Source organism: Doryrhamphus excisus, linkage group LG4 (assembly GCF_037039965.1).
Source record: "Doryrhamphus excisus strain RoL-2023G ecotype Guam linkage group LG4, RoL_Dexc_Guam_v1.1, whole genome shotgun sequence".
Lineage (NCBI taxonomy): Eukaryota > Metazoa > Chordata > Actinopteri > Syngnathiformes > Syngnathidae > Doryrhamphus > Doryrhamphus excisus.
Genome location: NC_136360.1, coordinates 24971026 through 25038487, shown reverse-complemented (window position 1 = coordinate 25038487; position 67462 = coordinate 24971026). Strand labels below are relative to the sequence as shown.

The following is a 67462-nucleotide window of genomic DNA, read 5'->3' as shown; positions in this document are numbered from 1 at the left end:
TAAAGGGCCAGCCTTAAAGGGCCAGCCTTAAAGGGCCAGCTTAAAGGGCCAGCCTTAAAGGGCCAGCCTTAGAGGGCCAGCTTAAAGGGCCAGCTTTAAAGGGCCAGCCTTAAAGGGCCAGCTTAAAGGGCCAGCCTTAAATGGCCAGCTTAAAGGGCCAGCCTTAAAGGGCCAGCCTTAAAGGGCCAGCTTAAAGGGCCAGCCTTAAAGGGCCAGCCTTAAAGGGCCAGTTTAAAGGGCCGGCCTTAAAGGGCCAGCCTTAAAGGGCCAGCTTAAAGGGCCAGCCTTAAAGGGCCAGCTTAAAGGGCCAGCCTTAGAGGGCCAGCCTTAAGGGGCCAGCTTAAAGGGCCAGCCTTAAAGGGCCAGCCTTAAAGGGCCAGCCTTAGAGGGCCAGCTTAAAGGGCCAGCCTTAAAGGGCCAGCTTAAAGGGCCAGCCTTAGAGGGCCAGCCTTAAGGGGCCAGCTTAAAGGGCCAGCCTTAAAGGGCCAGCCTTAAAGGGCCAGCCTTAGATGGCCATCTTAAAGGGCCAGCCTTAGAGGGCCAGCTTAAAGGGCCAGCCTTAGAGGGCCAGCTTAAAGGGCCAGCCTTAAGGGGCCAGCCTTAAAGGGCCAGCCTTAAAGGGCCAGCCTTAAAGGGCCAGCCTTAAAGGGCCAGCCTTAGAGGGCCAGCCTTAAAGGGCCAGCTTAAAGGGCCAGCCTTAAAGGGCCAGCTTAAAGGGCCAGCCTTAGATGGCCAGCCTTAAGGGGCCAGCTTAAAGGGCCAGCCTTAAAGGGCCAGCCTTAAAGGGCCAGCTTTAAAGGGCCAGCTTAAAGGGCCAGCCTTAAAGGGCCAGCTTAAAGGGCCAGCCTTAAAGGGCCAGCCTTAAAGGGCCAGCCTTAAAGGGCCAGCTTAAAGGGCCAGCCTTAAAGGGCCAGCCTTAAAGGGCCAGCTTACAGGGCCAGCCTTAAAGGGCCAGCTTAAAGGGCCAGCCTTAGAGGGCCAGCCCTAAGGGGCCAGCTTAAAGGGCCAGCCTTAAAGGGCCAGCTTAAAAGGCCAGCCTTAGAGGGCCAGCTTTACAGGGCCAGCTTAAAGGGCCAGCCTTAAAGGGCCAGCTTAAAGGGCCAGCCTTAGAGGGCCTGCTTAAAGGGCCAGCCTTAAGGGGCCAGCTTAAAGGGCCAGCCTTAAAGGGCCAGCCTTAAAGGGCCAGCTTAAAGGGCCAGCCTTAAAGGGCCAGCTTAAAGGGCCAGCCTTAAAGGGCCAGCTTAAAGGGCCGGCCTTAAAGGGCCAGCCTTAAGGGGCCAGCTTAAAGGGCCAGCTTAAAGGGCCAGCCTTAGAGGGCCAGCTTAAAGGGCCAGCCTTAAGGGGCCAGCTTAAAGGGCCAGCCTTAAAGGGCAAGCCTTAAAGGGCCAGCCTTAGAGGGCCAGCTTAAAGGGCCAGCCTTAGAGGGCCAGCTTAAAGGGCCAGCCTTAAGGGGCCAGCTTAAAGGGCCAGCCTCAAAGGGCCAGCCTTAAAGGGCCAGCTTAAAGGGCCAGCCTTAAAGGGCCAGCTTAAAGGGCCAGCCTTAAAGGGCCAGCCTTAAAGGGCCAGCTTAAAGGGCCAGCCTTAAAGGGCCAGCTTAAAGGGCCAGCCTTAAAGGGCAAGCCTTAAAGGGCCAGCCTTAAAGGGCCAGCCTTAGAGGGCCAGCTTAAAGGGCCAGCCTTAGAGGGCCAGCTTAAAGGGCCAGCCTTAAGGGGCCAGCTTAAAGGGCCAGCCTTAAAGGGCCAGCCTTAAAGGGCCAGTCTTAAAGGGCCAGCCTTAGAGGGCCAGCCTTAAAGGGCCAGCCTTAAAGGGCCAGCCTTAAAGGGCCAGCCTTAGAGGGCCAGCCTTAAAGGGCAAGCCTTAAAGGGCCAGCCTTAGAGGGCCAGCTTAAAGGGCCAGCCGTAGAGGGCCTGCTTAAAGGGCCAGCCTTAAGGGGCCAGCTTAAAGGGCCAGCCTTAAAGGGCCAGCCTTAAAGGGCCAGCCTTAAAGGGCCAGCCTTAAAGGGCCAGCTTAAAGGGCCAGCCTTAAAGGGCCAGCTTAAAGGGCCGGCCTTAAAGGGCCAGCCTTAAAGGGCCAGCTTAAAGGGCCAGCCTTAAAGGGCCAGCTTAAAGGGCCAGCCTTAGAGGGCAAGCCTTAAGGGGCCAGCTGAAAGGGCCAGCCTTAAAGGGCCAGCCTTAGAGGGCCAGCCTTAAAGGGCCAGCCTTAAAGGGCCAGCCTTAAAGGGCCAGCTTAAAGGGCCAGCCTTAAAGGGCCAGCTTAAAGGGCCAGCTTAAAGGGCCAGCCTTAAAGGGCCAGCTTAAAGGGCCAGCCTTAAAGGGCCAGCTTAAAGGACCAGCCTTAAAGGGCAAGCCTTAAAGGGCCAGCCTTAAAGGGCCAGCCTTAAAGGGCCAGTTTAAAGGGCCAGCCTTAAAGGGCCAGCTTAAAGGGCCAGCCTTAAAGGGCCACCCTTTGAGGGCCAGCTTAAAGGGCCAGCCTTAGAGGGCCAGCTTAAAGGGCCAGCCTTAAGGGGCCAGCCTTAAAGGGCCAGCCTTAAAGGGCCAGTTTAAAGGGCCGGCCTTAAAGGGCCAGCCTTAAAGGGCCAGCTTAAAGGGCCAGCCTTAAAGGGCCAGCTTAAAGGGCCAGCCTTAGAGGGCCAGCCTTAAGGGGCCAGCTTAAAGGGCCAGCCTTAAAGGGCCAGCCTTAGAGGGCCAGCTTAAAGGGCCAGCCTTAAAGGGCCAGCTTAAAGGGCCAGCCTTAGAGGGCCAGCCTTAAGGGGCCAGCTTAAAGGGCCAGCCTTAAAGGGCCAGCCTTAAAGGGCCAGCCTTAAAGGGCCAGCCTTAGATGGCCAGCTTAAAGGGCCAGCCTTAGAGGGCCAGCTTAAAGGGCCAGCCTTAGAGGGCCAGCTTAAAGGGCCAGCCTTAAGGGGCCAGCCTTAAAGGGCCAGCCTTAAAGGGCCAGCCTTAAAGGGCCAGTCTTAAAGGGCCAGCCTTAGAGGACCAGCCTTAAAGGGCCAGCTTAAAGGGCCAGCCTTAAAGGGCCAGCTTAAAGGGCCAGCCTTAGATGGCCAGCCTTAAGGGGCCAGCTTAAAGGGCCAGCCTTAAAGGGCCAGCCTTAAAGGGCCAGCTTTAAAGGGCCAGCTTAAAGGGCCAGCCTTAAAGGGCCAGCTTAAAGGGCCAGCCTTAAAGGGCCAGCCTTAAAGGGCCAGCCTTAAAGGGCCAGCTTAAAGGGCCAGCCTTAAAGGGCCAGCCTTAAAGGGCCAGCTTACAGGGCCAGCCTTAAAGGGCCAGCTTAAAGGGCCAGCCTTAGAGGGCCAGCCCTAAGGGGCCAGCTTAAAGGGCCAGCCTTAAAGGGCCAGCCTTAAAGGGCCAGCCTTAGAGGGCCAGCTTAAAGGGCCAGCCTTAAAGGGCCAGCTTAAAAGGCCAGCCTTAGAGGGCCAGCTTTACAAGGCCAGCTTAAAGGGCCAGCCTTAAAGGGCCAGCTTAAAGGGCCAGCCTTAGAGGGCCTGCTTAAAGGGCCAGCCTTAAGGGGCCAGCTTAAAGGGCCAGCCCTAAAGGGCCAGCCTTAAAGGGCCAGCCTTAAAGGGCCAGCTTAAAGGGCCAGCCTTAAAGGGCCAGCTTAAAGGGCCAGCCTTAAAGGGCCAGCTTAAAGGGCCGGCCTTAAAGGGCCAGCCTTAAGGGGCCAGCTTAAAGGGCCAGCTTAAAGGGCCAGCCTTAGAGGGCCAGCTTAAAGGGCCAGCCTTAAGGGGCCAGCTTAAAGGGCCAGCCTTAAAGGGCAAGCCTTAAAGGGCCAGCCTTAGAGGGCCAGCTTAAAGGGCCAGCCTTAGAGGGCCAGCTTAAAGGGCCAGCCTTAAGGGGCCAGCTTAAAGGGCCAGCCTCAAAGGGCCAGCCTTAAAGGGCCAGCTTAAAGGGCCAGCCTTAAAGGGCCAGCTTAAAGGGCCAGCCTTAAAGGGCCAGCCTTAAAGGGCCAGCTTAAAGGGCCAGCCTTAAAGGGCCAGCTTAAAGGGCCAGCCTTAAAGGGCAAGCCTTAAAGGGCCAGCCTTAAAGGGCCAGCCTTAGAGGGCCAGCTTAAAGGGCCAGCCTTAGAGGGCCAGCTTAAAGGGCCAGCCTTAAGGGGCCAGCTTAAAGGGCCAGCCTTAAAGGGCCAGCCTTAAAGGGCCAGTCTTAAAGGGCCAGCCTTAGAGGGCCAGCCTTAAAGGGCCAGCCTTAAAGGGCCAGCCTTAAAGGGCCAGCCTTAGAGGGCCAGCCTTAAAGGGCCAGCTTTAAAGAGCCAGTCTTAAAGGGCCAGCCTCAAAGGGCCAGCCTTAAAGGGCCAGCCTTAAAGGGCCAGCTTAAAGGGCCAGCCTTAAAGGGCCAGCTTAAAGGGCCAGCCTTAAAGGGCCAGCCTTAAAGGGCCAGCTTAAAGGGCCAGCCTTAAAGGGCCAGCTTAAAGGGCCAGCCTTAAAGGGCAAGCCTTAAAGGGCCAGCCTTAAAGGGCCAGCCTTAGAGGGCCAGCTTAAAGGGCCAGCCTTAGAGGGCCAGCTTAGAGGGCCAGCCTTAAGGGGCCAGCTTAAAGGGCCAGCCTTAAAGGGCCAGCCTTAGAGGGCCAGCTTAAAGGGCCAGCCTTAAAGGGCCAGCTTGAAGGGCCAGCCTTAGAGGGCCAGCTTTACAGGGCCAGCTTAAAGGGCCAGCCTTAAAGGGCCAGCTTAAAGGGCCAGCCTTAGAGGGCCAGCTTAAAGGGCCAGCCTTAAGGGGCCAGCTTAAAGGGCCAGCCTTAAAGGGCAAGCCTTAGAGGGCCAGCCTTAGAGGGCCAGCCTTAGAGGGCCAGCTTAAAGGGCCAGCCTTAGAGGGCCAGCTTAAAGGGCCAGCCTTAAGGGGCCAGCTTAAAGGGCCAGCCTCAAAGGGCCAGCCTTAAAGGGCCAGCCTTAAAGGGCCAGCTTAAAGGGCCAGCCTTAAAGGGCCAGCTTAAAGGGCCAGCCTTAAAGGGCCAGCCTTAAAGGGCCAGCCTTAAAGGGCCAGCCTTAAAGGGCCAGCTTAAAGGGCCAGCCTTAAAGGGCAAGCCTTAAAGGGCCAGCCTTAAAGGGCCAGCCTTAGAGGGCCAGCTTAAAGGGCCAGCCTTAGAGGGCCAGCTTAAAGGGCCAGCCTTAAGGGGCCAGCTTAAAGGGCCAGCCTTAAAGGGCCAGCCTTAAAGGGCCAGTCTTAAAGGGCCAGCCTTAGAGGGCCAGCCTTAAAGGGCCAGCTTAAAGGGCCAGCCTTATAGGGCCAGCTTAAAGGGCCAGCCTTAAAGGGCCAGCTTAAAGGGCCAGCCTTAGATGGCCAGCCTTAAGGGGCCAGCTTAAAGGGCCAGCCTTAAAGGGCCAGCCTTAAAGGGCCAGCCTTAAAGGGCCAGCTTAAAGGGCCAGCCTTAAGGGGCCAGCTTAAAGGGCCAGCCTTAAAGGGCAAGCCTTAAAGGGCCAGCCTTAAAGGGCCAGCTTAAAGGGCCAGCCTTAAAGGGCCAGCCTTAGAGGGCCAGCTTAAAGGGCCAGCTTTAAAGGGCCAGCCTTAAAGGGCCAGCTTAAAGGGCCAGCCTTAAAGGGCCAGCCTTAAAGGGCCAGCTTAAAGGGCCAGCCTTAGAGGGCCAGCCTTAAGGGGCCAGCTTAAAGGGCCAGCCTTAAAGGGCCAGCCTTAAAGGGCCAGCCTTAGAGGGCCAGCTTAAAGGGCCAGCCTTAAAGGGCCAGCTTAAAGGGCCAGCCTTAGAGGGCCAGCCTTAAGGGGCCAGCTTAAAGGGCCAGCCTTAAAGGGCCAGCCTTAAAGGGCCAGCCTTAAAGGGCCAGCCTTAGATGGCCAGCTTAAAGGGCCAGCCTTAGAGGGCCAGCTTAAAGGGCCAGCCTTAGAGGGCCAGCTTAAAGGGCCAGCCTTAAGGGGCCAGCTTAAAGGGCCAGCCTTAAAGGGCCAGCCTTAAAGGGCCAGTCTTAAAGGGCCAGCCTTAGAGGGCCAGCCTTAAAGGGCCAGCTTAAAGGGCCAGCCTTAAAGGGCCAGCTTAAAGGGCCAGCCTTAGATGGCCAGCCTTAAGGGGCCAGCTTAAAGGGCCAGCCTTAAAGGGCCAGCTTTAAAGGGCATGCTTAAAGGGCCAGCCTTAAAGGGCCAGCTTAAAGGGCCAGCCTTAAAGGGCCAGCCTTAAAGGGCCAGCCTTAAAGGGCCAGCTTAAAGGGCCAGCCTTAAAGGGCCAGCCTTAAAGGGCCAGCTTACAGGGCCAGCCTTAAAGGGCCAGCTTAAAGGGCCAGCCTTAGAGGGCCAGCCCTAAGGGGCCAGCTTAAAGGGCCAGCCTTAAAGGGCCAGCCTTAGAGGGCCAGCTTAAAGGGCCAGCCTTAAAGGGCCAGCTTAAAAGGCCAGCCTTAGAGGGCCAGCTTTACAGGGCCAGCTTAAAGGGCCAGCCTTAAAGGGCCAGCTTAAAGGGCCAGCCTTAGAGGGCCAGCTTAAAGGGCCAGCCTTAAGGGGCCAGCTTAAAGGGCCAGCCTTAAAGGGCCAGCCTTAAAGGGCCAGCCTTAGAGGGCCAGCCTTAAAGGGCCAGCCTTAAAGGGCCAGCCTTAAAGGGCCAGCCTTAGCGGGCCAGCCTTAAAGGGCCAGCTTAAAGGGCCAGCCTTTGAGGTCCAGCCTTAGAGGCCCAGCCTTAAAGGGCCAGCTTAAAGGGCCAGCCTTAGAGGACCAGCTTAAAGGGCCAGCCTTAAGGGGCCAGCTTAAAGGGCCAGCCTTAAAGGGCCAGCTTAAAGGGCCAGCCTTAAAGGGCCACCTTAAAGGGCCAGCCTTAGATGGCCAGCCTTAAGGGGCCAGCTTAAAGGGCCAGCCTTAAAGGGCCAGCCTTAAAGGGCCAGCCTTAGAGGGCCAGCCTTAAAGGGCCAGCCTTAAAGGGCCAGCCTTAAAGGGCCAGCCTTAGAGGGCCAGCCTTAAAGGGCCAGCTTAAAGGGCCAGCCTTTGAGGTCCAGCCTTAGAGGCCCAGCCTTAAAGGGCCAGTTTAAAGGGCCAGACTTAGCTGGCCAGCCTTAAAGGGCCAGCTTAAAGGGCCAACCTTAGATGGCCAGCCTTAAAGGGCCAGCTTAAAGGGCCAGCTTTAAGGGCCAGCTTAAAAGGCCAGCCTTAGAGGGCCAGCCTTAAAGGGCCAGCCTTAAAGGGCCAGCCTTAAAAAGCCAGCCTTAGAGGGCCAGCCTTAAAGGGCCAGCCTTAGAGGGCCAGCTTAAAGGGCCAGCCTTAAAGGGCCAGCTTAAAGGGCCAGCCTTAGAGGGCCAGCTTAAAGGGCCAGCCTTAAAGGGCCAGCTTAAAGGGCCAGCCTTAGAGGGCCAGCCTTAAGGGGCCAGCTTAAAGGGCCAGCTTAAAGGGCCAGCCTTAGATGGCCAGCCTTAAGGGGCCAGCTTAAAGGGCCAGCCTTAAAGGGCCAGCCTTAAAGGGCCAGTCTTAAAGGGCCAGCCTTAGAGGGCCAGCTTTAAAGGGCCAGCTTAAAGGGCCAGCCTTAGAGGGCCAGCTTAAAGGGCCAGCCTTAAAGGGCCATCTTAAAGGGCCAGCCTTAAGGGGCCAGCTTAAAGGGCCAGCCTTAGAGGGCCAGCTTAAAGGGCCAGCCTTAAGTGGCCAGCTTAAAGGGCCAGCCTTAAAGGCCCAGCCTTAAAGGGCCAGTCTTAAAGGGCCAGCTTTACAGGGCCAGCTTAAAGGGCCAGCCTTAAAGGCACAGCTTAAAGGGCCAGCCTTAGAGGGCCAGCTTAAAGGGCCAGCCTTAAGGGGCCAGCTTAAAGGGCCAGCCTTAAAGGGCCAGCCTTAAAGGGCCAGCCTCAGAGGGCCAGCCTTAAAGGGCCAGCTTAAAGGGCCAGCTTTAAAGGGCCAGCTTAAAGGGCCAGCCTTAAAGGGCCAGCCTTAAAGGGCCAGCTTAAAGGGCCAGCCTTAAAGGGCCAGACTTAGAGGGCCAGACTTAAAGGGCCATCTTAAAGGGCCAGGCTTAAAGGGCCAGCTTAAAGGGCCAGCCTTAGAGGACCATCTTAAAGGGCCAGCCTTATGGGGCCATCTTAAAGGGCCAGCCTTAAAGGGCCAGCCTTAAAGGGCCAGCTTAAAGGGCCAGCCTTAGAGGACCAGCTTAAAGGGCCAGCCTTAAGGGGCCAGCTTAAAGGGCCAGCCTTAAAGGGCAAGCCTTAAAGGGCCAGCCTTAAAGGGCCAGCCTTAGAGGGCCAGCTTAAAGGGCCAGCCTTAGAGGGCCAGCTTAAAGGGCCAGCCTAAAGGGGCCAGCTTAAAGGGCCGGCCTTAAAGGGCCAGCCTTAAAGGGCCAGCTTAAAGGGCCAGCCTTAAAAGGCCAGCTTAAAGGGCCAGCCTTAGATGGCAAGCCTTAAAGGGCCAGCCTTAAAGGGCCAGCCTTAGAGGGCCAGCTTAAAGGGCCAGCCTTAGAGGGCCAGCTTAAAGGGCCAGCCTTAAGGGGCCAGCTTAAAGGGCCGGCCTTAAAGGGCCAGCCTTAAAGGGCCAGCTTAAAGGGCCAGCCTTAAAGGGCCAGCTTAAAGGGCCAGCCTTAGATGGCCAGCCTTAAGGGGCCAGCTTAAAGGGCCAGCCTTAAAGGGCCAGCCTTAAAGGGCCAGCTTAAAGGGCCAGCCTTAAAGGGCCAGCTTAAAGGGCCAGCCTTAAAGGGCCAGCCTTAAAGGGCCAGCTTGAATGGCCAGCCTTAAAGGGCCAGCCTTAAAGGGCCAGCTTAAAGGGCAAGCCTTAAAGGGCCAGCTTAAAGGGCCAGCCTTAGAGGGCCAGCCTTAAGGGGCCAGCTTAAAGGGCCAGCCTTAAAGGGCCAGTCTTAAAGGGCCAGCCTTAGAGGACCAGCCTTAAAGGGCCAGCTTAAAGGGCCAGCCTTAAAGGGCCAGCTTAAAGGGCCAGCCTTAAAGGGCCAGCTTAAAGGGCCAGCCTTAGATGGCCAGCCTTAAGGGGCCAGCTTAAAGGGCCAGCCTTAAAGGGCCAGCCTTAAAGGGCCAGCCTTAAAGGGCCAGCCTTAAAGGGCCAGCTTAAAGGGCCAGCCTTAAGGGGCCAGCTTAAAGGGCCAGCCTTAAAGGGCCAGCTTAAAGGGCCAGCCTTAAAGGGCCAGCTTAAAGGGCCAGCCTTAGATTGCCAGCCTTAAGGGGCCAGCTTAAAGGGCCAGCCTTAAAGGGCCAGCCTTAAAGGGCCAGCCTTAAAGGGCCAGCCTTAGAGGGCCAGCCTTAAAGGGCCAGCTTAAAGGGCCAGCCTTTGAGGTCCAGCCTTAGAGGCCCAGCCTTAAAGGGCCAGTTTAAAGGGCCAGACTTAGATGGCCAGCCTTAAAGGGCCAGCTTAAAGGGCCAACCTTAGATGGCCAGCCTTAAAGGGCCAGCTTAAAGGGCCAGCTTTAAGGGCCAGCTTAAAAGGCCAGCCTTAGAGGGCCAGCCTTAAAGGGCCAGCCTTAAAGGGCCAGTCTTAAAGGGCCAGCCTTAGAGGGCCAGCCTTAAAGGGCCAGCCTTAGAGGGCCAGCTTAAAGGGCCAGCCTTAAAGGGCCAGCTTAAAGGGCCAGCCTTAGAGGGCCAGCTTAAAGGGCCAGCCTTAAAGGGCCAGCTTAAAGGGCCAGCCTTAGAGGGCCAGCCTTAAGGGGCCAGCTTAAAGGGCCAGCCTCAAAGGGCCAGCTTAAAGGGCCAGCCTTAGAGGGCCAGCCTTAAGGGGCCAGCTTAAAGGGCCAGCTTAAAGGGCCAGCCTTAGATGGCCAGCCTTAAGGGGCCAGCTTAAAGGGCCAGCCTTAAAGGGCCAGCCTTAAAGGGCCAGCCTTAAAGGGCCAGTCTTAAAGGGCCAGTCTTAGAGGGCCAGCTTTAAAGGGCCAGCTTAAAGGGCCAGCCTTAGAGGGCCAGCTTAAAGGGCCAGCCTTAGAGGGCCAGCTTGAAGGGCCAGCCTTAAGGGGCCAGCTTAAAGGGCCAGCCTTAAAGGGCCAGCCTTAAAGGGCCAGCCTTTAAGGGCCAGCCTTAGAGGGCCAGCTTAAAGGGCCAGCCTTAGAGGGCCAGCTTAAAGGGCCAGCCTTAAGGGGCCAGCTTAAAGGGCCAGCCTTAAAGGGCAAGCCTTAAAGGGCCAGCTTGAATGGCCAGCCTTAAAGGGCCAGCCTTAAAGGGCCAGCTTAAAGGGCCAGCCTTAAAGGGCCAGCTTAAAGGGCCAGCCTTAGAGGGCCAGCCTTAAGGGGCCAGCTTAAAGGGCCAGCCTTAAAGGGCCAGCCTTAAAGGGCCAGCCTTAGAGGACCAGCTTAAAGGGCCAGCCTTAAAGGGCCAGTTTAAAGGGCCAGCCTTAGAGGGCCAGCCTTAAGGGGCCAGCTTAAAGGGCCAGCCTTAAAGGGCCATCTTAAAGGGCCAGCCTTAAGGGGCCATCTTAAAGGGCCAGCCTTAGAGGGCCAGCTTAAAGGGCCAGCCTTAAGTGGCCAGCTTAAAGGGCCAGCCTTAAAGGCCCAGCCTTAAAGGGCCAGTCTTAAAGGGCCAGCTTTACAGGGCCAGCTTAAAGGGCCAGCCTTAAAGGCACAGCTTAAAGGGCCAGCCTTAGAGGGCCAGCTTAAAGGGCCAGCCTTAAGGGGCCAGCCTTAAAGGGCCAGCCTTAAAGGGCCAGCCTTAAAGGGCCAGCCTCAGAGGGCCAGCCTTAAAGGGCCAGCTTAAAGGGCCAGCTTTAAAGGGCCAGCTTAAAGGGCCAGCCTTAAAGGGCCAGCCTTAAAGGGCCAGCTTAAAGGGCCAGCCTTAAAGGGCCAGACTTAGAGGGCCAGACTTAAAGGGCCATCTTAAAGGGCCAGGCTTAAAGGGCCAGCCTTAAGGGGCCAGCTTAAAGGGCCAGCTTTACAGGGCCAGCTTAAAGGGCCAGCCTTAGAGGGCCAGCTTAAAGGGCCAGCCCTAGAGGGCCAGCTTAAAGGGCCAGCCTTAAGGGGCCAGCTTAAAGGGCCAGCCTTAAAGGGCCAGCCTTAAAGGGCCAGCCTTAGAGGGCCAGCCTTAAAGGGCCAGCTTAAAGGGCCAGCCTTAAAGGGCCATCTTAAAGGGCCAGCCTTAAAGGGCCAGCCTTAAAGGGCCAGCTTAAAGGGCCAGCCTTACAGGGCCAGCTTAAAGGGCCAGCCTTAGAGGGCCAGCCTTAAGGGGCCAGCTTAAAGGGCCAGCCTTAAAGGGCCAGCCTTAAAGGGCCAGCCTTAGAGGGCCAGCTTAAAGGGCCAGCCTTAGAGGGCCAGCTTAAAGGGCCAGCCTTAAGGGGCCAGCTTAAAGGGCCAGCCTTAAAGGGCCAGCCTTAAAGGGCCAGTCTTAAAGGGCCAGCCTTAGAGGGCCAGCTTTAAAGGGCCAGCTTAAAGGGCCAGCCTTAAAGGGCCAGCTTAAAGGGCCAGCCTTAAAGGGCCAGCTTAAAGGGCCAGCCTTAGAGGGCCAGCTTAAAGGGCCAGCCTTAAGGGGCCAGCTTAAAGGGCCAGCCTTAAAGGGCCAGCTTAAAGGGCCAGCCTTAAAGGGCCAGCCTTAAAGGGCCAGCTTAAAGGGCCAGCTTAAAGGGCCGGCCTTAAAGGGCCAGCCTTAAAGGGCCAGCTTAAAGGGCCAGCCTTAAAGGGCCAGCTTAAAGGGCCAGCCTTAAAGGGCCAGCCTTAGAGGGCCAGCTTAAAGGGCCAGCCTTAAAGGGCCAGCTTAAAGGGCCAGCCTTAGAGGGCCAGCCTTAAGGGGCCAGCTTAAAGGGCCAGCCTTAAGGGGCCAGCTTTAAAGGGCCAGTCTTAAAGGGCCAGCCTTAGAGGGCCAGCCTTGAAGGGCCAGCTTAAAGGGCCAGCCTTAAAGGGCCAGCTTAAAGGGCCGGCCTTAAAGGGCCGGCCTTAAAGGGCCAGCCTTAAAGGGCCAGCTTAAAGGGCCAGCCTTAAAGGGCCAGCACAAAGGGCCAGCCTTAGAGGGCCAGCCTTAAGGGGCCAGCTTAAAGGGCCAGCCTTAAAGGGCCAGCCTTAAAAGGCCAGCCTTAGAGGGCCAGTTTAAAGGGCCAGCCTTAAAGGGCCAGCCTTAAAGGGCCAGCTTAAAGGGCCAGCCTTAAAGGGCAAGCCTTAAAGGGCCAGCCTTAAAGGGCCAGCCTTAGAGGGCCAGCTTAAAGGGCCAGCCTTAAAGGGCCAGCCTTAGAGGGCCAGACTTAAAGGGCCATCTTAAAGGGCCAGGCTTAAAGGGCCAGCTTAAAGGGCCAGCCTTAGAGGGCCAGCTTAAAGGGCCAGCTTTAAGGGGCCAGCTTAAAGGGCCAGCCTTAAGGGGCCAGCTTAAAGGGCCAGCCTTAAAGGGCAAGCCTTAAAGGGCCAGCCTTAAAGGGCCAGCCTTAGAGGGCCAGCTTAAAGGGCCAGCCTTAAAGGGACAGCCTTAAAGGGACAGCCTTAAAGGGCCAGCCTTAAAGGGCCAGCTTAAAGGGCCAGCCTTAAAGGGCAAGCCTTAAAGGGCCAGCTTAAAGGGCCAGCCTTAGAGGGCCAGCTTAAAGGGCCAGCCTTAAGGGGCAAGCTTTAAAGGGCCAGTCTTAAAGGGCCAGCCTTAGAGGGCCAGCCTTAAAGGGCCAGCTTAAAGGCCCAGCCTTAAAGGGCCAGCTTAAAGGGCCGGCCTTAAAGGGCCAGCCTTAAAGGGCCAGCTTAAAGGGCCAGCCTTAAAGGGCCAGCTTAAAGGGCCAGGCTTAGAGGGCCAGCCTTAAGGGGCCAGCTTAAAGGGCCAGCCTTAAAGGGCCAGCCTTAGAGGGCCAGCTTAAAGGGCCAGCCTTAGAGGGCCAGCTTAAAGGGCCAGCCTTAAGGGGCCAGCTTAAAGGGCCAGCCTTAAAGGGCCAGCCTTAAAGGGCCAGTCTTAAAGGGCCAGCTTAGAGGGCCAGCTTTAAAGGGCCAGCTTAAAGGGCCAGCATTAAAGGGCCAGCTTAAAGGGCCAGCCTTAAAGGGCCAGCCTTAGAGGGCCAGCTTAAAGGGCCAGCCTTAAGGGGCCAGCTTTAAAGGGCCAGTCTTATAGGGCCAGCCTTAGAGGGCCAGCCTTAAAGGGCCAGCTTAAAGGGCCAGCCTTAAAGGGCCAGCTTAAAGGGCCAGCCTTAAAGGGCCAGCTTAAAGGGCCAGCCTTAGAGGGCCAGCCTTAAGGGGCCAGCTTAAAGGGCCAGCCTAAAGGGCCAGCCTTAAAAGGCCAGCCTTAGAGGGCCAGCTTAAAGGGCCAGCCTTAAAGGGCCAGCTTAAAGGGCCAGCCTTAGAGGGCCAGCCTTAAGGGGCCAGCTTAAAGGGCCAGCCTTAAAGGGCCAGCCTTAAAGGGCCAGCCTTAGATGGCCAGCTTAAAGGGCAAGCCTTAGAGGGCCAGCTTTAAAGGGCCAGCTTAAAGGGCCAGCCTTAAAGGGCCAGCTTAAAGGGCCAGCCTTAGAGGGCCAGCTTAAAGGGCCAGCCTTAAGGGGCCAGCTTAAAGGACCAGCCTTAAAGGGCAAGCCTTAAAGGGCCAGCCTTTCAGGGCCAGCCTTAGAGGGCCAGCTTAAAGGGCCAGCCTTAGAGGGCGAGCTTAAAGGGCCAGCCTTAAGGGGCCAGCTTAAAGGGCCAGCCTTAAAGGGCCAGCCTTAAAGGGCCAGCTTAAAGGGCCAGCCTTAAAGGGCCAGCTTAAAGGGCCAGCCTTAAAGGGCCAGCCTTAAATAGCCAGCTTGAATGGCCAGCCTTAAAGGGCCAGCTTAAAGGGCCAGCCTTAAAGGGCCAGCTTAAAGGGCCAGCCTTAGAGGGCCAGCCTTAAGGGGCCAGCTTAAAGGGCCAGCCTTAAAGGGCCAGCCTTAGAGGGCCAGCTTAAAGGGCCAGCCTTAAAGGGCCAGCTTAAAGGGCCAGCCTTAGAGGGCCAGCCTTAAAGGGCCAGCTTAAAGGGCCAGCCTTAAAGGGCCAGCCTTAAAGGGCCAGCCTTAAAGGGCCATCCTAAGATGGCCAGCTTAAAGGGCCAGCCTTAGAGGGCCAGCTTTACAGGGCCAGCTTAAAGGGCCAGCCTTAAAGGCCAGCTTAAAGGGCCAGCCTTAGAGGGCCAGCTTAAAGGGCCAGCCTTAAGGGGCCAGCTTAAAGGGCCAGCCTTAAAGGGCAAGCCTTAAAGGGCCAGCCTTAAAGGGCCAGCCTTAGAGGGCCAGCTTAAAGGGCCAGCCTTAGAGGGCCAGCTTAAAGGGCCAGCCTTAGAGGGCCAGCTTAAAGGGCCAGCCTTAAGGGGCCAGCTTAAAGGGCCAGCCTTAAAGGGCCAGCCTTAAAGGGCCAGCCTTAAAGGGCCAGCTTAAAGGGCCAGCCTTAAAGGGCCAGCTTAAAGGGCCAGCCTTAAAGGGCCAGCCTTAGAGGGCCAGCTTAAAGGGCCAGCCTTAAGGGGCCAGCTTTAAAGGGCCAGTCTTATAGGGCCAGCCTTAGAGGGCCAGCCTTAAAGGGCCAGCTTAAAGGGCCAGCCTTAAAGGGCCAGCTTAAAGGGCCGGCCTTAAAGGGCCAGCCTTAAAGGGCCAGCTTAAAGGGCCAGCCTTAAAGGGCCAGCTTAAAGGGCCAGCCTTAGAGGGCCAGCCTTAAGGGGCCAGCTTAAAGGGCCAGCCTAAAGGGCCAGCCTTAAAAGGCCAGCCTTAGAGGGCCAGCTTAAAGGGCCAGCCTTAAAGGGCCAGCTTAAAGGGCCAGCCTTAGAGGGCCAGCCTTAAGGGGCCAGCTTAAAGGGCCAGCCTTAAAGGGCCAGCCTTAAAGGGCCAGCCTTAGATGGCCAGCTTAAAGGGCAAGCCTTAAGGGGCCAGCTTAAAGGGCCAGTCTTAAAGGGCCAGCCTTAGAGGGCCAGCTTTAAAGGGCCAGCTTAAAGGGCCAGCCTTAAAGGGCCAGCTTAAAGGGCCAGCCTTAGAGGGCCAGCTTAAAGGGCCAGCCTTAAGAGGCCAGCTTAAAGGGCCAGCCTTAAAGGGCAAGCCTTAAAGGGCCAGCCTTTCAGGGCCAGCCTTAGAGGGCCAGCTTAAAGGGCCAGCCTTAGAGGGCGAGCTTAAAGGGCCAGCCTTAAGGGGCCAGCTTAAAGGGCCAGCCTTAAAGGGCCAGCCTTAAAGGGCCAGCTTAAAGGGCCAGCTTAAAGGGCCAGCCTTAAAGGGCCAGCCTTAAATAGCCAGCTTGAATGGCCAGCCTTAAAGGGCCAGCTTAAAGGGCCAGCCTTAAAGGGCCAGCTTAAAGGGCCAGCCTTAGAGGGCCAGCCTTAAAGGGCCAGCTTAAAGGGCCAGCCTTAAGGGGCCAACTTTAAAGGGCCAGTCTTAAAGGGCCAGCCTTAGAGGGCCAGCCTTGAAGGGCCAGCTTAAAGGGCCAGCCTTAAAGGGCCAGCTTAAAGGGCCGGCCTTAAAGGGCCAGCCTTAAAGGGCCAGCTTTAAAAGGCCAGCCTTAGAGGGCCAGCTTAAAGGGCCAGCCTTAAAGGGCCAGCCTTAAAGGGCCAGCTTAAAGGGCCAGCCTTAAAGGGCCAGCCTTAAAGGGCAAGCCTTAAAGGGCCAGCCTTAAAGGGCCAGCCTTAGAGGGCCAGCTTAAAGGGCCAGCCTTAGAGGGCCAGCTTAAAGGGCCAGCCTTAAGGGGCCAGCTTAAAGGGCCAGCCTTAAAGGGCAAGCCTTAAAGGGCCAGCCTTTCAGGGCCAGCCTTAGAGGGCCAGCTTAAAGGGCCAGCCTTAGAGGGCGAGCTTAAAGGGCCAGCCTTAAGGGGCCAGCTTAAAGGGCCAGCCTTAAAGGGCCAGCCTTAAAGGGCCAGCTTAAAGGGCCAGCCTTAAGGGGCCAGCTTAAAGGGCCAGCCTTAAAGGGCCAGCCTTAAATAGCCAGCTTGAATGGCCAGCCTTAAAGGGCCAGCTTAAAGGGCCAGCCTTAAAGGGCCAGCTTAAAGGGCCAGCCTTAGAGGGCCAGCCTTAAGGGGCCAGCTTAAAGGGCCAGCCTTAAAGGGCCAGCCTTAGAGGGCCAGCTTAAAGGGCCAGCCTTAAAGGGCCAGCTTAAAGGGCCAGCCTTAGAGGGCCAGCCTTAAAGGGCCAGCTTAAAGGGCCAGCCTTAAAGGGCCAGCCTTAAAGGGCCAGCCTTAAAGGGCCATCCTAAGATGGCCAGCTTAAAGGGCCAGCCTTAGAGGGCCAGCTTTACAGGGCCAGCTTAAAGGGCCAGCCTTAAAGGCCAGCTTAAAGGGCCAGCCTTAGAGGGCCAGCTTAAAGGGCCAGCCTTAAGGGGCCAGCTTAAAGGGCCAGCCTTAAAGGGCAAGCCTTAAAGGGCCAGCCTTAAAGGGCCAGCCTTAGAGGGCCAGCTTAAAGGGCCGGCCTTGAAGGGCCAGCCTTAAAGGGCCAGCTTAAAGGGCCAGCCTTAAAGGGCCAGCCTTAGAGGGCCAGACTTAAAGGGCCATCTTAAAGGGCCAGGCTTAAAGGGCCAGTCTTAAAGGGCCAGCCTTAGAGGGCCAGCTTTACAGGGTCAGCTTAAAGGGCCAGCCTTAAAGGGCCAGCTTAAAGGGCCAGCCTTAAAGGGCCAGCTTAAAGGGCCAGCCTTAGAGGGCCAGCTTAAAGGGCCAGCCTTATGGGGCCAGCTTAAAGGGCCAGCCTTAAAGGGCCAGCCTTAAAGGGCCAGCTTAAAGGGCCAGCTTAAAGGGCCAGCCTTAAAGGGCAAGCCTTAAAGGGCCAGCTTTAAAGGGCCAGCCTTAAAGGGCCAGCTTAAAGGGCCAGCCTTAAGGGGCCAACTTTAAAGGGCCAGTCTTAAAGGGCCAGCCTTAGAGGGCCAGCCTTGAAGGGCCAGCTTAAAGGGCCAGCCTTAAAGGGCCAGCTTAAAGGGCCGGCCTTAAAGGTCCAGCCTTAAAGGGCCAGCCTTAAAAGGCCAGCCTTAGAGGGCCAGCTTAAAGGGCCAGCCTTAAAGGGCCAGCCTTAAAGGGCCAGCTTAAAGGGCCAGCCTTAAAGGGCAAGCCTTAAAGGGCCAGCCTTAAAGGGCCAGCCTTAGAGGGCCAGCTTAAAGGGCCAGCCTTAGAGGGCCAGCTTAAAGGGCCAGCCTTAAGGGGCCAGCTTAAAGGGCCAGCCTTAAAGGGCCAGCCTTAAAGGGCCAGTCTTAAAGGGCCAGCCTTAGAGGGCCAGCTTTAAAGGGCCAGCTTAAAGGGCCAGCCTTAAAGGGCCAGCCTTAAAGGGCCAGCCTTAAAGGGCCATCTTAAAGGGCCAGCCTTAAAGGGCCAGCTTAAAGGGCCAGCCTTAAAGGGCAAGCCTTAAAGGGCCAGCCTTAAAGGGCCAGCCTTAGAGGGCCAGCTTAAAGGGCCAGTCTTAGAGGGCCAGCTTAAAGGGCCAGCCTTAAGGGGCCAGCTTTAAAGGGCCAGTGTTAAAGGGCCAGCCTTAGAGGGCCAGCCTTAAAGGGCCAGCCTTAAAGGGCCAGCTTAAAGGGCCAGCCTTAAAGGGCCAGCTTAAAGGGCCAGCCTTAAAGGGCCAGCCTTAAAGGGCCAGCTTAAAGGGCCAGCCTTAAAGGGCCAGCCTTAGAGGGCCAGACTTAAAGGGCCATCTTAAAGGGCCAGGCTTAAAGGGCCAGCTTAAAGGGCCAGCCTTAGAGGGCCAGCTTAAAGGGCCAGCTTTAAGGGGCCAGCTTAAAGGGCCAGCCTTAAGGGGCCAGCTTAAAGGGCCAGCCTTAAAGGGCAAGCCTTAAAGGGCCAGCCTTAAAGGGCCAGCCTTAGAGGGCCAGCTTAAAGGGCCAGCCTTAAAGGGCCAGCTTAAAGGGCCAGCTTAAAGGGCCAGCCTTAAAGGGCAAGCCTTAAAGGGCCAGCTTTAAAGGGCCAGCCTTAAAGGGCCAGCTTAAAGGGCCAGCCTTAAGGGGCCAACTTTAAAGGGCCAGTCTTAAAGGGCCAGCCTTAGAGGGCCAGCCTTGAAGGGCCAGCTTAAAGGGCCAGCCTTAAAGGGCCAGCTTAAAGGGCCGGCCTTAAAGGTCCAGCCTTAAAGGGCCAGCCTTAAAAGGCCAGCCTTAGAGGGCCAGCTTAAAGGGCCAGCCTTAAAGGGCCAGCTTAAAGGGCCAGCCTTAAAGGGCCAGCCTTAAAGGGCAAGCCTTAAAGGGCCAGCCTTAAAGGGCCAGCCTTAGAGGGCCAGCTTAAAGGGCCAGCCTTAGAGGGCCAGCTTAAAGGGCCAGCCTTAAGGGGCCAGCTTAAAGGGCCAGCCTTAAAGGGCAAGCCTTAAAGGGCCAGCCTTAAAGGGCCAGCCTTAGAGGGCCAGCTTAAAGGGCCAGCCTTAGAGGGCCAGCTTAAAGGGCCAGCCTTAAAGGGCCAGTCTTAAAGGGCCAGCCTTAGAGGGCCAGCTTTAAAGGGCCAGCTTAAAGGGCCAGCCTTAAAGGGCCAGCCTTAAAGGGCCATCTTAAAGGGCCAGCCTTAAAGGGCCAGCTTAAAGGGCCAGCCTTAAAGGGCAAGCCTTAAAGGGCCAGCCTTAAAGGGCCAGCCTTAGAGGGCCAGCTTAAAGGGCCAGTCTTAGAGGGCCAGCTTAAAGGGCCAGCCTTAAGGGGCCAGCTTTAAAGGGCCAGTGTTAAAGGGCCAGCCTTAGAGGGCCAGCCTTAAAGGGCCAGCCTTAAAGGGCCAGCTTAAAGGGCCAGCCTTAAAGGGCCAGCTTAAAGGGCCAGCCTTAAAGGGCCAGCCTTAAAGGGCCAGCTTAAAGGGCCAGCCTTAAAGGGCCAGCCTTAGAGGGCCAGACTTAAAGGGCCATCTTAAAGGGCCAGGCTTAAAGGGCCAGCTTAAAGGGCCAGCCTTAGAGGGCCAGCTTAAAGGGCCAGCTTTAAGGGGCCAGCTTAAAGGGCCAGCCTTAAGGGGCCAGCTTAAAGGGCCAGCCTTAAAGGGCAAGCCTTAAAGGGCCAGCCTTAAAGGGCCAGCCTTAGAGGGCCAGCTTAAAGGGCCAGCCTTAAAGGGACAGCCTTAAAGGGCCAGCCTTAAAGGGCCAGCTTAAAGGGCCAGCCTTAAAGGGCAAGCCTTAAAGGGCCAGCCTTAAAGGGCCAGCCTTAGAGGGCCAGCTTAAAGGGCCAGCCTTAGAGGGCCAGCTTAAAGGGCCAGCCTTAAGGGGCAAGCTTTAAAGGGCCAGCCTTAAAGGGCCAGCTTAAAGGGCCAGGCTTAGAGGGCCAGCCTTAAAGGGCCAGCTTAAAGGGCCAGCCTTAAAGGGCCAGCCTTAGAGGGCCAGCTTAAAGGGCCAGCCTTAGAGGGCCAGCTTAAAGGGCCAGCCTTAAGGGGCCAGCTTAAAGGGCCAGCCTTAAAGGGCCAGCCTTAAAGGGCCAGCTTAAAGGGCCAGCCTTAAGGGGCCAGCTTAAAGGGCCAGCCTTAAAGGGCCAGCCTTAAAGGGCCAGTCTTAAAGGGCCAGCCTTAGAGGGCCAGCCTTAAAGGGCCAGCCTTAGAGGGCCAGCTTAAAGGGCCAGCCTTAGAGGGCCAGACTTAAAGGGCCATCTTAAAGGGCCAGGCTTAAAGGGCCAGCTTAAAGGGCCAGCCTTAGATGGCCAGCTTAAAGGGCCAGCTTAAAAGGCCAGCCTTAGAGGGCCAGCCTTAAAGGGCCAGCTTAAAGGGCCAGCCTTAGATGGCCAGCTTAAAGGGCCAGCCTTAGAGGGCCAGCTTAAAAGGCCAGCCTTAAGGGGCCAGCTTAAAGGGCCAGCCTTAAAGGGCCAGTCTTAAAGGGCCAGCCTTAGAGGGCCAGCTTTACAGGGTCAGCTTAAAGGGCCAGCCTTAGAGGGCCAGACTTAAAGGGCCATCTTAAAGGGCCAGGCTTAAAGGGCCAGCTTAAAGGGCCAGCCTTAGAGGGCCAGCTTAAAGGGCCAGCTTTAAGGGGCCAGCTTAAAGGGCCAGCCTTAAGGGGCCAGCTTAAAGGGCCAGCCTTAAAGGGCAAGCCTTAAAGGGCCAGCCTTAAAGGGCCAGCCTTAGAGGGCCAGCTTAAAGGGCCAGCCTTAAAGGGACAGCCTTAAAGGGCCAGCTTAAAGTGCCAGCCTTAAAGGGCCAGCTTAAAGGGCCAGCCTTAAAGGGCAAGCCTTAAAGGGCCAGCCTTAAAGGGCCAGCCTTAGAGGGCCAGCTTAAAGGGCCAGCCTTAGAGGGCCAGCTTAAAGGGCCAGCCTTAAGGGGCAAGCTTTAAAGGGCCAGTCTTAAAGGGCCAGCCTTAGAGGGCCAGCCTTAAAGGGCCAGCTTAAAGGGCCAGCCTTAAAGGGCCAGCTTAAAGGGCCAGCCTTAAAGGGCCAGCTTAAAGGGCCGGCCTTAAAGGGCCAGCCTTAAAGGGCCAGCTTAAAGGGCCAGCCTTAAAGGGCCAGCTTAAAGGGCCAGGCTTAGAGGGCCAGCCTTAAAGGGCCAGCTTAAAGGGCCAGCCTTAAAGGGCCAGCCTTAGAGGGCCAGCTTAAAGGGCCAGCCTTAGAGGGCCAGCTTAAAGGGCCAGCCTTAAGGGGCCAGCTTAAAGGGCCAGCCTTAAAGGGCCAGCCTTAAAGGGCCAGCCTTAAAGGGCCAGTCTTAAAGGGCCAGCCTTAGAGGGCCAGCTTTACAGGGTCAGCTTAAAGGGCCAGCCTTAGAGGGCCAGACTTAAATGGCCATCTTAAAGGGCCAGGCTTAAAGGGCCAGCTTAAAGGGCCAGCCTTAGAGGGCCAGCTTAAAGGGCCAGCTTTAAGGGGCCAGCTTAAAGGGCCAGCCTTAAGGGGCCAGCTTAAAGGGCCAGCCTTAAAGGGCAAGCCTTAAAGGGCCAGCCTTAAAGGGCCAGCCTTAGAGGGCCAGCTTAAAGGGCCAGCCTTAAAGGGCGAGCTTAAAGGGCCAGCCTTAAAGGGCCAGCTTAAAGGGCCAGCCTAAGAGGGCCAGCTTAAAGGGCCAGCCTTAAGGGGCCAGCTTAAAGGGCCAGCCTTAAAGGGCAAGCCTTAAAGGGCCAGCCGTAAAGGGCCAGCCTTAGAGGGCCAGCTTAAAGGGCCAGCCTTAAAGGGACAGCCTTAAAGGGCCAGCCTTAAAGGGACAGCCTTAAAGGGCCAGCCTAAAGGGCCAGCCTTGAAGGGCCAGCCTTAAAGGGCCAGCTTAAAGGGCCAGCCTTAAAGGGCCAGCTTAAAGAGCCAGCCTTAGAGGGCCAGCCTTAAGGGGCCAGCTTAAAGGGCCAGCCTTAAAGGGCCAGCCTTAAAGGGCCAGCTTAAAGGGCCAGCCTTAAAGGGCCAGCTTAAAGGGCCAGCCTTAGAGGGCCAGCCTTAAGGGGCCAGCTTAAAGGGCCAGCCTTAAAGGGCCAGTCTTAAAGGGCCAGCCTTAGAGGGCCAGCTTTTCAGGGTCAGCTTAAAGTGCCAGCCTTAAAGGGCCAGGCTTAAAGGGCCAGCTTAAAGGGCCAGCCTTAGAGGGCCAGCTTAAAGGGCCAGCCTTAGAGGGCCAGCTTAAAGGGCCAGCCTTAGAGGGCCAGCTTAAAGGGCCAGCCTTAAGGGGCAAGCTTTAAAGGGCCAGCCTTAGAGGGCCAGCCTTAAAGGGCCAGCTTAAAGGCCCAGCCTTAAAGGGCCAGCTTAAAGGGCCGGCCTTAAAGGGCCAGCCTTAAAGGGCCAGCTTAAAGGGCCAGCCTTAAAGGGCCAGCTTAAAGGGCCAGGCTTAGAGGGCCAGCCTTAAGGGGCCAGCTTAAAGGGCCAGCCTTAAAGGGCCAGCCTTAGAGGGCCAGCTTAAAGGGCCAGCCTTAGAGGGCCAGCTTAAAGGGCCAGCCTTAAGGGGCCAGCCTTAAAGGGCCAGCCTTAAAGGGCCAGTCTTAAAGGGCCAGCCTTAGAGGGCCAGCTTTAAAGGGCCAGCTTAAAGGGCCAGCCTTAAAGGGCCAGCTTTAAAGGGCCAGCCTTAAAGGGCCAGCCTTAAAGGGCCAGCCTTAGAGGGCCAGCTTAAAGGGCCAGCCTTAAGGGGCCAGCTTTAAAGGGCCAGTCTTAAAGGGCCAGCCTTAGAGGGCCAGCCTTAAAGGGCCAGCTTAAAGGGCCAGCCTTAAAGGGCCAGCTTAAAGGGCCAGCCTTAAAGGGAAAGCTTAAAGGGCCAGCCTTAAAGGGCCAGCTTAAAGGGCCAGCCTTAAAGGGCCAGCCTTAAATAGCCAGCTTGAATGGCCAGCCTTAAAGGGCCAGCTTAAAGGGCCAGCCTTAAAGGGCCAGCTTAAAGGGCCAGCCTTAGAGGGCCAGCCTTAAGGGGCCAGCTTAAAGGGCCAGCCTTAAAGGGCCAGCCTTAGAGGGCCAGCCTTAAGGGGCCAGCTTAAAGGGCCAGCCTTAAAGGGCCAGCCTTAGAGGGCCAGCCTTAAAGGGCCATCCTAAGATGGCCAGCTTAAAGGGCCAGCCTTAGAGGGCCAGCTTAAAGGGCCAGCCTTAAGGGGCCAGCTTAAAGGGCCAGCCTTAAAGGGCCAGTCTTAAAGGGCCAGCCTTAGAGGGCCAGCTTTACAGGGCCAGCTTAAAGGGCCAGCCTTAAAGGGCCAGTTTAAAGGGCCAGCCTTAGAGGGCCAGCTTAAAGGGCCAGCCTTAAGGGGCCAGCTTAAAGGGCCAGCCTTAAAGGGCAAGCCTTAAAGGGCCAGCCTTAAAGGGCCAGCCTTAGAGGGCCAGCTTAAAGGGCCGGCCTTGAAGGGCCAGCCTTAAAGGGCCAGCTTAAAGGGCCAGCCTTAAAGGGCCAGCTTAAAGAGCCAGCCTTAGAGGGCCAGCCTTAAGGGGCCAGCTTAAAGGGCCAGCCTTAAAGGGCCAGCCTTAAAGGGCCAGCCTTAGAGGGCCAGCTTAAAGGGCCAGCCTTAAAGGGCCAGCTTAAAGGGCCAGCCTTAGAGGGCCAGCCTTAAGGGGCCAGCTTAAAGGGCCAGCCTTAAGGGGCCAGCTTTAAAGGGCCAGTCTTAAAGGGCCAGCCTTAGAGGGCCAGCCTTAAAGGGCCAGCTTAAAGGGCCAGCCTTAAAGGGCCAGCTTAAAGGGCCGGCCTTAAAGGGCCAGCCTTAAAGGGCCAGCTTAAAGGGCCAGCCTTAAAAGGCCAGCTTAAAGGGCCAGCCCTAGAGGGCCAGCCTTAAAGGGCCAGCTTAAAGGGCCAGCCTTAAAGGGCCAGCCTTAAAGGGCCATCCTAAGATGGCCAGCTTAAAGGGCCAGCCTTAAAGGGCCAGCCTTAAAGGGCCAGTCTTAAAGGGCCAGCCTTAGAGGGCCAGCTTTAAAGGGCCAGCTTAAAGGGCCAGCCTTAAAGGGCAAGCCTTAAAGGGCCAGCCTTAAAGGGCCAGCCTTAAGGGGCCAGCTTAAAGGGCCAGCCTTAAAGGGCCAGCCTTAAAGGGCCAGCCTTAGAGGGCCAGCCTTAAAGGGCCAGCCTAAAGGGCCAGCTTTTAAGGGCCAGCTTAAAGGGCCAGCCTTAAAGGGCCAGCCTTAAAGGGCCAGCTTAAAGGGCCAGCCTTAAAGGGCCAGCCTTAGAGGGCCAGACTTAAAGGGCCATCTTAAAGGGCCAGGCTTAAAGGGCCAGCTTAAAGGGCCAGCCTTAGATGGCCAGCTTAAAGGGCCAGCTTAAAAGGCCAGCCTTAGAGGGCCAGCCTTAAAGGGCCAGCTTAAAGGGCCAGCCTTAAAGGGCCAGCTTAAAGGGCCAGCCTTAAAGGGCAAGCCTTAAAGGGCCAGCCTTAAAGGGCCAGCCTTAGATGGCCAGCTTAAAGGGCCAGCCTTAGAGGGCCAGCTTACAGGGCCAGCCTTAAGGGGCCAGCTTAAAGGGCCAGCCTTAAAGGGCCAGTCTTAAAGGGCCAGCCTTAGAGGGCCAGCTTTACAGGGTCAGCTTAAAGGGCCAGCCTTAAAGGGCCAGCTTAAAGGGCCAGCCTTAAAGGGCCAGCTTAAAGGGCCAGCCTTAGAGGGCCAGCTTAAAGGGCCAGCCTTAAGGGGCCAGCTTAAAGGGCCAGCCTTAAAGGGCCAGCCTTAAAGGGCCAGCCTTAGAGGGCCAGCCTTAAAGGGCCAGCTTAAAGGGCCAGCCTTAAAGGGCCAGCTTAAAGGGCCAGCCTTAAAGGGCCAGCCTTAAAGGGCCAGCTTAAAGGGCCAGCTTAAAGGGCCAGCCTTAAAGGGCCAGCCTTAGATGGCCAGCTTAAAGGGCAAGCCTTAAGGGGCCAGCTTAAAGGGCCAGCCTTAGAGGGCCAGCCTTAAAGGGCCAGCTTAAAGGGCCAGCCTTAAAGGGTCAGCTTAAAGGGCCACTCTTAGAGGGCCAGCCTTAAGGGGCCAGCTTAAAGGGCCAGCCTTAAAGGGCGAGCCTTAAATAGCCAGCCTTAAAGGGCCAGCTTAAAGGGCCAGCCTTAAAGGGCCAGCCTTAAATAGCCAGCTTGAATGGCCAGCCTTAAAGGGCCAGCTTAAAGGGCCAGCCTTAAAGGGTCAGCTTAAAGGGCCACTCTTAGAGGGCCAGCCTTAAGGGGCCAGCTTAAAGGGCCAGCCTTAAAGGGCCAGCCTTAAAGGGCCAGCCTTAGAGGGCCAGCTTAAAGGGCCAGCCTTAAAGGGCCAGCTTAAAGGGCCAGTCTTAAAGGGCTAGCCTTAAAGGGCCAGCTTTAAAGGGCCAGCTTAAAGGGCCAGCCTTAAAGGGCCAGCTTAAAGGGCCAGCCTTAGAGGGCCAGCTTAAAGGGCCAGCCTTAGAGGGCCAGCTTAAAGGGCCAGCCTTAAAGGGCCAGCTTAAAGGGCCAGCCTTAAAGGGCCAGCTTAAAGGGCCAGCCTTAAAGGGCCAGCCTTAAATAGCCAGCCTTAAAGGGCCAGCTTAAAGGGCCAGCCTTAAAGGGCCAGCCTTAAAAAGCCAGCTTGAATGGCCAGCCTTAAAGGGCCAGCTTAAAGGGCCAGCCTTAAAGGGTCAGCTTAAAGGGCCACTCTTAGAGGGCCAGCCTTAAGGGGCCAGCTTAAAGGGCCAGCCTTAAAGGGCCAGCCTTAAAGGGCCAGCCTTAGAGGGCCAGCTTAAAGGGCCAGCCTTAAAGGGCCAGCTTAAAGGGCCAGCCTTAGAGGGCCAGCCTTAAAGGGCCAGCTTAAAGGGCCAGCCTTAAAGGGCCAGCCTTAAAGGGCCAGCCTTAAAGGGCCATCCTTAGATGGCCAGCTTAAAGGGCCAGCCTTAGAGGGCCAGCTTAAAGGGCCAGCCTTAAGGGGCCAGCTTAAAGGGCCAGCCTTAAAGGGCCAGTCTTAAAGGGCCAGCCTTAGAGGGCCAGCTTTACAGGGCCAGCTTAAAGGGCCAGCCTTAAAGGGCCAGCTTAAAGGGCCAGCCTTAGAGGGCCAGCTTAAAGGGCCATTCTTAGAGGGCCAGCTTAAAGGGCCAGCCTTAAGGGGCCAGCTTAAAGGGCCAGCCTTAAAGGGCCAGCCTTAAAGGGCCAGCCTTAGAGGGCCAGCCTTAAAGGGCCAGCCTTATGGGGCCAGCTTAAAGGGCCAGCCTTAAAGGGCCAGCCTTAAAGGGCCAGCCTTAGAGGGCCAGACTTAAAGGGCCATCTTAAAGGGCCAGGCTTAAAGGGCCAGCTTAAAGGGCCAGCCTTAGAGGGCCAGCCTTAAAGGGCCAGCTTTAAAGGGCCAGCTTAAAGGGCCAGCCTTAAAGGGCCAGCTTAAAGGGCCAGCCTTAGAGGGCCAGCTTAAAGGGCCAGCCTTAAGGGGCCAGCTTAAAGGGCCAGCCTTAAAGGGCAAGCCTTAAAGGGCCAGCCTTTCAGGGCCAGCCTTAGAGGGCCAGCTTAAAGGGCCAGCCTTAGAGGGCCAGCTTAAAGGGCCAGCCTTAAGGGGCCAGCTTAAAGGGCCAGCCTTAAAGGGCCAGCCTTAAAGGGCCAGCTTAAAGGGCCAGCCTTAAAGGGCCAGCTTAAAGGGCCAGCCTTAAAGGGCCAGCCTTAAATAGCCAGCCTTAAAGGGCCAGCTTAAAGGGCCAGCCTTAAAGGGCAAGCCTTAAAGGGCCAGCCTTTCAGGGCTAGCCTTAGAGGGCCAGCTTAAAGGGCCAGCCTTAGAGGGCCAGCTTAAAGGGCCAGCCTTAAGGGGCCAGCTTAAAGGGCCAGCCTTAAAGGGCCAGCCTTAAAGGGCCAGCTTAAAGGGCCAGCCTTAAAGGGCCAGCTTAAAGGGCCAGCCTTAAAGGGCCAGCCTTAAATAGCCAGCCTTAAAGGGCCAGCTTAAAGGGCCAGCCTTAAAGGGCCAGCCTTAAATAGCCAGCTTGAATGGCCAGCCTTAAAGGGCCAGCTTAAAGGGCCAGCCTTAAAGGGTCAGCTTAAAGGGCCACTCTTAGAGGGCCAGCCTTAAGGGGCCAGCTTAAAGGGCCAGCCTTAAAGGGCCAGCCTTAAAGGGCCAGCCTTAGAGGGCCAGCTTAAAGGGCCAGCCTTAAAGGGCCAGCTTAAAGGGCCAGCCTTAGAGGGCCAGCCTTAAAGGGCCAGCTTAAAGGGCCAGCCTTAAAGGGCCAGCCTTAAAGGGCCAGCCTTAAAGGGCCATCCTTAGATGGCCAGCTTAAAGGGCCAGCCTTAGAGGGCCAGCTTAAAGGGCCAGCCTTAAGGGGCCAGCTTAAAGGGCCAGCCTTAAAGGGCCAGTCTTAAAGGGCCAGCCTTAGAGGGCCAGCTTTACAGGGCCAGCTTAAAGGGCCAGCCTTAAAGGGCCAGCTTAAAGGGCCATTCTTAGAGGGCCAGCTTAAAGGGCCAGCCTTAAGGGGCCAGCTTAAAGGGCCAGCCTTAAAGGGCCAGCCTTAAAGGGCCAGCCTTAGAGGGCCAGCCTTAAAGGGCCAGCCTAAAGGGCCAGCTTTAAAGGGCCAGCTTAAAGGGCCAGCCTTAAAGGGCCAGCCTTAAAGGGCCAGCTTAAAGGGCCAGCCTTAAAGGGCCAGCCTTAGAGGGCCAGACTTAAAGGGCCATCTTAAAGGGCCAGGCTTAAATGGCCAGCTTAAAGGGCCAGCCTTAGATGGCCAGCTTAAAGGGCCAGCTTAAAAGGCCAGCCTTAGAGGGCCAGCCTTAAAGGGCCAGCTTAAAGGGCCAGCCTTAAAGGGCCAGCTTAAAGGGCCAGCCTTAAAGGGCAAGCCTTAAAGGGCCAGCCTTAAAGGGCCAGCTTAAAGGGCCAGCCTTAAAGGGCCAGCTTCAAGGGCCAGCCTTAAAGGGCCAGCTTAAAGGGCCAGCCTTAAAGGGCCAGCTTAAAGGGCCAGCCTTAAAGGGCCAGCTTAAAGGGCCAGCCTTAAAGGGCCAGCTTAAAGGGCCAGCCTTAGAGGGCCAGCTTAAAGGGCCAGCCTTATGGGGCCAGCTTAAAGGGCCAGCCTTAAAGGGCCAGCCTTAAAGGGCCAGCCTTAGAGGGCCAGCTTAAAGGGCCAGCCTTAAAGGGCCAGCTTAAAGGGCCAGCCTTAAGGGGCCAGCTTAAAGGGCCAGCCTTAAAGGGCCAGCCTTAAAGGGCCAGCCTTAGAGGGCCAGCCTTAAAGGGCCAGCTTAAAGGGCCAGCCTTAAAGGGCCAGCTTAAAGGGCCAGCCTTAAAGGGCCAGCCTTAAAGGGCCAGCTTAAAGGGCCAGCTTAAAGGGCCAGCCTTAAAGGGCCAGCCTTAGATGGCCAGCTTAAAGGGCAAGCCTTAAGGGGCCAGCTTAAAGGGCCAGCCTTAGAGGGCCAGCCTTAAAGGGCCAGCTTAAAGGGCCAGCCTTAAAGGGTCAGCTTAAAGGGCCACTCTTAGAGGGCCAGCCTTAAGGGGCCAGCTTAAAGGGCCAGCCTTAAAGGGCCAGCCTTAAATAGCCAGCCTTAAAGGGCCAGCTTAAAGGGCCAGCCTTAAAGGGCCAGCCTTAAATAGCCAGCTTGAATGGCCAGCTTTAAAGGGCCAGCTTAAAGGGCCAGCCTTAAAGGGTCAGCTTAAAGGGCCACTCTTAGAGGGCCAGCCTTAAGGGGCCAGCTTAAAGGGCCAGCCTTTCAGGGCCAGCCTTAGAGGGCCAGCTTAAAGGGCCAGCCTTAGAGGGCCAGCTTAAAGGGCCAGCCTTAAGGGGCCAGCTTAAAGGGCCAGCCTTAAAGGGCCAGCCTTAAAGGGCCAGCTTAAAGGGCCAGCCTTAAAGGGCCAGCTTAAAGGGCCAGCCTTAAAGGGCCAGCCTTAAATAGCCAGCCTTAAAGTGCCAGCTTAAAGGGCCAGCCTTAAAGGGCAAGCCTTAAAGGGCCAGCCTTTCAGGGCCAGCCTTAGAGGGCCAGCTTAAAGGGCCAGCCTTAGAGGGCCAGCTTAAAGGGCCAGCCTTAAGGGGCCAGCTTAAAGGGCCAGCCTTAAAGGGCCAGCCTTAAAGGGCCAGCTTAAAGGGCCAGCCTTAAAGGGCCAGCTTAAAGGGCCAGCCTTAAAGGGCCAGCCTTAAATAGCCAGCCTTAAAGGGCCAGCTTAAAGGGCCAGCCTTAAAGGGCCAGCCTTAAATAGCCAGCTTGAATGGCCAGCCTTAAAGGGCCAGCTTAAAGGGCCAGCCTTAAAGGGTCAGCTTAAAGGGCCACTCTTAGAGGGCCAGCCTTAAGGGGCCAGCTTAAAGGGCCAGCCTTAAAGGGCCAGCCTTAAAGGGCCAGCCTTAGAGGGCCAGCTTAAAGGGCCAGCCTTAAAGGGCCAGCTTAAAGGGCCAGCCTTAGAGGGCCAGCCTTAAAGGGCCAGCTTAAAGGGCCAGCCTTAAAGGGCCAGCCTTAAAGGGCCAGCCTTAAAGGGCCATCCTTAGATGGCCAGCTTAAAGGGCCAGCCTTAGAGGGCCAGCTTAAAGGGCCAGCCTTAAGGGGCCAGCTTAAAGGGCCAGCCTTAAAGGGCCAGTCTTAAAGGGCCAGCCTTAGAGGGCCAGCTTTACAGGGCCAGCTTAAAGGGCCAGCCTTAAAGGGCCAGCTTAAAGGGCCAGCCTTAGAGGGCCAGCTTAAAGGGCCATTCTTAGAGGGCCAGCTTAAAGGGCCAGCCTTAAGGGGCCAGCTTAAAGGGCCAGCCTTAAAGTGCCAGCCTTAAAGGGCCAGCCTTAGAGGGCCAGCCTTAAAGGGCCAGCCTAAAGGGCCAGCTTTAAAGGGCCAGCTTAAAGGGCCAGCCTTAAAGGGCCAGCCTTAAAGGGCCAGCTTAAAGGGCCAGCCTTAAAGGGCCAGCCTTAGAGGGCCAGACTTAAAGGGCCATCTTAAAGGGCCAGGTTTAAATGGCCAGCTTAAAGGGCCAGCCTTAGATGGCCAGCTTAAAGGGCCAGCTTAAAAGGCCAGCCTTAGAGGGCCAGCCTTAAAGGGCCAGCTTAAAGGGCCAGCCTTAAAGGGCCAGCTTAAAGGGCCAGCCTTAAAGGGCAAGCCTTAAAGGGCCAGCCTTAAAGGGCCAGCTTAAAGGGCCAGCCTTAAAGGGCCAGCTTAAAGGGCCAGCCTTAAAGGGCCAGCTTAAAGGGCCAGCCTTAAAGGGCCAGCTTAAAGGGCCAGCCTTAAAGGGCCAGCTTAAAGGGCCAGCCTTAAAGGGCCAGCTTAAAGGGCCAGCCTTAGAGGGCCAGCTTAAAGGGCCAGCCTTATGGGGCCAGCTTAAAGGGCCAGCCTTAAAGGGCCAGCCTTAAAGGGCCAGCCTTAGAGGGCCAGACTTAAAGGGCCATCTTAAAGGGCCAGGCTTAAAGGGCCAGCTTAAAGGGCCAGCCTTAGAGGGCCAGCTTAAAGGGCCAGCTTTAAGGGGCCAGCTTAAAGGGCCAGCCTTAAGGGGCCAGCTTAAAGGGCCAGCCTTAAAGGGCAAGCCTTAAAGGGCCAGCCTTAAAGGGCCAGCCTTAGAGGGCCAGCTTAAAGGGCCAGCCTTAAAGGGACAGCCTTAAAGGGCCAGCTTAAAGGGCCAGCTTAAAGGGCCAGCCTTAAAGGGCAAGCCTTAAAGGGCCAGCCTTAAAGGGCCAGCCTTAGAGGGCCAGCTTAAAGGGCCAGCCTTAGAGGGCCAGCTTAAAGGGCCAGCCTTAAGGGGCACGCTTTAAAGGGCCAGCCTTAAAGGGCCAGCCTTAAAGGGCCAGCCTTAAAGGGCCAGCCTTAGAGGGCCAGCTTAAAGGGCCAGCCTTAGAGGGCCAGCTTAAAGGGCCAGCCTTAAGGGGCACGCTTTAAAGGGCCAGCCTTAAAGGGCCAGCCTTAAAGGGCCAGCCTTAAAGGGCCAGCCTTAGAGGGCCAGCTTAAAGGGCCAGCCTTAGAGGGCCAGCTTTAAAGGGCCAGCCTTAAAGGGCCAGCTTAAAGGGCCAGCCTTAAAGGGCCAGCTTAAAGGGCCAGCCTTAGAGGGCCAGCTTAAAGGGCCAGCCTTAAGGGGCCAGCTTAAAGGGCCAGCCTTAAAGGGCAAGCCTTAAAGGGCCAGCCTTAAAGGGCCAGCCTTAGAGGGCCAGCTTAAAGGGCCAGCCTTAGAGGGCCAGACTTAAAGGGCCATCTTAAAGGGCCAGGCTTAAAGGGCCAGCTTAAAGGGCCAGCCTTAGATGGCCAGCTTAAAGGGCCAGCTTAAAAGGCCAGCCTTAGAGGGCCAGCCTTAAAGGGCCAGCTTAAAGGGCCAGCCTTAAAGGGCCAGCTTAAAGGGCCAGCCTTAGAGGGCCAGCTTAAAGGGCCAGCCTTAAGGGGCCAGCTTAAAGGGCCAGCCTTAAAGGGCCAGTCTTAAAGGGCCAGCCTTAGAGGGCCAGCTTTACAGGGTCAGCTTAAAGGGCCAGCCTTAGAGGGCCAGACTTAAAGGGCCATCTTAAAGGGCCAGGCTTAAAGGGCCAGCTTAAAGGGCCAGCCTTAGAGGGCCAGCTTAAAGGACCAGCTTTAAGGGGCCAGCTTAAAGGGCCAGCCTTAAGGGGCCAGCTTAAAGGGCCAGCCTTAAAGGGCAAGCCTTAAAGGGCCAGCCTTAAAGGGCCAGCCTTAGAGGGCCAGCTTAAAGGGCCAGCCTTAAAGGGACAGCCTTAAAGGGCCAGCTTAAAGGGCCAGCTTAAAGGGCCAGCCTTAAAGGGCAAGCCTTAAAGGGCCAGCCTTAAAGGGCCAGCCTTAGAGGGCCAGCTTAAAGGGCCAGCCTTAGAGGGCCAGCTTAAAGGGCCAGCCTTAAGGGGCAAGCTTTAAAGGGCCAGTCTTAAAGGGCCAGCCTTAGAGGGCCAGCCTTAAAGGGCCAGCTTAAAGGGCCAGCCTTAAAGGGCCAGCTTAAAGGGCCGGCCTTAAAGGGCCAGCCTTAAAGGGCCAGCTTAAAGGGCCAGCCTTAAAGGGCCAGCTTAAAGGGCCAGGCTTAGAGGGCCAGCCTTAAAGGGCCAGCTTAAAGGGCCAGCCTTAAAGGGCCAGCCTTAGAGGGCCAGCTTAAAGGGCCAGCCTTAGAGGGCCAGCTTAAAGGGCCAGCCTTAAGGGGCCAGCTTAAAGGGCCAGCCTTAAAGGGCCAGCCTTAAAGGGCCAGTCTTAAAGGGCCAGCCTTAGAGGGCCAGCTTTACAGGGTCAGCTTAAAGGGCCAGCCTTAGAGGGCCAGACTTAAAGGGCCATCTTAAAGGGCCAGGCTTAAAGGGCCAGCTTAAAGGGCCAGCCTTAGAGGGCCAGCTTAAAGGGCCAGCTTTAAGGGGCCAGCTTAAAGGGCCAGCCTTAAGGGGCCAGCTTAAAGGGCCAGCCTTAAAGGGCAAGCCTTAAAGGGCCAGCCTTAAAGGGCCAGCCTTAGAGGGCCAGCTTAAAGGGCCAGCCTTAAAGGGACAGCCTTAAAGGGCCAGCTTAAAGGGCCAGCCTTAAAGGGCCAGCTTAAAGGGCCAGCCTTAAAGGGCCAGCTTAAAGGGCCAGCCTAAGAGGGCCAGCTTAAAGGGCCAGCCTTAAGGGGCCAGCTTAAAGGGCCAGCCTTAAAGGGCCAGCCTTAAAGGGCCAGCTTAAAGGGCCAGCCTTAAAGGGCCAGCTTAAAGGGCCAGCCTTAAAGGGCCAGCCTTAAAGGGCCAGCTTAAAGGGCCAGCTTAAAGGGCCAGCCTTAAAGGGCCAGCCTTAGATGGCCAGCTTAAAGGGCAAGCCTTAAGGGGCCAGCTTAAAGGGCCAGCCTTAGAGGGCCAGCCTTAAAGGGCCAGTCTTAAAGGGCCAGCCTTAGAGGGCCAGCTTTAAAGGGCCAGCTTAAAGGGCCAGCCTTAAAGGGCCAGCTTAAAGGGCCAGCCTTAGAGGGCCAGCTTAAAGGGCCAGCCTTAAGGGGCCAGCTTAAAGGGCCAGCCTTAAAGGGCAAGCCTTAAAGGGCCAGCCTTTCAGGGCCAGCCTTAGAGGGCCAGCTAAAAGGGCCAGCCTTAGAGGGCCAGCTTAAAGGGCCAGCCTTAAGGGGCCAGCTTAAAGGGCCAGCCTTAAAGGGCCAGCCTTAAAGGGCCAGCTTAAAGGGCCAGCCTTAAAGGGCCAGCTTAAAGGGCCAGCTTAAAGGGCCAGCCTTAAAGGGCCAGCCTTAAATAGCCAGCTTGAATGGCCAGCCTTAAAGGGCCAGCTTAAAGGGCCAGCCTTAAAGGGCCAGCTTAAAGGGCCACTCTTAGAGGGCCAGCCTTAAGGGGCCAGCTTAAAGGGCCAGCCTTAAAGGGCCAGCCTTAGAGGGCCAGCTTAAAGGGCCAGCCTTAAAGGGCCAGCTTAAAGGGCCAGCCTTAGAGGGCCAGCCTTAAAGGGCCAGCTTAAAGGGCCAGCCTTAAAGGGCCAGCCTTAAAGGGCCAGCCTTAAAGGGCCATCCTTAGATGGCCAGCTTAAAGGGCCAGCCTTAGAGGGCCAGCTTAAAGGGCCAGCCTTAAGGGGCCAGCTTAAAGGGCCAGCCTTAAAGGGCCAGTCTTAAAGTGCCAGCCTTAGAGGGCCAGCTTTACAGGGCCAGCTTAAAGGGCCAGCCTTAAAGGGCCAGCTTAAAGGGCCAGCCTTAGAGGGCCAGCTTAAAGGGCCATTCTTAGAGGGCCAGCTTAAAGGGCCAGCCTTAAGGGGCCAGCTTAAAGGGCCAGCCTTAAAGGGCCAGCCTTAGAGGGCCAGCCTTAAAGGGCCAGCCTAAAGGGCCAGCTTTAAAGGGCCAGCTTAAAGGGCCAGCCTTAAAGGGCCAGCCTTAAAGGGCCAGCTTAAAGGGCCAGCCTTAAAGGGCCAGCCTTAGAGGGCCAGACTTAAAGGGCCATCTTAAAGGGCCAGGCTTAAAGGGCCAGCTTAAAGGGCCAGCCTTAGATGGCCAGCTTAAAGGGCCAGCCTTAAAGGGCAAGCCTTAAAGGTCCAGCCTTAAAGGGCCAGCCTTAGATGGCCAGCTTAAAGGGCCAGCCTTAGAGGGCCAGCTTAAAGGGCCAGCCTTAAGGGGCCAGCTTAAAGGGCCAGCCTTAAAGGGCCAGTCTTAAAGGGCCAGCCTTAGAGGGCCAGCTTTACAGGGTCAGCTTAAAGGGCCAGCCTTAAAGGGCCAGCTTAAAGGGCCAGCCTTATAGGGCCAGCTTAAAGGGCCAGCCTTAGAGGGCCAGCTTAAAGGGCCAGCCTTAAAGGGCCAGCCTTAAAGGGCCAGCCTTAAAGGGCCAGTCTTAAAGGGCCAGCCTTAGAGGGCCAGCTTAAAGGGCCAGCCTTAAAGGGCCAGCTTAAAGGGCCAGCCTTAAAGGGCCAGCTTAAAGGGCCAGCCTTAGAGGGCCAGCTTAAAGGGCCAGCCTTAAGGGGCCAGCTTAAAGGGCCAGCCTTAAAGGGCAAGCCTTAAAGGGCCAGCCTTAAAGGGCCAGCCTTAGAGGGCCAGCTTAAAGGGCCAGCCTTAGAGGGCCAGACTTAAAGGGCCATCTTAAAGGGCCAGGCTTAAAGGGCCAGCTTAAAGGGCCAGCCTTAGATGGCCAGCTTAAAGGGCCAGCTTAAAAGGCCAGCCTTAGAGGGCCAGCCTCAAAGGGCCAGCTTAAAGGGCCAGCCTTAAAGGGCCAGCTTAAAGGGCCAGCCTTAAAGGGCAAGCCTTAAAGGGCCAGCCTTAAAGGGCCAGCCTTAGATGGCCAGCTTAAAGGGCCAGCCTTAGAGGGCCAGCTTAAAGGGCCAGCCTTAAGGGGCCAGCTTAAAGGGCCAGCCTTAAAGGGCCAGTCTTAAAGGGCCAGCCTTAGAGGGCCAGCTTTACAGGGTCAGCTTAAAGGGCCAGCCTTAGAGGGCCAGACTTAAAGGGCCATCTTAAAGGGCCAGGCTTAAAGGGCCAGCTTAAAGGGCCAGCCTTAGAGGGCCAGCTTAAAGGGCCAGCCTTAGAGGGCCAGCTTAAAGGGCCAGCTTTAAGGGGCCAGCTTAAAGGGCCAGCCTTAAGGGGCCAGCTTAAAGGGCCAGCCCTAAAGGGCAAGCCTTAAAGGGCCAGCCTTAAAGGGCCAGCCTTAGAGGGCCAGCTTAAAGGGCCAGCCTTAAAGGGACAGCCTTAAAGGGCCAGCTTAAAGGGCCAGCCTTAAAGGGCCAGCTTAAAGGGCCAGCCTTAAAGGGCAAGCCTTAAAGGGCCAGCCTTAAAGGGCCAGCCTTAGAGGGCCAGCTTAAAGGGCCAGCCTTAGAGGGCCAGCTTAAAGGGCCAGCCTTAAGGGGCAAGCTTTAAAGGGCCAGTCTTAAAGGGCCAGCCTTAGAGGGCCAGCCTTAAAGGGCCAGCTTAAAGGGCCAGCCTTAAAGGGCCAGCTTAAAGGGCCGGCCTTAAAGGGCCAGCCTTAAAGGGCCAGCTTAAAGGGCCAGCCTTAAAGGGCCAGCTTAAAGGGCCAGGCTTAGAGGGCCAGCCTTAAAGGGCCAGCTTAAAGGGCCAGCCTTAAAGGGCCAGCCTTAGAGGGCCAGCTTAAAGGGCCAGCCTTAGAGGGCCAGCTTAAAGGGCCAGCCTTAAGGGGCCAGCTTAAAGGGCCAGCCTTAAAGGGCCAGCCTTAAAGGGCCAGTCTTAAAGGGCCAGCCTTAGAGGGCCAGCTTTACAGGGTCAGCTTAAAGGGCCAGCCTTAGAGGGCCAGACTTAAAGGGCCATCTTAAAGGGCCAGGCTTAAAGGGCCATCTTAAAGGGCCAGCCTTAGAGGGCCAGCTTAAAGGGCCAGCTTTAAGGGGCCAGCTTAAAGGGCCAGCCTTAAGGGGCCAGCTTAAAGGGCCAGCCTTAAAGGGCAAGCCTTAAAGGGCCAGCCTTAAAGGGCCAGCCTTAGAGGGCCAGCCTTAAAGGGCCAGCCTTAAAGGGACAGCCTTAAAGGGCCAGCTTAAAGGGCCAGCCTTAAAGGGCCAGCTTAAAGGGCCAGCCTTAAAGGGCCAGCTTAAAGGGCCAGCCTAAGAGGGCCAGCTTAAAGGGCCAGCCTTAAGGGGCCAGCTTAAAGGGCCAGCCTTAAAGGGCCAGCCTTAAAGGGCCAGCTTAAAGGGCCAGCCTTAGATGGCCAGCCTTAAGGGGCCAGCTTAAAGGGCCAGCCTTAAAGGGCCAGCCTTAAAGGGCCAGTCTTAAAGGGCCAGCCTTAGATGGCCAGCCTTAAGGGGCCAGCTTAAAGGGCCAGCCTTAGAGGGCCAGCCTTAAAGGGCCAGCCTTAGAGGGCAAGCCTTAAAGGGCCAGCCTTAAAGGGCCAGCCTTAGAGGGCCAGCTTAAAGGGCCAGCCTTAAGGGGCCAGCTTAAAGGGCCAGCCTTAAAGGGCCAGGCTTAAAGGGCCAGCTTAAAGGGCCAGCCTTAGATGGCCAGCTTAAAGGGCCAGCTTAAAAGGCCAGCCTTAGAGGGCCAGCCTTAAAGGGCCAGCTTAAAGGGCCAGCCTTAAAGGGCCAGCTTAAAGGGCCAGCCTTAAAGGGCAAGCCTTAAAGGGCCAGCCTTAAAGGGCCAGCCTTAGATGGCCAGCTTAAAGGGCCAGCCTTAGAGGGCCAGCTTAAAGGGCCAGCCTTAAGGGGCCAGCTTAAAGGGCCAGCCTTAAAGGGCCAGTCTTAAAGGGCCAGCCTTAGAGGGCCAGCTTTACAGGGTCAGCTTAAAGGGCCAGCCTTAAAGGGCCAGCTTAAAGGGCCAGCCTTAAAGGGCCAGCTTAAAGGGCCAGCCTTAGAGGGCCAGCTTAAAGGGCCAGCCTTAAGGGGCCAGCTTAAAGGGCCAGCCTTAAAGGGCCAGCCTTAAAGGGCCAGCTTAAAGGGCCAGCCTTAAAGGGCCAGCTTAAAGGGCCAGCCTTAAAGGGCCAGCCTTAAAGGGCCAGCTTAAAGGGCCAGCTTAAAGGGCCAGCCTTAAAGGGCAAGCCTTAAAGGGCCAGCCTTAAAGGGCCAGCCTTAGAGGGCCAGCTTAAAGGGCCAGCCTTAAAGGGCCAGCTTAAAGGGCCAGCCTTAAGGGGCCAGCTTAAAGGGCCAGTCTTAAAGAGCCAGCCTTAAAGGGCCAGTCTTAAAGGGCCAGCCTTAGAGGGCCAGCCTTAAAGGGCCAGCTTAAAGGGCCAGCCTTAAAGGGCCAGCTTAAAGGGCCAGCCTTAGATGGCCAGCCTTAAGGGGCCAGCTTAAAGGGCCAGCCTTAAAGGGCCAGCCTTAAAGGGCCAGTCTTAAAGGGCCAGCCTTAGATGGCCAGCCTTAAGGGGCCAGCTTAAAGGGCCAGCCTTAGAGGGCCAGCCTTAAAGGGCCAGCCTTAAAGGGCAAGCCTTAAAGGGCCAACCTTAGAGGGCCAGCTTAAAGGGCCAGCCTTAGAGGGCCAGCTTAAAGGGCCAGCCTTAAGGGGCCAGCTTAAAGGGCCAGCCTTAAAGGGCCAGCCTTAAAGGGCCAGCCTTAAAGGGCCAGCTTAAAGGGCCAGCCTTAAAGGGCCAGCTTAAAGGGCCAGCCTTAAAGGGCCAGCTTAAAGGGCCGGCCTTAAAGGGCCAGCCTTAAAGGGCCAGCTTACAGGGCCAGCCTTAAAGGGCCAGCTTAAAGGGCCAGCCTTAGAGGGCCAGCCCTAAGGGGCCAGCTTAAAGGGCCAGCCTTAAAGGGCCAGCCTTAAAGGGCCAGCCTTAGAGGGCCAGCTTAAAGGGCCAGCCTTAAAGGGCCAGCTTAAAGGGCCAGCCTTAAAGGGCCAGCTTAAAGGGCCAGCCTTAAGGGGCCAGCTTAAAGGGCCAGCCTTAAAGGGCAAGCCTTAAAGGGCCAGCCTTAAAGGGCCAGCTTAAAGGGCCAGCCTTAAAGGGCCAGCTTAAAGGGCCAGCCTTAAAGGGCCAGCCTTAAAGGGCCAGCTTAAAGGGCCGGCCTTAAAGGGCCAGCCTTAAAGGGCCAGCTTAAAGGGCCAGCCTTAAAGGGCCAGCTTAAAGGGCCAGCCTTAAAGGGCCAGCCTTAAGGGGCCAGCTTAAAGGGCCAGCCTTAAAGGGCCAGCTTAAAGGGCCAGCCTTAGAGGGCCAGCCCTAAGGGGCCAGCTTAAAGGGCCAGCCTTAAAGGGCCAGCCTTAAAGGGCCAGCCTTAGAGGGCCAGCTTAAAGGGCCAGCCTTAAAGGGCCAGCTTAAAGGGCCAGCCTTAAAGGGCCAGCTTAAAGGGCCAGCCTTAGATGGCCAGCCTTAAGGGGCCAGCTTAAAGGGCCAGCCTTAAAGGGCCAGCCTTAGAGGGCCAGCCTTAAAGGGCCAGCCTTAAAGGGCCAGCCTTAAAGGGCCAGCCTTAGAGGGCCAGCTTAAAGGGCCAGCCTTAAGGGGCCAGCTAAAAGGGCCAGCCTTAAAGGGCAAGCCTTAAAGGGCCAGCCTTAGAGGGCCAGCTTAAAGGGCCAGCCTTAAGGGGCCAGCTTAAAGGGCCAGCTTAAAGGGCCAGCCTTAGAGGGCCAGCCTTAAGGGGCCAGTCTTAAAGGGCCAGCCTTAGAGGGCCAGCCTTAAAGATCCAGCTTAAAGGGCCAGCCTTAAAGGGCCAGCTTAAAGGGCCAGCCTTAGAGGGCCAGCCTTAAGGGGCCAGCTCTTTAAGGCTGGCCCTCTAAGGCTGGCCCTTTAAGGCTGGCCTTCTAAGGCTGGCCCTTTAAGGCTGGCCCTCTAAGGCTGGCCTTTTAGGCTGGCTCTTAAAGCTGGCCTTTTAAGCTGGCCCTTAAAGCTGGCCCTTTAAGGCTGGCCCTCTAAGGCTGGCCCTTTAAGGCTGGCCCTTTAAGGCTGGCCCTCTAAGGCTGGCCCTCTAAGGCTGGCCCTCTAAGGCTGGCCCTTTAAGGCTGGCCTTCTAAGGCTGGCCCTTTAAGGCTGGCCCTCTAAGGCTGGCCCTTTAAGGCTGGCCCTCTAAGGCTGGCCTTTTAGGCTGGCCCTTAAAGCTGGCCTTTTAAGCTGGCCCTTAAAGCTGGCCCTTTAAGGCTGGCCCTTTAAGCTGGGCCTTTAAGGCTGGCCCTCTAAGGCTGGCCCTTTAAGCTGGGCCTTTAAGGCTGGCCCTCTAAGGCTGGCCCTTTAAGGCTGGCCCTCTAAGGCTGGCCTTTTAGGCTGGCCTTTTAAGCTGGCCCTTAAAGCTGGCCCTTTAAGGCTGGCCCTTTAAGGCTGGCCCTTTAAGCTGGGCCTTTAAGGCTGGCCCTCTAAGGCTGGCCCTTTAAGGCTGGCCCTTTAAGCTGGGCCTTTAAGGCTGGCCCTCTAAGGCTGGCCCTTTAAGGCTGGCCCTCTAAGGCTGGCCCTTTCAGGCCAGAAACATGTAGCAACATGTCAGTCCACTTTACAAAATTTACCGGTAAATAATCCAACACTTATACATCCAATTCAAGATGGCCATCCTTCATAGTTGCAGTAAAAGTTCACTATTGGCATTCATCCCACTCTACTGTCTAGCAATGTGTTTAGCAGTTGAAATATGCATGTGCTGGAAATGGTGTGTTCCTAACGTCCGAGTGTACTCGGAAGATGAAAACTTGAGCTTCGTTGTCCTTCACATTGTCCCGGAACACATTGGGAGCGTTGTCTCCGTCAAAGGCAATATTAGCGACATCTGGTGGAAGAAGGAAGGCAAAGCAATCTCGCTACAACGAGTGAAAGACAGATCGCCATTACAAACAAAAATGCTTTAATTAGTTCATGTCATTAACAGTTCAATTGCTTGGTGGTCATTATATGCACAAGTTAGCGCCAAAATAACCAGTCCGTTTCAATGCGCGCTGTGACATAAGATGCTCATGACGTCAGCGGTCACGTGATGAAATGGTCACCATTTGGAAGCAGTGTGACTCAGGAAGACTTGACACACTTCGAGGCTTCGGGCTCATTTCACCATCTCTACTAAAAACAAATAGTTGATGGAAAAGCAGAAATCATGAAAATAATGCGTGTAACATCTATTCGCCTTCTTACAGTGTGCATGTTCATCGTTTCGTCGCATGCTTGAGCTTCATGGCCAATTTTTACACGGATTTACGCACCACATTTCCCAAAACGGTGGAAACTTTGGGTCTTGGGAGTTAACTCGGTGTTATGAGGGTGTTAGCGGAGCAATGCTGTCACCTAGTGGCGTTATGGCAGTACTGCAGTGATTTCAAATTGTCACTTTGTTCCAACGATTGAGGGAAGGTTGTCATGTAGCTATGATACCTATTAAGTATCCTCCCTGCTGCGTTAGGAACCTTGGGGGCTGGTCTACAATTGGGTGTGGAGGGGGTGAGGGGTTTCCTTGGGGCTACTCCTTTGCCCTCGGCATGGTTCTGGCTCGGTCACCCTTCTATTTTAACCGCACTAGATACAGGCACGGGACCCACCATAGCCCAGCTGTCCTCCACCTTGAACTACTTGACCAACCCATATATTCATACCGTATATAAACCACATAGAGGCCAGCCCTTTGGAGTGGGTCTCTTTAGTTGACTTATTTTTTATTGCATAATATACACAATGCCATTTCATCACACACATGGGTGAGGCGGGCTTGGCTGGGGTTCCAAGCAGCAATTGAAGACAAGGACAATCCTCCATGTCCAAAGCAGGGATGTCAGAGAGCGGGCGGCAGCAAAGATACGTCCAACAGTTGAGAGTCAGTGAAAGGGCTGCTGGAGTACACGACATCCTCGTCTGAGTTTGCAGCAGAGTCGTACAGCATGGGGTCCACGTCGAGATCCAAATGAGTCTCTAGGATGTCATCGCTCAGTCCTGAACCAACCACAAGAAAGACAGAGGAAGCAAAGTGCACAGTACGGGTCAAAGGTCACAACAACTAACCTTACATGAGACGTCAACACACGTTTGTCTCCATGAAGGTACAGTGCATCCGGAAAGTATTCACAGCGCTTCACTTTTTCTACATTTTGTCATGTTACATTCATGTTTTGAATATATTAAAAATAGAAAACCAAAAAAATCACATTTACATAAGTATTCACAGATCTTTCTACAGCTCAATTGGAGTCCACCTGCAGTAAATTCAGTTGATTGGACATGATTTGGAAATACAATAACTGTCTATATAAGGTCCCACAGTTGACTGTGCATGTCAGAGCACAAACGCCAAGCATGAAGTCAAAAGAACTGTCTGTAGACCTGCGAGACAGGATTGTCTTGAGGCACAAATCTGGGGAAGGATACAGAAACATTTCTGCTGCTTTGAAGGTCCCAATGAGCACAGTGGCCCCCATTATTCGACTAGTCAGGATAGAAGGAAAAATGAATGCAGCAATATATAGAGATATCCTGGATGAAAATATTGTGGGACCTTATATAGACAGTTATTATATTTTCCAAATCATGTCCAATCAACTGAATTTACTGCAGGTGGACTCCAATTACGCTGTAGAAAGATCTCAAGGATCAGTGGAAAAAAGATGCACCTGAGCTCAATTTTGAGCTTCATGGCAAAGGCTGTGACTACTTATGTAAATGTGATTTTTTGTTTTCTATTTTTAATAAATTCAAAAAAGTAAAAAAAATACTTTTTCACATTGTCATAATGGAGTATTTTGAGGTAAGAGATTAAATTAATACAATTTGGAATGAGGCTGTAACTTGACAAAATGTGGAAAAAGTGAAGCGCTGTGAATACTTTCCGGATGCGCTGTATGTGCCCTGGGATTGGCTGGCCACCGGTCCAGGGTGTACCCCGCCTCTCGCCCCAAATCAGGCTCCAGCATACCCCCACCCTAGTGAGGATAAGAGACATAGAAAATGAATGAATAACTAAACCATGTTGGTGTCATTCAACAGCTGTACTGTAATCTTACCTTGTCTAAGCTGTTGGGACCAAATTCTTGAGCGTCAACATCCTTCAGTATTCTGTTAAATGGATGGTCAAATTTATATCTGGCCCTAACGAGCCCTAGCCAGCCCTAAAGAGCCCTGGCCCCAACTCGCCCTAGCCAGCCCTGGCCCCAACTCGCCCTAACTCGCCCTAGCCAGCCCTAAAGAGCCCTGGCCCCAACTCGCCCTAGCCAGCCCTAACTCGGCCCTAAAACCCTCCTCCAACCATAGCCCTAAAACCCTAACCCAAACATTCAAACGAGATCTATGTTGACTACTTACCCAACGGCGCAGCGCAGACTACTCATGTTTCCTTCGGTTAGCTGGTCCGTTGATACCACCATTCTCTGCCAGTCTGTCTTCTTCCTCTTTTGTTTCAACGCTCCAAGGCGTATTACTGCCCTCCACAGGTTGGGCACAAGTGTAAGAAGGCTGGGGGGGCTGGGGCGAGGGAGTGGGGGGCTGGGGTGTGGGACGGGGGAGGCTGGGCCTAAATGTAGAAGGCTGGGGGGCTCGGGGACTGGGGTGTGGAAGGCTGGGCCCAAATGAGGAAGGCAGGGGGTGAGGGAGGGGGGAGGCTGCTATTTCTACTTGCTATGTACTGCCAACTAGGGGTCACTTTAAAGTAATGCTATTCTACTCGGTAAATACCACCATCTCGTGGTCACTTTAATGGACTGCTGCTTCCAACAATGCAATCTCAATGGGCGACGTTTTTCGCCAGTAACTCCCCAACGAAAGGTCGTATAAACATAGAACCGACTTCTGCCTACACAAATTCAGCTGCAAGCTTTCCGTTGAGACCCCCAAGCCAAACAAACTTGGGTGCCCTCATTCCATCCCAAGACCTGCAAAACATCCTTACCGCCAAAGGACAAAACCCCTGAGACTCCAGCGCTACCCCCTGGGTCAGCACCCAGCGCAAACGCACGAGGAAAGAGAAAAACCTTGACCAAGGTCAGCCACCGGGAGAGGAATCCGGCGATTACGGTGACCAGCTGTCCCTGCTCTTGGATCTGATGGCGCGAGGGGAATCGGTTCCCCCCACTCCCCCACCAACCCGGGCCACAGAGGCCCTTCGGCGTTGGGAGTCAGAATTCGCTTTCTGTTGAGAACCCTAAGAAATTGAAAAATAGAATCCAGGAATCTGAACCTGTAAAACCTGTAAAACCTCATCCCAAGACCTGCAAAACATGCTTACCGCCGAAGGACAAAACCCCTGAGACTCCAGCGCTACCGCACGAGTAAAGAGAAAAACCTCGACCAAGGTCAGCCACCGGGAGAGGAATCCGACCATTACGGTGACCAGCTGTCCCTGCTCTTGGATCTGATGGCGCGAGGGGAATTGGTTCCCCCCACTCCCCCACCAACCCGGGCCACAGAGGCCCTTCGGCGTTGGGAGTCAGAATTCGCTTTCCGTTGAGAACCCTAAGAAATTGAAACCTGTGAAACCTGTGAAACCTGTGAAACCTGTGAAACCTGTGAAACCTGTGAAACCTGTGAAACCTGTGAAACCTGTGAAACCTGTGAAACCTGTGAAACCTGTGAAACCTGTGAAACCTGTGAAACCTGTAAAACCTGTAAAACCTGTAAAACCTGTAAAACCTGTAAAACCTGTAAAACCTGTAAAACCTGTAAAACCTTATCCCAAGACCTGCAAAACATCCTTACCGCCGAAGGACAAAACCCCTGAGACTCCAGCGCTACCGCACGAGTAAAGAGAAAAACCTCGACCAAGGTCAGCCACCGGGAGAGGAATCCGACGATTACGGTGACCAGCTGTCCCTGCTCTTGGATCTGATGGCGCGAGGGGAATCGGTTCCCCCCACTCCCCCACCAACCCAGGCCACAGAGGCCCTTCGGCGTTGGGAGTCAGAATTCGCTTTCCGTTGAGAACCCTAAGAAATTGAAAAATAGAATCCAGGAATATGAACCCTGTGAACCCTGTAAAACCTGTAAAACCTGTAAATCCTCATCCCAAGACCTGCAAAACATCCTTACCGCCGAAGGACAAAACCCCTGAGACTCCAGCGCTACCGCACGAGGAAAGAGAAAAACCTCGACCAAGGTCAGCCACCGGGAGAGGAATCCGACGATTACGGTGACCAGCTGTCCCTGCTCTTGGATCTGATGGCGCGAGGGGAATCGGTTCCCCCCACTCCCCCACCAACCCAGGCCACAGAGGCCCTTCGGCATTGGGAGTCAGAATTCGCTTTCCGTTGAGAACCCTAGAGAAATTGAAAAATAGAATCCAGGAATATGAACCTGAATATGAACCGACATTGCTTCAAACAATATTATGTGTGTTAGCCTGTTAAACTATTCAATCTGCAACATTTTACACACACACTGAATGTTGAACCTGAATTTGCCAACAAATAGTTTAACGTCTGTCACCCCCTTGTGACAGCTCTTAGTTTTCCTCAGTTCCTCGTTCATGCCCTTGTTTTGTATTTCCTTCCTGTGTTGCTCTGCTGTGTTTTCAGTTGATGTCCATTATCTCCCGCACCTGTTTCTCATTATTTGTGATGCCTATTTGGTTCAGGTGCGCGCTCCTTTCTTTGTTGGGTCATTGATGTTGTTTTCTCTGTTGAACATGCTAGTGCGTTGGTCTGCTGCATAGTATCAACAATAAATGCCTTTTTACCTGCTATTGGGTCCTCATCTCTGCATCCTGGGGTCGTGCCGTAAAGCTCCCAAGCCGGAATGTGACAACCTCTCTGTGCTAACCACAAAAAAGAAAAATAATTATCTAACCAGATCATTTAACTTTGAGACAGACAACATGTGGTGCTAAAGTTAGCTTTCTGCTTGTTTAAAGCATCGGCAGCTTACCGGAGCAAAGGTAGCTTAACACACAGCCAGTGCAATCCTAGCCTCAAGAGGCTGACACTGCACTTCCTGCAAGCCCTCCAAAATGCACGCCAGGTCCTCAACAACCAACCCCGCTGCAAATTAAAACAACCATGGCTGCGGTCACATGATGCACCGTCACCGGTACACGCCCAGTAATTTTATGCCTACCTTTCACATACGCTGCTGATGGCACGACAGACCAGAGCCCGCCACCGGAGCGCGCCAACACAGCCTCGACAGGTGAACAGCAAGGAACAATGAGCGCCCCGGTGACGCCAAGACCCATCAATAACCCTGGCACCGCCTCGCAATCGAGCCCCAACAGCTGATGCCAATTCAGGTGGAAGCGCAACAACGCTCAACCTACCAAAAATGCTGCACATGTAATTCATGTGGCAGCAAGAATATCTGTATTCATTAGTGCAGTTCATTAGTGGAGTGGAGTATTTTGAGGTAAGAGATTAAATTAATACAATTTGGAATGAGGCTGTAACTTGACAAAATGTGGAAAAAGTGAAGCGCTGTGAATACTTTCCGGATGCACTGTATGTGCCCTGGGATTGGCTGGCCACCGGTCCAGGGTGTACCCCGCCTCTCGCCCCAAATCAGGCTCCAGCATACCCCAACCCTAGTGAGGATAAGACATAGAAAAGAGTTTCTACCGGAGTGTCCACCAAACTTGACCTAAGAACCCAATGTAGCATGAAAACCAAATAAGACCTGAGACTAGTGTGCTTGGATATACGCAGCGCTCACTTTTGCATCACATCTGCCTCCCGTTTCTGCTGCTCAGTCGAGCGGTCGGAGTCTTTGGAAGTGAATTTAGCCTCATGATCACCACGAGGACATTTGCTCGGAATCAGCATCTGCAACAATTGCATGTGAAGTCTGGTGCGAGTTAAGACTAGAATGAGAGATCGCCTACCTTGAGTTCAGCTCGAAGAAGAATCTGACTCTCTGGGGAGGCGCCATCCAGATGGAACCACTGATCCAGGACCAGTTCTGGTTCCGAGAGCAGCTCTCTGATTGGGACGACTAAGGAACCCATGGGCAACGTCCAGCTGTGAGAGAGCTGGAGAAACAAAGTGTAAAGGTAGTAATACAAGTCAAGTTTGTTGATATCACATGGTGGAAATACTAAAAATAATATTGTTAACTTACCTTGACAACAACATTCTCTTCTCTAGGGTCATGAACCAGGAAGCAGAACGCCTCATTCCACTGAGGTGATGTCGTGCGATCACACACCTACAGCAAAGATGGACGTGTTAGTCCCGGATGCCAATACCCTGGTTATTATTTGGCTAGTTGCCACGCTTAGTAGTCTCACAGTAGTTTTGTGGGATGTTTTTCCAAGAAGCATATCCGCTCCCACTTTTGGCTCTTTTCCACTCTTTTCCACCTGTTGACACGCCACATGGGTCATAATAAAACACAGATCATGCCTCCTCAGTACCTCCTCGACTCACTTACTGGTAAACCATCTGCTTGTTCGATGAAGACAAACAAAAGTCCCACAGATGGAACGGCTTTGTTCTGGTAGGACTGCCTGGAGTAGAACTTGAGAATCTGAAGAGAATGGTTCGATATTAGTATTTTTTATAGTTGAATGAAGCATTAGTACGCTTTTTCTTCTTCTGGAAGCACCCCCCTTATCCAGTTGGTCTGCCTCCGAGGCTGTTGGAAGCCATTCCAGGATCAGGTGAACGCGACCTGACTTGACATCACTGAGCGTGTACTGATACACTGATACATAAAACACACACAATCCTTTGAATGCTTGAACAATTCAATGACAATAATATAAGCCGTTTCCATACCTGATCCGTGTACTGAGAATCAATTATGTCCTTCAGTTTGACCTTCAGCCTGCATGTTGAGAAACATGACAATTATTTCAACCACTTGATAATGGAATGGATTTCTTTTCTCTAATTCATGTTTATTTTTATTTATTTACACTGCAATATTTGATATTTATACATATATATTTAATATCATTTGCGTTCTACATGAATGTTCTAAATGATTCCAACCATATCAAATTCTACAACCTGTCTTTAATATACTGTAAGTGTGTGACATAATTTTTCTTGTGAATCGGACAATAAAGTGTAGATAAAGGAGGATGGCGGTGCTCTTCTCAATACTGGCATCGCTGCGCTGGAGGTAGTAAGCAGTATTATCAAGCAGTTGCAGTATGTGACAGTATCGATAATAACAACACTACTAATGTGTACTGGAAGCAGTACCTTCCCATAAAGTCATCCTTCATGTCCATGTCTTTATCAAACACCTCCAGATGTAACCTGATGGAGCAACAAAACTCATCATTTATCATCTGGTACATGTATTCATAATGTGACGAGTTGCTACTTTACTGTGGCCAGCAAGCTTTCTACAAATGGATTAAGGATTAAATATTCTAAAACAAAAGATTGGGCATTGATACTTTTATGTTGAAAGAACTCAATTGTACATCAATAACTCCTGTAACCACAAATCTCACTCTCTCAATTTCTGCGGCAGTTTTTCCTTGTGTATGGAAGGCATCAGCTGTCATTCAATATATAAGAACGTAGATCCTTGTCCGTTTCCAATTTCAAACCAATCTTCGACTTGAAAAAAGGTTTTGACACTGTAAAGCATAGAATAACCTAAACCATGTTGGTGTCATTCAACAGCTGTACTGTAATCTTACCTTGTCTAAGCTGTTGGGACCAAATTCTTGAGCGTCAACATCCTTCAGTATTCTGTTAAATGGATGGAGAATGCTGCACATGTAATTCATGTGGCAGCCAGAATATCTGTATTCATTAGTGCAGTCCAAAAAAGGAAAAGCAAGGCGATGGGGGCAGAAGGCATACCATGGAGCAGTCCAGAGACAAAAGAACTCCCAAAAACAGCTGGAGGAGGTCGCGGTCCACTGGGCAGTACACTGAAAAAAAATTTGGAGTGCCATTTACTTGAGAAAAGCTAGGTAACAATTTGCACGCACAATTCCCAAGCAACTTTTCCTTGGGAAATACTCTGGTCAAATTTACTTTTTTTGAATGAAAGAGGTACTCTTTGCTAGTAAATTTGACCCCAAACTACCTTTGAATCTACTTCAAAATCCATATAAATGTACTCGCTTTTCAGGATTGTTTAACTAGTTTTCCCTGACTTTATTTGGAGCAATTTATAAGTAATATTTACATGATTTAAGCTACCACCTACACCACTTTTCTAATATGATTGTGTAGTATTTTTTTTAAGATGGCCTTCTTTGAATGAAATGATCTTAACACATCTTCTACAAAACATTATTTCAAACCAGAACAGCTTCACTGCATTTGTACTAAAGCTGTATTTACTTCCAGATGACGGTGCACAAAAACGCAACACAGCCACAGGTTGAGGTACCTGTGAAATTAATTCAACATTTCATAACTAAACCAAAGACCTGGGATTTATTCCCTTAATTGGGAATCGTATTATTAGAATGATTATTTTTTGACTTCCACTTTCCTCATGCAGGTATGGACTTCCCACACTAGTGTGCCAGTCGCCTCCTTCTGGACTTTTGGTGTCTACTATACACTCAATTGGAGTCCACCTGCAGTAAATTCAGTTGATTGGACATGATTTGGAAATATAATAACCTTTTTCACATTGTCATAATGGAGTATTTTGAGGTAAGAGATTAAATTAATACAATTTGGAATGAGGCTGTAACTTGACAAAATGTGGAAAAAGTGAAGCGCTGTGAATACTTTCCGGATGCGCTGTATGTGCCCTGGGATTGGCTGGCCACCGGTCCAGGGTGTACCCCGCCTCTCGCCCCAAATCAGGCTCCAGCATACCCCCACCCTAGTGAGGATAAGAGACATAGAAAATGAATGAATAACTAAACCATGTTGGTGTCATTCAACAGCTGTACTGTAATCTTACCTTGTCTAAGCTGTTGGGACCAAATTCTTGAGCGTCAACATCCTTCAGTATTCTGTTAAATGGATGGTCAAATTTATATCTGGCCCTAACGAGCCCTAGCCAGCCCTAAAGAGCCCTGGCCCCAACTCGCCCTAGCCAGCCCTGGCCCCAACTCGCCCTAGCCCCAACTCGCCCTAGCCAGCCCTGGCCCCAACTCGCCCTAACTCGCCCTAGCCAGCCCTAAAGAGCCCTGGCCCCAACTCGCCCTAGCCAGCCCTAACTCGGCCCTAAAACCCTCCTCCAACCATAGCCCTAAAACCCTAACCCAAACATTCAAACGAGATCTATGTTGACTACTTACCCAACGGCGCAGCGCAGACTACTCATGTTTCCTTCGGTTAGCTGGTCCGTTGATACCACCATTCTCTGCCAGTCTGTCTTCTTCCTCTTTTGTTTCAACGCTCCAAGGCGTATTACTGCCCTCCACAGGTTGGGCACAAGTGTAAGAAGGCTGGGGGGGCTGGGGCGAGGGAGTGGGGGGCTGGGGTGTGGGACGGGTGAGGCTGGGCCTAAATGTAGAAGGCTGGGGGGCTCGGGGACTGGGGTGTGGAAGGCTGGGCCCAAATGAGGAAGGCAGGGGGTGAGGGAGGGGGGAGGCTGCTATTTCTACTTGCTATGTACTGCCAACTAGGGGTCACTTTAAAGTAATGCTATTCTACTCGGTAAATACCACCATCTCGTGGTCACTTTAATGGACTGCTGCTTCCAACAATGCAATCTCAATGGGCGACGTTTTTCGCCAGTAACTCCCCAACGAAAGGTCGTATAAACATAGAACCGACTTCTGCCTACACAAATTCAGCTGCAAGCTTTCCGTTGAGACCCCCAAGCCAAACAAACTTGGGTGCCCTCATTCCATCCCAAGACCTGCAAAACATCCTTACCGCCAAAGGACAAAACCCCTGAGACTCCAGCGCTACCCCCTGGGTCAGCACCCAGCGCAAACGCACGAGGAAAGAGAAAAACCTTGACCAAGGTCAGCCACCGGGAGAGGAATCCGGCGATTACGGTGACCAGCTGTCCCTGCTCTTGGATCTGATGGCGCGAGGGGAATCGGTTCCCCCCACTCCCCCACCAACCCGGGCCACAGAGGCCCTTCGGCGTTGGGAGTCAGAATTCGCTTTCTGTTGAGAACCCTAAGAAATTGAAAAATAGAATCCAGGAATATGAACCTGTAAAACCTGTAAAACCTCATCCCAAGACCTGCAAAACATGCTTACCGCCGAAGGACAAAACCCCTGAGACTCCAGCGCTACCGCACGAGTAAAGAGAAAAACCTCGACCAAGGTCAGCCACCGGGAGAGGAATCCGACCATTACGGTGACCAGCTGTCCCTGCTCTTGGATCTGATGGCGCGAGGGGAATTGGTTCCCCCCACTCCCCCACCAACCCGGGCCACAGAGGCCCTTCGGCGTTGGGAGTCAGAATTCGCTTTCCGTTGAGAACCCTAAGAAAGTGAAACCTGTGAAACCTGTGAAACCTGTGAAACCTGTGAAAACCTGTGAAAACCTGTGAAAACCTGTGAAAACCTGTGAAAACCTGTGAAAACCTGTGAAACCTGTAAAACCTGTAAATCCTTATCCCAAGACCTGCAAAACATCCTTACCGCCGAAGGACAAAACCCCTGAGACTCCAGCGCTACCGCACGAGTAAAGAGAAAAACCTCGACCAAGGTCAGCCACCGGGAGAGGAATCCGACGATTACGGTGACCAGCTGTCCCTGCTCTTGGATCTGATGGCGCGAGGGGAATCGGTTCCCCCCACTCCCCCACCAACCCAGGCCACAGAGGCCCTTCGGCGTTGGGAGTCAGAATTCGCTTTCCGTTGAGAACCCTAGAGAAATTGAAAAATAGAATCCAGGAATATGAACCTGTAAAACCACCCGCACAAAACGAAGATCCGCCACCGACAAACCCTGACATCCAAGGATTGGAACAAGATTTGGAGGAACCCTCCACCTCTGGGAACCCTCCACCTCTGGGACGCCGGAAGGCCATCCATCCCAACCACTTCTCTTCGTTCTCGGCTCGATCCAACAGTTGCCGGGGCCTGCCTGGATGCCGGTATCCAAACAGAACCAGAGGTATCCTCATCCCAAGACCTGCAAGACCTGCAAAACATCCTTACCGCCGAAGGACAAAACCCCTGAGACTCCAGCGCTACCCCCTGGGTCAGCACCCAGCGCAAACGCACGAGGAAAGAGAAAAACCTCGACCAAGGTCAGCCACCGGGAGAGGAATCCGACGATTACGGTGACCAGCTGTCCCTGCTCTTGGATCAGATGGCGCGAGGGGAATCGGTTACCCCCCGGTCCCCTACCAACTCGGACCACATAGGCCCTTTGCTGTTGGGAGTCAGAATTTGCTTGACGACGCCCCACTACTTACGCCACCAAGGGAGTCACCTGCGGAAAAAGGCCAATGGGAAGATATACTGGCGGACATCAGCTTCGACAGCTCTATGTCCGGCTCAATCGGCGGGAGCCAAAAGCAACTGGTCCAGCGTCATCGGCACACCACCAGGAAAATGGTTGATTGGCAACTTGCCGTGCGGAAGAGATTCGTCATCCTGGGAGATTCCAGTTTCCACCAAATGACTTCCCAGACCTGCAGGTGGACAGCTTTCCGGGGGACACCTTCAGGAATGCCAAGGATCTTCTTGCCAACGCAATCGTTCCCACAAAGGTGGAAAAACTGGTGTTGTCCTTCGGGATCAACAGAAGAACCTGGAAGCACAAACACCCCACCTTTGCTAACTTGTGACTATTGTCAGGAGAAGACAGCATGAACATTTCAGTGCATCCTAACCCTTCCATTGGTTAAGACGGGGAGAAGAACCCAGAGTTGAAGCTGCAGATACTGTTTTTGCCCCACAGGCCTGGTGTGAGTGGAGAGCGCTAGCAAGGCTGGCCTTCATCCAGCCTGTAGAAGACAGCACAAACACTTCAGTTCATCCTAACCCCTGACTCCAACCCCGGACCCTAACCCTGGTTGTCAACGGGGGATCATCACTTGTGGTTAATACAAAAATATATATAATTATATTATATATTTATAGATATATAAATACAAAAATAGGGGTCACTGTAATCTACTGCTGTTTCTACTTGGTATGTACCGCCAACTAGTGGTCATCATGCACGTCACATGGCCTACTACAATTTGAGCTTGCAAGTGCAGTAATATCAGAACTGAAAATGACAGATGAGCACAAACTGACAACATGTACATTGTGCAAATGTGGCAAACTAATACATTTCAATGACTCGCGTGGCAAAGAACACTTTCTGGCAGTGTGATCTGGACAATTCTAAATGGGACAGGAAGACAATGGTTGAGAGAAGTTAACAAGGGACACTTCCTATAATTATTGTTTTTGCACAGGTAAATGCTTTGTGGTCAACATTCACCCACCAACTGTAAAATACAATTTCAGGTCAAATTCACAATTTTAGCACAAACTATATACTAGCTATGACTGTACAGCCAGCATAGATGTTCAACAATGGGTGACTTTTTCTCTCCTAAGACTCCTAACTCTCTTCTAAGTTATGACATATGCACTCACACACATCAACTGATGAGATGATAATTAAACTCATTGAATCCCTGAAAGCAACACATCAAGCTGTTGAGTAACACTATCATAAACAAGACCAAAAAAAATGTCCCTACTTAAATGACTGGGGTCAATATCTGGCACCATAGTACTACTGCACCTTTGTTTATTTAACTAACTAAACCAGGTTTAACTAACTATAAACGTTAGCTAAACCATTTGTTAGCTAGAAGGTTAGCCAAAACACTTGTTAGCTAGAACATTAGCACAGTTCAAACAGGCACTTTTGCAAATTTACCATTGGCTTAGCTCACAATACGTCTGTGGTAATGTTGGTTTAATACGAGAATATTACATGATAGAGATAAAGACATGCTACTCACCAGTGACGAAAGCGCACTGCTGCCGTCGGCGGGGTTTGAAAGAAATTCAAAATAAAAGCGCGCGCGCTAAAAATGTACAATAACGTCATACCATTTGTCAACAACATTCCAGCACATGAGGAGCAAATTGCCAGCACATGTCAACAACAACAAAATATAATCATTCACAAAAACAGGACTGGGGCTGCTCTTGGATCAGCTCACCTTGTACAGTATCTACAGTTAATGTCTATAGATACCGTGTTATTAGGAAAATATAGCCAGCCGAAAGCATGTTGATTGTGAGTATGCTCAAAGACAATGTCACTAGAAAAGTCTGATGCAAGACTCCCTTGGTGCACTCTACTTTTATGGCGTTCAATGAAGAGTAGACATTTGTGCTAACTCTAGCACCATGTGTTGTGTCTATTTAAAAGTTAAATGATCTGGTTAGATAATTATTTTATATACTATACCTCTGTCTCGTTCTTTTTTAAGTGTGATCTTATGTGACTGAGGAGTACAGACTGAAAATGGTTGCTCAGATGTGCATAAAGGACACTAAAAAGTCACAATTAAGTATGATATCTTGACAGGTGACTACTCAGTGCACCAAGTGTCTGAAATGTGCACATGCAATCATCATGGAGGCATGGGAGGGGGCTCATTTTTGAAAAGTGGTTGTGCTGCAATCTACAGTGTTTAAATAGATGTTCTAGTGGTAAAAAAAAAAGCTGAACAGAACTTACAGTGCCGAGTCACGTTCGTTGCAGCAACCTGAAAACACATACACAAAATATTAGACAGGGCACCACTTTTGAAGTTTAAACCTCTGTCAGAGCTAGCAAAGTACAACAGAACACACCGACATTGCTTCAAACAATATTATGTGTGTTAGCCTGTTAAACTATTCAATCTGCAACATTTTACACACACACACTGAATGTTGAACCTGAATTTGCCAACAAATAGTTTAACGTCTGTCACCCCCTTGTGACAGCTCTTAGTTTTCCTCAGTTCCTCGTTCATGCCCTTGTTTTGTATTTCCTTCCTGTGTTGCTCTGCTGTGTTTTCAGTTGATGTCCATTATCTCCCGCACCTGTTTCTCATTATTTGTGATGCCTATTTGGTTCAGGTGCGCGCTCCTTTCTTTGTTGGGTCATTGATGTTGTTTTCTCTGTTGAACATGCTAGTGCGTTGGTCTGCTGCATAGTATCAACAATAAATGCCTTTTTACCTGCTATTGGGTCCTCATCTCTGCATCCTGGGGTCGTGCCGTAAAGCTCCCAAGCCGGAACGTGACAACCTCTCTGTGCTAACCACAAAAAAGAAAATTAATTATCTAACCAGATCATTTAACTTTGAGACAGACAACATGTGGTGCTAAAGTTAGCTTTCTGCTTGTTTAAAGCATCGGCAGCTTACCGGAGCAAAGGTAGCTTAACACACAGCCAGTGCAATCCTAGCCTCAAGAGGCTGACACTGCACTTCCTGCAAGCCCTCCAAAATGCACGCCAGGTCCTCAACAACCAACCCCGCTGCAAATTAAAACAACCATGGCTGCGGTCACATGATGCACCGTCACCGGTACACGCCCAGTAATTTTATGCCTACCTTTCACATACGCTGCTGATGGCACGACAGACCAGAGCCCGCCACCGGAGCGCGCCAACACAGCCTCGACAGGTGAAAAGCAAGGAACAATGAGCGCCCCGGTGACGCCAAGACCCATCAATAACCCTGGCACCGCCTCGCAATCGAGCCCCAACAGCTGATGCCAATTCAGGTGGAAGCGCAACAACGCTCAACCTACCAAAAATGCTGCACATGTAATTCATGTGGCAGCAAGAATATCTGTATTCATTAGTGCAGTTCATTAGTGGAGTGGAGTATTTTGAGGTAAGAGATTAAATTAATACAATTTGGAATGAGGCTGTAACTTGACAAAATGTGGAAAAAGTGAAGCGCTGTGAATACTTTCCGGATGCACTGTATGTGCCCTGGGATTGGCTGGCCACCGGTCCAGGGTGTACCCCGCCTCTCGCCCCAAATCAGGCTCCAGCATACCCCAACCCTAGTGAGGATAAGACATAGAAAAGAGTTTCTACCCGAGTGTCCACCAAACTTGACCTAAGAACCCAATGTAGCATGAAAACCAAATAAGACCTGAGACTAGTGTGCTTGGATATACGCAGCGCTCACTTTTGCATCACATCTGCCTCCCGTTTCTGCTGCTCAGTCGAGCGGTCGGAGTCTTTGGAAGTGAATTTAGCCTCATGATCACCACGAGGACATTTGCTCGGAATCAGCATCTGCAACAATTGCATGTGAAGTCTGGTGCGAGTTAAGACTAGAATGAGAGATCGCCTACCTTGAGTTCAGCTCGAAGAAGAATCTGACTCTCTGGGGAGGCGCCATCCAGATGGAACCACTGATCCAGGACCAGTTCTGGTTCCGAGAGCAGCTCTCTGATTGGGACGACTAAGGAACCCATGGGCAACGTCCAGCTGTGAGAGAGCTGGAGAAACAAAGTGTAAAGATAGTAATACAAGTCAAGTTTGTTGATATCACATGGTGGAAATACTAAAAATAATATTGTTAACTTACCTTGACAACAACATTCTCTTCTCTAGGGTCATGAACCAGGAAGCAGAACGCCTCATTCCACTGAGGTGATGTCGTGCGATCACACACCTACAGCAAAGATGGACGTGTTAGTCCCGGATGCCAATACCCTGGTTATTATTTGGCTAGTTGCCACGCTTAGTAGTCTCACAGTAGTTTTGTGGGATGTTTTTCCAAGAAGCATATCCGCTCCCACTTTTGGCTCTTTTCCACCTGTTGACACGCCACATGGGTCATAATAAAACACAGATCATGCCTCCTCAGTACCTCCTCGACTCACTTACTGGTAAACCATCTGCTTGTTCGATGAAGACAAACAAAAGTCCCACAGATGGAACGGCTTTGTTCTGGTAGGACTGCCTGGAGTAGAACTTGAGAATCTGAAGAGAATGGTTCGATATTAGTATTTTTTATAGTTGAATGAAGCATTAGTACGCTTTTTCTTCTTCTGGAAGCACCCCCCTTATCCAGTTGGTCTGCCTCCGAGGCTGTTGGAAGCCATTCCAGGATCAGGTGAACGCGACCTGACTTGACATCACTGAGCGTGTACTGATACACTGATACATAAAACACACACAATCCTTTGAATGCTTGAACAATTCAATGACAATAATATAAGCCGTTTCCATACCTGATCCGTGTACTGAGAATCAATTATGTCCTTCAGTTTGACCTTCAGCCTGCATGTTGAGAAACATGACAATTATTTCAACCACTTGATAATGGAATGGATTTCTTTTCTCTAATTCATGTTTATTTTTATTTATTTACACTGCAATATTTGATATTTATACATATATATTTAATATCATTTGCGTTCTACATGAATGTTCTAAATGATTCCAACCATATCAAATTCTACAACCTGTCTTTAATATACTGTAAGTGTGTGACATAATTTTTCTTGTGAATCGGACAATAAAGTGTAGATAAAGGAGGATGGCGGTGCTCTTCTCAATACTGGCATCGCTGCGCTGGAGGTAGTAAGCAGTATTATCAAGCAGTTGCAGTATGTGACAGTATCGATAATAACAACACTACTAATGTGTACTGGAAGCAGTACCTTCCCATAAAGTCATCCTTCATGTCCATGTCTTTATCAAACACCTCCAGATGTAACCTGATGGAGCAACAAAACTCATCATTTATCATCTGGTACATGTATTCATAATGTGACGAGTTGCTACTTTACTGTGGCCAGCAAGCTTTCTACAAATGGATTAAGGATTAAATATTCTAAAACAAAAGATGCAGATTGGGCATTGATACTTTTATGTTGAAAGAACTCAATTGTACATCAATAACTCCTGTAACCACAAATCTCACTCTCTCAATTTCTGCGGCAGTTTTTCCTTGTGTATGGAAGGCATCAGCTGTCATTCAATATATAAGAACGTAGATCCTTGTCCGTTTCCAATTTCAAACCAATCTTCGACTTGAAAAAAGGTTTTGACACTGTAAAGCATAGAATAACCTAAACCATGTTGGTGTCATTCAACAGCTGTACTGTAATCTTACCTTGTCTAAGCTGTTGGGACCAAATTCTTGAGCGTCAACATCCTTCAGTATTCTGTTAAATGGATGGAGAATGCTGCACATGTAATTCATGTGGCAGCCAGAATATCTGTATTCATTAGTGCAGTCCAAAAAAGGAAAAGCAAGGCGATGGGGGCAGAAGGCATACCATGGAGCAGTCCAGAGACAAAAGAACTCCCAAAATCAGCTGGAGGAGGTCGCGGTCCACTGGGCAGTACACTGAAAAAAAATTTGGAGTGCCATTTACTTGAGCAAAGCTAGGTAACAATTTGCACGCACAATTCCCAAGCAACTTTTCCTTGGGAAATACTCTGGTCAAATTTACTTTTTTTGAATGAAAAAGGTACTCTTTGCTAGTAAATTTGACCCCAAACTACCTTTGAATCTACTTCAAAATCCATATAAATGTACTCGCTTTTCAGGATTGTTTAACTAGTTTTCCCTGACTTTATTTGGAGCAAATTATAAGTAATATTTACATGATTTAAGCTACCACCTACACCACTTTTCTAATATGATTGTGTAGTATTTTTTTTAAGATGGCCTTCTTTGAATGAAATGATCTTAACACATCTTCTACAAAACATTATTTCAAACCAGAACAGCTTCACTGCATTTGTACTAAAGCTGTATTTACTTCCAGATGGCGGTGCACAAAAACACAACACAGCCACAGGTTGAGGCACCTGTGAAATTAATTCAACATTTCATAACTAAACCAAAGACCTGGGATTTATTCCCTTAATTGGGAATCGTATTATTAGAATGATTATTTTTTGACTTCCACTTTCCTCATGCAGGTATGGACTTCCCACACTAGTGTGCCAGTCGCCTCCTTCTGGACGTTTGGTGTCTACTATACACTCAGTTGGAGTCCACCTGCAGTAAATTCAGTTGATTGGACATGATTTGGAAATATAATAACTGTCTATATAAGGTCCCACAGTTGACTGTGCATGTCAGAGCACAAACGCCAAGCATGAAGTCAAAAGAACTGTCTGTAGACCAGCGAGACAGGATTGTCTTGAGGCACAAATCTGGGGAAGGATACAGAAACACTTCAGCTGCTTTGAAGGTCCCAATGAGCACAGTGGCCTCCATCCCTACAGTGAAGCATGGTGGTGGCAGCATCATGCAGCAGCAGCAGGAACTGGCAGACTAGTCAGGATAGAAGGAAAAATGAATGCAACAATATATAGAGATATCCTGGATGAAAATATTGCTGCATTCATTTTTCCTTCTATCCTGGCTAGTCGAATAATGGGGGCCACTGTGCTCATTGGGACCTTCAAAGCAGCAGAAATGTTTCTGTATCCTTCCCCAGATTTGTGCCTCAAGACAATCCTGTCTCGCAGGTCTACAGACAGTTCTTTTGACTTCATGCTTGGCGTTTGTGCTCTGACATGCACAGTCAACTGTGGGACCTTATATAGACAGTTATTATCTCAAGGATGATCAGTGGAAAAAAGATGCACCTGAGCTCAATTTTGAGCTTCATGGCAAAGGCTGTGAATACTTATGTAAATGTGATTTTTTTGTTTTCTATTTTTAATAAATTCAAAAAAGTAAAAAAAAAAACTTTCACATTGTCATAATGGAGTATTTTGTGTAGAATTTTGAGGTAAGAGATTAAATTAATACAATTGGGAATGAGGCTGTAACTTGACAAAATGTGGAAAAAGTGAAGCGCTGTGAATACTTTCCGGATGTACTGTATGTGCCCTGGGATTGGCTGGCCACCGGTCCAGGGTGTACCCCGCCTCTCGCCCCAAATCAGGCTCCAGCATACCCCCACCCTAGTGAGGATAAGAGACATAGAAAATGAATGAATAACTAAACCATGTTGGTGTCATTCAACAGCTGTACTGTAATCTTACCTTGTCTAAGCTGTTGGGACCAAATTCTTGAGCGTCAACATCCTTCAGTATTCTGTTAAATGGATGGAGAATGCTGCACATGTAATTCATGTGGCAGCCAGAATATCTGTATTCATTAGTGCAGTCCAAAAAAGGAAAAGCAAGGCGATAGGGGCAGAAGGCATACCATGGAGCAGTCCAGAGACAAAAGAACTCCCAAAAACAGCTGGAGGAGGTCGCGGTCCACTGGGCAGTACACTGAAAAAAAATTTGGAGTGCCATTTACTTGAGAAAAGCTAGGTAACAATTTGCACGCACAATTCCCAAGCAACTTTTCCTTGGGAAATACTCTGGTCAAATTTACTTTTTTTGAATGAAAGAGGTACTCTTTGCTAGTAAATTTGACCCCAAACTACCTTTGAATCTACTTCAAAATCCATATAAATGTACTCGCTTTTCAGGATTGTTTAACTAGTTTTCCCTGACTTTATTTGGAGCAAATTATAAGTAATATTTACATGATTTAAGCTACCACCTACACCACTTTTCCAATATGATTGTGTAGTATTTTTTTAAGATGGCCTTCTTTGAATGAAATGATCTTAACACATCTTCTACAAAACATTATTTCAAACCAGAACAGCTTCACTGCATTTGTAGTAAAGCTGTATTTACTTCCAGATGACTGTGCACAAAAACACAACACAGCCACAGGTTGAGGCACCTGTGAAATGAATTCAACATTTCATAACTAAACCAAAGACCTGGGATTTATTCCCTTAATTGGGAATCGTATTATTAGAATGATTATTTTTTGACTTCCACTTTCCTCATGCAGGTATGGACTTCCCACACTAGTGTGCCAGTCGCCTCCTTCTGGACGTTTGGTGTCTACTATACACTCAATTGGAGTCCACCTGCAGTAAATTCAGTTGACTGGACATGATTTGGAAATACAATAACTGTCTATATAAGGTCCCACAGTTGACTGTGCATGTCAGAGCACAAACGCCAAGCATGAAGTCAAAAGAACTGTCTGTAGACCTGCGAGACAGGATTGTCTTGAGGCACAAATCTGGGGAAGGATACAGAAACATTTCTGCTGCTTTGAAGGTCCCAATGAGCACAGTGGCCCCCATTATTCGACCAGCCAGGATAGAAGGAAAAATGAATGCAGCAATATTTTCATCCAGGATATCTCTATATATTGTTGCATTCATTTTTCCTTCTATCCTGACTAGTCTGCCAGTTCCTGCTGCTGAAAAACATCCCCACAGCATGATGCTGCCACCACCATGCTTCACTGTAGGGATGGAGGCCACTGTGCTCATTGGGACCTTCAAAGCAGCAGAAATGTTTCTGTATCCTTCCCCAGATTTGTGCCTCAAGACAATCCTGTCTCGCAGGTCTACAGACAGTTCTTTTGACTTCATGCTTGGCGTTTGTGCTCTGACATGCACAGTCAACTGTGGGACCTTATATAGACAGTTATTATCTCAAGGATGATCAGTGGAAAAAAGATGCACCTGAGCTCAATTTTGAGCTTCATGGCAAAGGCTGTGAATACTTATGTAAATGTGATTTTTTTGTTTTCTATTTTTAATAAATTCAAAAAAGTAAAAAAAAAACTTTTTCACATTGTCATAATGGAGTATTTTGAGGTAAGAGATTAAATTAATACAATTGGGAATGAGGCTGTAACTTGACAAAATGTGGAAAAAGTGAAGCGCTGTGAATACTTTCCGGATGTACTGTATGTGCCCTGGGATTGGCTGGCCACCGGTCCAGGGTGTACCCCGCCTCTCGCCCCAAATCAGGCTCCAGCATACCCCCACCCTAGTGAGGATAAGAGACATAGAAAATGAATGAATAACTAAACCATGTTGGTGTCATTCAACAGCTGTACTGTAATCTTACCTTGTCTAAGCTGTTGGGACCAAATTCTTGAGCGTCAACATCCTTCAGCATTCTGTTAAATGGATGGAGAAATCATTTCAATTATGGCAACTACAAAATCTAAAATCATCACAATGGTTAGTAGTCCAAACGACAAAGCTGCTTGACAATATTTGTTGGGTTTTTTTTTGTTTTTTTTTTTTAAACAAAACACTCAAAATCAACTTAGTTCTTAACCCTAAGATGCATGAGTGACTGGACCCTACACTCTTCCATAAGAGTCCATATTTCTTGAAATGTATAAAAGGTAAGTTAAAAATTTGAATGGTATTATATTAAAAACATGTTTTTTTTCGGAATAACTGGAATATGAAATGATAAAAAAAAAATCATTATGAAGATATTTCAAGAAAACAACCTGACTGGGTCATTTTTGACCCACTTATGCATCAATGGGTTAATACACATTTTTCATCTGTGTCTTGAAACCTAACCTAAACAAAACTCTTTTTTCCTCACAACGGGATATCGTTGAGGAACTCCATTATCCAACTCTTTAAATCAATAAAACTTAAAAGGCTAAACTGCCATTTCCAGATTCAAATAACCATATACATATTGTAATGTTACCTTCTGTAGGGGTTGGCCACCTTGACCCCGGCGGCGGCCTCTCTGTGGCGCGTCCTTCACCCCAGGTGTCTAGAGATCGTGTATGTGTATAGGTGAAATTAAAGTTCCAAAATTCACTTCCATGGAATACTTGTCACAAACAAAAACTCCCGCTCCCCGACGGTATCCACAAGACTCAGGTCGCTAGCATACTTCAACAAATGTTTGCGCTACACGCGGTTCCCATGGCTTAGAGGACACTGTTGCTGCCAAAATAATCACATAACATATATAAAAGGGACGAATCCTTACACATTTAATAAACATAAAAATCTCCTGTTCTGCAACCGAAAACAGCTCGCAGTTGATAGCGAGCTAGCTAGCTAGCTAGCTAGCTGGCTGGCAGGCTAAAGGTAAGCTAATGCTAACGTCGCGTATGTCACATTATGACACTGACGTAAACATTGAACAGGAACAGGAAAGGTGACAGAAAACAAGTCAGATAAGCATATGACCTACCCATATGGCTCCACATCGATGAATTTCCTTGTTAAACGACTGTCCACGTCGTCTTCCGTCGTCTTCCATCGTCTTCCCGTGAAAACATGGCGCCCTCGAACTTCGCCTTGGGAAGTCTGAGCTCAAACGATCCTCTGACGCATGCGCAGAATGGCATGGCATAAGGTGGCCATGTTCACTGTGAGTAGCTGCTGCAATCAATTACAGGTGTGACCGGTGGACCAGCCTCCTGCCATAGAAGGGAGTTCTGTAAAACAAAAAAAGGAGGGAAAGCGCAGTCAATATGCTTTCAAACTATATAGAATTCAGCCTGCTGTCTGCTTTAGTTTTTTGAATATGAGCCTCTGAAGTTGAAGGCCGTGTGCTACTTAAGCTAGCTCAATGTATGCCGTTTAAAGGTCACTTAAAGCCATTTAACAATTATAATGTTTTAATAGCGTGTACAAAGAGTACAGAGAGTTTGCGTACTTACTACTCACACTTGTTCAATTTTCTTCAAAGTGCGTAAGAAGCAGGTTGCCCTCAGGCCGTCCCTCTTTTATTTGAAACCGCTCTATAGCGTGCCGGGCGGGGCTTCCGGCCGTCCGTGCTTCATCTGAATGTTGCGACCATCGTTTCCGGAAAGTGCGTCATGGCCCTTTAAGAAAAATGGCATTGTGGGAAGTCTGTGTGCTGTAGTTCTGCGTTTTTGGCACTAGGTGTCTCTGTTCTGCTTGTACACAGTGTGAACGCACTTAAGTGCAAGTATGCAAGTGTATGTTAAAAGTTGGCTTCTGCATGCATGTGCTTCTACCATATAAGACCATTCACTCGGGAAAGAGACGCCCACAGGAGGACTGAGGCTTCCAAAAGAAGACTTTGACTTTGTACCGCCCATAAGCGAGATAGGTCAGAGTCATCCAAGCTCTCGTCCACCTGTTATTTTTGGAGAAAAGGTCTCTGATTTGCTGTGCTAACCCACTGTTCTTTTAAGGAGAAGGACCTTTGGTCAAGCAACTTTTTCCTACGGAGCGACAAATTCTTGGAACTCCGCACCAAGTGCCTGATCTACCCACTATTGCTTCATTTTCCAAGCATCTTCAACTTTGGAAAATCAAACCCGTTGCCACTGATTGTGATCATTTTTAACTTGTCCACTGCTGCTGATTTGTTGTGTGTTATCTATTGTATGTTATAATGTTGCATTTTTACATAGTTGGGTAGCCACAAATTATAACTGCTAATTCATTATTGTAGTATGTCATAAGTCTGTAATTCTGTCATCATTTATCTTTTATTCTTAGGCAGGAGAGCAACGTGCAATTCAACAAGCACTTTATATTTCTGTTCTATACACTCTAAAAAAAAATATAGTGGCTCAGCTTAATTCAATGAAGGTAACAATTTGCGTCAATCTTTTTAAGAAATTCCAACTAAAACCTTTCAGTAAATCCAACAAGTCTTTTAATGTTAGAAACTAAGTTATTTAAGGACAACCGACATGATTTACTTCATCCTGCAAACAGTTAATTAAGGTGAACCAACTTCATTTTAATAAAATGGTTCAAGTTCAATTCAGGTGAACCAACTCAATTTTAATAAAATGGTTAAAGTTCAATGAAGTTGTCAATATAATTAATTTAAGCTATTCCAGCTCATTTGTTTTTCATTCCTCATCACAAATATTTCAAATTGTTTTCTCAATTGTTTTTTTTATCAATAACATTAATTTTATGAACATAAATACAGTTCAGTCAGTTTAATGGTCAAACTTGTTTATTACATATAATCAGTGGTGGAAAGTAACGGAGTAAATTTACTTGAGTACAGATTTTAAGGATTTGTACTTTGTAATTTGTACTCGAGTAGAAAATTGATTTCATACTCTTACTCGAGTAACATTTTGACAGAGCTACTTTTACTTGTAGTGGAGTAAATTTGACAAGGAGGATTTGTACTCTTACTCAAGTACTGAAGTCGTGTACTCACTCCACCACTGCATATAATGGCCAACTTGTCCAACTGTTTACCATCAAATAAACATGGAGGAGCTCCAAATGAAGACATGAAATCAAATATTACATATTATACATATTTCTTCCTGAAGAATATTGAAACATATTTTACATAGCAGTCATACTTCTTCCAAAAAAGAACACAGAATATATCAAATGTGTACGTATGTATGTAGGTCTAAATATTGACAGCTAACAGCTCAAAAGTAAAAAAAAAAAATGACAAACTAGTCTTCAAAATGATCCTTCAAAGAAATGACTTGTATTAAACTGCATTAAACATAACAGTGAAATTAGAATGCAGCCTAATTTTCAGTGCAGCAGTTTAGCTTTTAGAGACATTACCTTGGGACTTGCTCTCAGAGCATCCAGCTCAAGGAATATCTTTTGAAATACCTCAAAAGTGCTTTTCAGGTAACTCTTTTGGGTAACTCAGGTTGAGTGCATACATTAGTCCCATGAGCAAGGCACATGCTCTTGGGACAGTCAGGCCATCCAGGACTTCTGCTCCCTCAATCACCACTGTTGCGTTGGCTGGTTCAGATGCCCCTCTGCTCACAACAATCTTCATCACTTCATCACCATTCTGGCATAAGTAGATCAGAGTCAACATCAGTGTTTTTTGTCTTATGTAAAAACAAGAATAATGTACAGTGAATCTGCACTTGGGTTAACTTCAGGATTTAACGTGGGCTTTGGGGATGGCTGTTTAGTAGCAAAACAAACATTTTTAATGACATACTTTTGACAAACAAACGCTGCCCATAAAGTTCTGATAAAACGTAGAAAACTTTCACTTTTCACAAAACTTCCTGAATATATCACTGATGGTCCTGATTTTGGTTCCTATCATTCAGTTGCACCCAGTCATTCAGTCTGCCACCCCTAAATACTGCCCAGGTTAAATCCTTGAAGTTGAAGTGTTGGATTACTTAGCAGCTGTTCTTTAAAGAGATCCTCCTCCTGTTCTCTCAGGTACACGATTAGGCTACGGATTGCAGCTTCTCTCCTACTTTCTACCGACTGGTCCTGTAAATAAAATAATACAAGAAAATGAAACAATCTTTAAAAAGATGAATTTATGATTTATTGATTGAAATATTTATTTAACTAACCCATCAACACCTCCTAAAAATAAAGTGATTTTTTTTTCTATTTGAAATGAACCTTGTTACATTTATTTATACCTCTAGCAGCATGTTCTTTATGTGCTGAATCTCCTCCTCTTGAGGACACCAGTGCCATTATTTTTGGGGTATACTGGTCCAGTTTTGCCATGAATGTTCTCTCAAGGCAACCAGTGGTGATCCTTCTGAATTCTTCATTTATCTGTGTAAAATACAAATAAAAAGGTGCAATTTGTTCATGTAGTAAATTGACTGACATAGCACATACTGCAAACCATTTTATAAAACAATATTAACCTGAGTTGCATCGAAAAGAGCCGGCCATCGGTCTCTTATGTCACAGATTTGTGGTGCTTGTGGTGCAACTTCCTGCCTGCGAATGGAGAAAGTCTTTGCCATTTTCTCACTGATGACCTGGCAGTTGTTCCTCTTCTTTACTTCATCAAGGAGCTCCAAAGTTCCTTCTGTTTCTCCTTGTGGGTGAGGAGGTAAATAGTTCACCTCTGCCTGCCCTTCTTGGCTTTTTTTTTGGATATTCTTTGCAGGGGCTTTCTCATGCTCTATGCTCGCTTCTTTCTGAGAGAGTTCACATCAAGCTCAGGGCATCCTAGCCCTCTCCATTTAGATCTATAGCTGGCCATTTTATGTTTTAGTCTTTGTTGCCATGCGTAGCATCCATTATATGACCCTGGTTCTTTAAGGCAAGGATGCTTCTGAATCAGTGCCTCAGCAACATGGTTAAACTGCGCACTAGTGGGGTAAGATGCTTTCAGCCAGCTTCTCAAGGATGTCTGGAGGCAAAGGATTGTGGCAAAGTTGAGCTGAATTCCATCCTTCTTGAAAACTTCATTTCCTGAGGCCAGCACAAGCTCTGTGTCGTAAGCAAAATTAGGTACAGGAAATGTAGTGGGCCAACACTGTGTACGGTGAGTAACCTGTTCAGGTGATGAAAGTGTGATCAGTGTGTCCTGCGATCCAGAGGAACAGCTGCTGCTAGCAGGATGGACAGAGGTCTCAGAATTAGGGAGCGAGGCTACTGATGCACTTTCAAAGGAACTGTCAGTACCCATCAGTAAAGGTCAGAGTAACTGTAGGAGGTTCAACAATGTGAACCACCTTAATGGTATCCTTGTCCTTGGTGTCACTTGTTGAGGTAAGAGAAAAATATTCCTCTCCAAAGTCAGCATCCTTATAATGCAAGGTAAAGTTCCCATCAAGCCCAAATTTCTCCCTCACAATAGACTCAAGTTCATCAGGGATTCCATCCGGTAAGTCCAGTTTGCCAATTTCACGGTCCTGAAGAATGATCCCAAGTTTGGCTTGAGGAGACATCAGGGTATCTATTAGAGAAAACATGACATCAGTTTGGGTTCTAGAATACATGCAGACACATCATATAATCATCATCATTCAGTATGGGAGAAGAATATGACCACTAAAAATGACTCTAGATAAATAAAAGCTTTGGACTTTGAATTTTCATCACATTTATCATATAGTAAACTAGTATGCTGACAAGTACTGGTTGATTCAGTCTCCAAGAAATTTGACATCACACATCCGTGACATTTCCTCATCATCAAACTTCACACCAAGTCTTAGATTTGTGTCCATAAGTATACTTCTACAAAAGCCAATGCAAAGAATCCTATATGCCTGCTTATACTATGATTAAATGTTGAAGACTTTTATTTCTGTGGCAAAGACAAGGATAGGAACAAAGCTTTGTTCACTTGAACATTTCCCCCTGAAGAATAATGTCATAAAGGTCAAACTACAAAGATCTTGTACCATCTTGTTGTCCATCTCGTGTCAGTATTATGGAGCTCATATTTACAACTACTACTAATCATAATTTCAGATCTCCATATTGGCATAGTCATCAAGAGCCTAACATCCTCTCCTCAGCGAGAATCAGTGTGGTCTGGGTTTAAAAGTCTTACCATGCTTCTGGCAAATTGACAAACTAATATTGTCTCATGTTTGATTATAGGTTGAACATTATCACACTTCATCACAAAAATATGATTGGAATACACACATTCAAGGAGTTGTATATTCTCACTACACCTGCAAGTGAAAATGATCATTTGTGCTCAAGTGTGGGGCAAGCACGTTCATTGAAAAAAAACAACAACTTTGTTTTTGTAATGAGACAGTAACCCCATATACAGAGAGGATGATGCCATTTTTGAGGTCTCTCCTATAAACTCAAACAAATGATGAGTTATACTGACCCCTTTGCAATCTATGGTACATTCATGTAGCACTTCTGGGTCACCATACGCTTCCCTGCAACACCGTATGCTGCCATGGGGAAGATGTCAAACAACTCACGAGGCTCAATGAGCTTGAAAACACTTGTTGTGTTTCTAAGATGCTCAATATACCATGAATTGAAACATTTGACAATGAAGCCAACCTTGCCATTTATGACAACAAGCTGCATCAATTCTACAAAATCTGGCAGACCACCTGTTGAACCATGTGCCAAGATCATGCCAGTGGAATAACTGGTGCCACTGTAGCACACTGTGTTTGCCATGTGGACAAATGATTCACCAGGGAATTTTCATTCCACTGCTTTCTTAATGTCTTCCCTCAGCACAGTCAAATCCACTGTTGACACTTTTGCTACTTGTAGAGACTGAACAATTTTACTGCCATGTAGATGGTATGCAATCATTAACTGATGCTTCACTGCAAGAGACAACAGAATGTTTCGGAAGCTATGCGTATGTCTGACCACACGCTTCAAAAAGCTGTGCTTAGCTTCAAAGCGCATAGTCCACAAAGTGAACCAAATGAACCAAGTGGACCAAAAGCTTTCATCTGGCTGGTGTGGGTAGTGTTCAAGAAAATGATGCTTTCCTGAGGGAAAACCTCCAGGAATCTGTGCCGATGCTCAGAAATCTTGCTTTCAAGGAAACAAACAGCGAGGTCTGTGTGAACAGGAGAAAGGACAAGTTCAACTATGTCCTTAAGGTTCAGAAGGATCAGCCATGCTGGTTCATTCTCAGGGATTCTTTCTCCAACTATCAGGGGAAGGAGGCGAAGCAAAGCCCAGTTTTCATGGGCATTTCCACCAACAGTTTTTCTTGCAGCAAAAGTCAGTGGAACTGGTTGCGGTGCATCCGTTCTATCTGTCCATCTGTATGGGAACTCTTTGATTCATTGATTTCATTCCTCGAGTGTGAAATATTTCTCTTTGATGAACACATTTAGGCATAGTGCTAACTCTAAAGGCACAACGCCTTCAAAGAGATCATGTAGCAAATCAGGTGGATAGCCAGATAAAACATTGAAATATTTGAGTTTGTCAGTCAGTGGGCACTGTCTATTTACTCCATAACAATGAGAAGAATGCACTTGTATCTCTCTGTGCTGTCTGAACATGCAACCTGTGCTCTTGTGTTGTTCCTGTTTTAACTTCACTCACCTGGAATTGAGATCTTTCTCCAAGACAGAACCTGCAGGTGTGTGTACTTGTGAGACGTGAGAAGCTCTCCACAAACCCTCCAATAGAGTGGGCACCAAGGTTATCTGCAACGACACAATACACAGTACCTTTGACTCGTAGACCTATTGAAGGAATGTAAAGTCCTTCTTCTTCTAGGCTGGCAAGGAAGGTCCTTAAGCAGTGGTTCTAACACAGCACTATAGCCAAACTTTTGAACATCATCAGCCTTGCAGAGAATGGCAAGGTAGATTGATGTGAGCGAGGATCTGAGCAATGGTGGCACATTGGCTAAAACCCAATACACAGCAGTCATTTTGTGTTTTTTTCTTGATGTGCCAAGTGGATTACACACTTCAAAATCATCCACATACAGAATGAGAGAAATGGCTGGATTCTTTTCTCATAGCAATTTATTGTTTTTCAAATGTATGCCATCATGAAATGAATTGTAGTGAGTGTCAGAGCTGCTGTCTGCTTCAGAGCTATGTTTGAGCAA

The 67462-nt window shown here is 50.9% G+C and overlaps 3 long non-coding RNA genes across 3 annotated transcripts; all 3 read right to left on the bottom strand.

The window, feature by feature from the left end:
- Positions 1–38426: 38426 nt before the first annotated feature.
- Positions 38427–40162, bottom strand: LOC144898337 (uncharacterized). The gene is made up of 2 exons (XR_013627242.1): positions 39586–40162; positions 38427–39516 (listed from the first exon to the last, which is right to left on the bottom strand). It is a non-coding gene; the product is annotated as an uncharacterized LOC144898337 (long non-coding RNA).
- A 4068-nt stretch (positions 40163–44230) lies between these two features.
- On the bottom strand, positions 44231–44700 carry LOC144898344 (uncharacterized). Its single transcript, XR_013627245.1, has 3 exons — positions 44614–44700; positions 44378–44524; positions 44231–44318 (listed from the first exon to the last, which is right to left on the bottom strand). It is a non-coding gene; the product is annotated as an uncharacterized LOC144898344 (long non-coding RNA).
- Positions 44701–49116: 4416 nt separating this feature from the next.
- LOC144898336 (uncharacterized) lies at positions 49117–53793 on the bottom strand. Its single transcript, XR_013627241.1, has 7 exons — positions 53716–53793; positions 53547–53656; positions 52959–53418; positions 52770–52882; positions 52582–52659; positions 50232–52121; positions 49117–50149 (listed from the first exon to the last, which is right to left on the bottom strand). It is a non-coding gene; the product is annotated as an uncharacterized LOC144898336 (long non-coding RNA).
- Positions 53794–67462: the final 13669 nt, after the last annotated feature.